The following is a 72,089-nucleotide window of genomic DNA, read 5'->3' as shown; positions in this document are numbered from 1 at the left end:
GGAAAATATTTACAAAGGACTTTAACCCAGGATATACTAAGAACGTGTCCAGTTCAATAATAAATCAACAAATACCCTGATAAGGAAATGGGACAGATAGTCGCAAAAGCAAATAGGCATTTAGCCAATAAATGTAGATGCCAACACTGGGTCTGTGATCAGAGAATGCCAATCGGTAGTGCCTGCCACCTTCAGACAGACATCCTCTGGGCTAAAATGAAAAACAAAAACAAAAACAAACAAACAAACACAAAACACCAGCCATCCCGAGCACCGGTAAGGACAGTAAGGACGCGCAGAGCATCCTGGAACTCTCCTGTATCGCCGATGGGAATGGGAAATGGTTTGGCTTGAAAATGGTTTGTTGAGAAGCGATTTGGTAGATTTTCAGAGAGCTGAAATGCACCTCTCCAGATGCCTCAGACACCCCACTCTCAGATATTCACCCAAGTGAAATAAATGCATGAGCATTTCCACAAACAGATTCTGCACAAGAACGTTCAGAAGAGCTTTATGCATAATAACCAGAACTGTGATTAGTAACCGAAATCCAAGCTAAACGGATGAACACACTGTGCTAAGGTCTTATGCGGGAAAATCACTCAGCAACACAATGAAGCCAACTTCCACTCTGCACAGCAGCAGACACACATCTTAAAAGCAGGCTTCGGGGCGCGAGATGCCGCCGGATGCAAAACCCATAGCGACTGTCTGATTCTCAGCCCCTTTCTGCCCACAGGGCGCCTGCAGCCCATCCACGGACATCTAACATCCAGCCTCTCTCTCCACTTCTGACTCAGCAGCGGGGCCTTGGTTAAAAGCCTCTCTCCCGGCTGGAGCAATTTCCTTCCTTATGCCCTGAGCGCGGGCACACTGGAGGCTGATTTCTCTCGAGGGAACAATCTCCACTTAAAGCCGCAGCCACCAAGGGGCCCCTCTAATCTCAGAAGCGTTTGCAGAGCTGAAAGCCTTGTTTTCGTCCCCTTCCCACAGCCGCCCCGGCCCCCACCTTGTCATACTCTCACACTGAGAGCAGCCAGACAGGCACCCCTTTCCCCCAGAGGTCTCTGTACCTGTTCGGTGATCTTGAACCTGGGTCCCAGGGTGGCGGGCGGGTGGTCCTGGGCTCCTTGCTTTCCGAGGAGGGGAGAGGAGCGGCCTGGCTCCCTCCATCCCCATCAGCCGGGCTGGAACACGGGGGCATTGCATGCCCGGCGCAGGCCCTGTGTGCAGACAGTCACCTCCCTTCCCAGCCACCGTCTGAGCGGGTCCTCCTTCACACACGATCACGGATGCTTCTTCTCTCCGGCCTGACACCTGTCTCATTGGGAGCCTGCTCCGCTCAGCGGCCACACCTGCGGACCCGTGGCCTGGGGCCTGCCCCGGGCAAGAGAAGTCTGGGAGAGGGACAGCTTAGCAAAGCAGGGCTGCAGAGGCAGAGACTTCTGATGCTCCTGCCCCAGGGGACCCGTGATGGCCCGGGCAGGTGTTCAGAGCGCCCCGATTTGATCCAGTGTTTGGATGTTGCTGGTCTTTGGATGCACCGGGCTTGCGGGTCTCGGCGGGCCGGGTGCCTTAGGAGGCCCTCACGCACCGGTAGGGAGTTTGGAAAACTCAGGAAAACAGTCTGCGGCGGTTTCACCTGCATCCCTCCGGCCGCTCCTGGCAGATGGATGCTGGAGGGCAGGGACTCCGGCTACCTGCATCCGAGGCGTTGACTTGTGAGGACAGGAAGTGCCCCCCGAGTTGGCACGGGAAGGACATCTGTGACAATCAGAGAAACAGGCGAGCTAATCATGTCCCCTCGACGTTCTGCTGCCTGGAAACCGGGAGTCACTCCGGGAACCTGATTTCCTTGGATGTTCTGCCCAGGCTGGCGGCTCCAGGGGCTCCGGCCTGTGTCCCTGGGAAGGCCTGGGTTGTGGGGCTCAGGCAGGAAGCACACTCATTTCCAGTTTTGACCCCAACGTGGCGTTCCCGAGGCTGGCTGGCCAGGCGTCCTCCTGCTGTCTGCCTGTCCTCACACGGGCCTGCAGGGGAGTGGTTCTTGCCTGTGACCGCAGGCCCGGCTGCCGTGGGCCGGCTGTCACCAGAGAGGGAAGCAGGATGCCTGCTGAGAGGGCACATACGTCCCACCTTTAGATGATGCAGCAGGAAGCCATCGGGCCAAGCACAGCAGCAGCGAAAATCAAGCGCAGGCTCAGGAGCGAGGCCACAGTGCATCTGAGTCCTGCTCTGCCTCTCGCTGGCTGTGTGGCTTTGGAAAAAGTTATCACCCTCTCTGGGCCCCTTGTTTGGTCCTCAGTGGATGCGGAGAATGTATCTCCCAGGTTGCTGTGAGAATCCAAGTCCAGGCATGCCTTGGAGACACGGCAGGTCGGCTCCACGCCATCGCAACACAGCGCGTAGCCATCCCTTCTACTGATGGAGGCACTTGTCTTCAATTAATAAAACACACAGCATCTGTGACACGTGGAGCTCCGTCCAATCGGGGGCGCCTGCAGGCAATGGAGGCAATGAGCACGCTGCTCTGGGATTGGCCGAGGAGCCGGGCTAAGGGGTGTCCGGGTTTAACCGGTTTAATGTTGAGTCGTCACACCTGGGCCTGAGATCAGTGTGGGTCTGTTAACAGTTATGCTGCTGTGAGCTCCTGACCCGGAACCTGCCCAGCTTCATTCCCCTCACCTGCAAGACCAAGGAAGGAAAGCCCGCCCCCGGGAGCCTGCTCTGATCCCTGCCACATGAAGCGGGGCTGCTTTGACTCCCATGTGCTCTTGTGAAAAATCTCGATTCTCGGTCACCATGTCTGTGATGGGGCCTGGGATTCTGCATGGCCAACCAGCTTCTGCGGATGCTGTCCCTGCCAGGCCAGGGACCACACTCTGAGTAGCATGGATGTCGAGTCAATCAATCCATTCCCGTGTGTGTGTGTGTATCCATGTATGTGTGCATGTGTACGCATGCATGTGTGTCTCCCATGCACCTAGCACACCTGTGGGACAGGGACCATGCCTGGCTACCTTCTCTCCACCCCTCACAGAGCAACCACCTCTAGTGAGGACTCGAGCAGCATTCCCAGGCAGCAGGCACCAGTTGCTTCCTCCACCCGCTGGTGAGCCCTTGAATCAAGTCACCTGCTGTGACCGGGGACTGAGAGGCCTGGCTACACCTGCGGGGGACCCTACTTCCCATCTTGGGCGCCTGCACTTCCCTCATTCTCAGAAGCCAGGGCCCCTCGGGCTGCCTTCCCTCAAGACAGCTTTCTCTTCAACACTCCCATAGTGCCTCTCTGTGGCCAGGACCCTGTGTCCCTCCATCCTGGGGCCTGCTGCACTCCCAGGATGGAGAGTGGTCACTCAACGATGGCTAGGACCCACCCACCTTCTCCCTTCCTGTCCAGTGACTCAGAGCAAGGAACAGGCCTCCGCCTCGGCACCCTCTGAGGCTGGGCCGGACCCCTGCCTGGGGCTGCCCTCCCCCCTGTGAGCCCACTCCCTCTCCTCACCTTATAAAAGTGCTTTCCAGAGCCTGACCAAGGCCCCTCCTGGCTCTGACAGCCCCACACAGACCTCCACACACAAACACACACTCTCATATGCGCACACTTACACACGCACTGTCCCACACATGCGCATATGCATACACCTGTCACACCTCACATATGCACCGTCCCATACAGTCACACATATACACCTGCCATGTGCACACATACTCATACACTGTCCCAAACATACACCTGTCACATGCACACACATACACTCTTATACACATCCATTCATCTCACATACACACACACACACACACACAAATACATGTACATTCACTTGCCTCACACACACAAACTCCTGCAGCCCCAGCTTGGGGCTCCATCTGGTTGAGGGGCCCCTCTCTCTCCCCTGGAGCACACAGCACTCACGCTGGTTTCTATTTTATCCCCACCTCATCCCAGGTTGCTCTCTCTCCTTTAGTCCTTGCTGAACATGGGCTCGTGTCTGCTTTCTTCACTCTCTGCAAACAATTTACAATGACCATGAATTATCTTTGTCACAAGAAAACATGTTATGAGATAAACAATGAGTCTGTCGAGATTGGTCATCAGCTTTCTGGTCTGATATTCTTCGGTAACTCCTGACTCTGCCTCCTCAAACACAAAAGAATGTGGCAGCCAAGGGCAAGTGTAGGTTTCCTCATTACAGAAACTCATTCTATACAGAAAATAACCTCTGCTTCTCTTTCAGGCTTAGAAGGAAGAATCTAAGGTTTGAGGTCAATATTTTAGAAACTAGAGGCCTGGTGCACGAATTCGGGCACAGGTGGAGTCCTTCGGCTGGGGGTCGGGGGAGACCATGGGAGGTTGGCTGTGGGAGCCCACTGACCACCAGGGGGAAGCTCTTGTGTTGAGTGTCTGCCCCCTGGTGGTCAGTGCACATCATAGTGACCAGTCAATCGGTTGTTCGGTCACTTAGGCAGATAGATAGATAGGGTAGATATTCCACAGCAAGAGCCACTAATCAGTGAGTGATTGTCCCTGCCCAAGCAAACATTTGTCTATCTCAGCTTCTCTCCCAAGAAGGTAAGTGGCCCAACCGGGCCCAGGGGCATCAGGACTGTCAGAAATGCCTGCACATGAGGAGCCTTGCCTTTGTTTCTTTTTCTTTACAAGAATATTTTTATTGACTTCAGAGAGGAAGGGAGAGGGAGAGAGAGCTAGAAACATCAACGATGAGAGAGAATCCTTGATCGGCTGCCTCCTGTACACTGGGGACTGAGCCTGCAACCCAGGCATGTGCCCTGACTATGAATTGAACCGTGACCTCCTGGTTCCTAGGCCGACACTCAACCACTGAGCCATGCCGGCCAGGCCAGGCTTACCTTTGTTTCTTGAGCAAAGTCAGGAGAGGGAGGCAACGTCTATGGCGTTGGGGGCACTTTTCCTTACATCCTTCTTCTTAGCATCACAAAAGCAAAATGCTCGTCGAATTCCATCTGTGAGCCTTCGCTGTGGATTCCATTCTCCCACAATTAGCAGGGCAGTGGGTGGTCAGGGAGGGTGGACCCATATTGTTGTGAGTGACCTATTATTATGTGCAGATTACATTTTACGTGGAAATTATATGAATGCTGTCAGAGCTCCAGGGCCAGGCAGAGAAGAAAATGCCTCATTGTTCAGTTCCCGCTAGCTGGGGAGACTGCACGTGGCGATAAAGAGACCTGTGTCTGTGCAAACAAGGCGTGGGCTTCCAGTTTGAAAGATGCATTTGTTACACCAAAGCTTGAAATAGGAGAGCTGTGTGGGCAGAAACAAAGGAGAGGCAAGGGGAGAAAACTAATTATTACTACCGCTGCATATGCACGGTTGGGTATTTATATAATGTGTTAAACTTCTGTGGGGAAAATGTTTGTCATATCAGTGAGAATGAAACTTTACCCTGAGAAGGGTATTCTAAGGATTCAACACTTTCAGCTCAGTGAGAATATATATTTTGCTTTAAATTATCTGCTGCCTTCTCTTCTCTCCACTTGTCTTTCAATAAATATCATCTTGTTCTCTCTTTCTTCTGTCCTCCCTTTTTTTTTTTTTTTTTTTTTTTTGGTCAGGCATATGGGAAGTATCAATATTAAATAAATAATGAGAGGAAAACTCACACCACCTAGCAAAAAGGTGGGGGACCATTTTTTCTGCCAGAGGTCACTTGAGTATTTATAACATCATTTGTGAGCTAAACAAAATGATCAACTTAAAAACGAGCCTGCTAATCTTGCTCAGACATTTAATTAACTCACCCCTTATGCCTTGTCAGGGCCAGGCCAAATGATTTCGAGGCCCTTCTATGGTCCTTGGGCTGGACGTTCCCCACCCCTGGCCTAAAGTCACAGTGATCTCAGGAAACCATGTTACAACTGAGAAATCTACAAAAGGTCAGAAACTCATGGAGACCTTTCCTGGGATGGGACAACATAACAGCACCCAGATGTACTAAAGGATAAAGAAAGAGGTGAAGAGACCTCATTCTATTGGGGAAAGGAATTGAGTTCCAACCAATGACCCCAGGGATCTTGCCTTCCCAACTTTGAATCAAGCCCATCCAAGGGCTGGTTTTGATTCTCACACATAAATGACTCGTATCTTGACTGATTCACCGGGTAAATACGTATGAAGCAACTCACCGTTAACAATGCATTGTGTGGGAGAAGATTACATTTCGAGACAGGATGTACAATGAATTAGCCCAATCCTAAACACATCCTTTGTACAAAGCACTCAAGAAAACCCTCCCCATTTTGAGGAGCCTTATACTCATGCCTGTGGAGCTTGCATCTAAGCAGAAGCAAGAGGACTGTGATTGGAAACCCAACATCAAGGCATGAACAAGAGGGTTTAGCAGCTCTGGTACAAGCCCAGGCTCAGCCATGGGAGTTTTGGGGGACAGGGGTCCTCTACAGGTGTTTGAATCATGGCAGGTCAAATCGAGATTCTTGAGCTCATTTCTCCAGCCAAGTGGTGCCACAAACACACTGAGTAATTTTTTATTAGTTTCCCCCCACCCCCTCCTTTTGGGTTTTCCAGCAGATGATGCATCCTAAACAGTATAACAAATGGGGATCGAAATGTATAAGAAAATCTCCCCCCATCCACAGTGTAAATGATGCTGATAATGTCCACTTTGGTCATCAGGGGATTGAATGTTTTTAGGAAATTGCTGAAAGGCGGAACTAAATGGTCAAAGAAGAATAATGCAGTGGTTTTCAAATCGGTGTGTATCTGAATCACCACTGGAAATTGTGAAGTATTAAGATTCTGGGAAATACCCTCCCATCCACCCAGTCTGGTTCCGTTGGGCTGGGCTGGGGCCAGAGAGTATGGGTGTTGAACAGACTCTCCAGGTGATCATCACCGGTGTTCTTGGGCCAGGCTGAGGGAAATATCGGTGCAGGGGTGAGGTCCTCAAAATCTGCTCCTATCAGTTGATTCATTGCATTCAAGATCCTAAAACATTTAAAGCATTTCTCACTGAAATCCCGTGGGAGAGGATGGCCAAGAAGACTGAATGCCCATCTGTCTAAAGGGCCTACGTCACTCTCCTCTTACATGGTGCGCTTAATAATAATTATCCTGATCACCTCCACTCCAGTGAGAAAGATGGAGGTGCTGGGGTGTAGTGGTCACTCACTGACAGTTTCCAGACAGCAGAAATGTATGGAAAGATCAACATGTTAACTTCAGAGGCCAGGGCATGGAGCCGGACTAGGGCTTCTCACCTCGCACAGCCTAGGAAGAGAATCAGGACATGCTGACAGCAGCTGCTGTGGAGAAACTCCAAAAGCAGCACACAGTAGGGATCTTTTATGAGGTACCACCTCCATCTCCCACTGCCTGCTGGGCTGCTTTAAAGAGGCCAGGAGAGGGTAGCCACAAGTTTAAGTGGTGGCTGCAGAGATACAGACAGCATCACGGTCTCCAGAAAGACCTTGTGGATCAACCCCTATCCATGATGTGTTCTCCTTTCCCAGTATTCGTCATGATTAATTATTAGTAGCTAACTTCCCAGAACACATCTAGGAAAAGGCCCAGATGCATTAAGTTTGAGTCAATAACTTGTTCCCGAATGAATATTAATGATAAAAACTCACATTCAATGTTGAGCTCTGTGCAGGGCGTTAGGGAGTTAACATTCATTTTTTGTAACTAGCTCATTTCAGAATATCAGTTTGCTACATAAAGTAATTAATACATGAGAATTATACAGATTATATGTATGGTTTTAAAAGTCTTTTCATCGATCCAACCCTGTCAAATCGCTTTATAATTAATTTTCTCATTTAGGCATCCAGGTTGTTGATGTTATAGATATATTTTTCCATGAACTTGTTATGTTTAAAAGTTATGTTTTTGGAACATGCTTTTTTAGCTGTTTCTAGCTATTTCCTTGTATTCTAGAGCAGAATGGTACTGTTCATATGAGATTAATTTCCATGAAAGAATAAAAGGCTGAATTCTTCATTACTTCACGTTAAAGTGAACATCGGAACAGATAAAGACCAAGTGTGAGCCTGTCGATTCATCTTCAGACTTTCAATCCATCCTTTCCTTTTGTAATGCTTTATTTAGACATAATTTACATACTACAGAGTTTCCCCATTTAAAGTGCATAATTCAACCAAAACCGGTTTGGCTCAGTGGATAGAGCATCAGTCTGCAGACTGAAAGGTCCAGGTTTGATTCCGGTCAAGGGCATGTACATTGGTTGCAGGCACATCCCCAGTGGGGGGCGTGCAAGAGACAGCCAGTTGATGTTTCTCTCCCATCAATGTTTCTAGCTCTCTATCCCCCTCCCTTCCTCTCTGTAAAAAAAAAAAAAAAAAAAAAAAAAAAAAAAATATATATATATATATATATATATATATATATATATATATATATATATATTTTAAATTTAGTACACAATTCAATATTTTCAGTACAGCATTGTGCTACCACCACCACAGTCTAATGTTAGAACCTAATATCACCTCCAAAAAGAAATCCCATGCCCATTAATGGTCTCTCCCCATTCTCTCTCCACTTTCTTAAGAGGACTTCCTATCTCGGTCTAATTGTTTATTCTGAACATGTCATAGAAATGGAACCATGCAATATGTGGCCTTTTCCGACCTTACACTTAGCACTGTATTTTCAGGCCTCATCAAAATTGTAGCATGTATTAGATCTCCATGCCTTTATGTTGCTTTTTATTGCATGCGTGTATCACATTTTATTCATCCATCCATTTGTTGTTGAACATTTGAGTTGTTTCTCTTTTTTGGCTTTGTGGATAAGTCTGCTGTGAACATTCACGTACATGCTTTTCTTTTCGTTTTTGGATGTATGTATTCATGTCTCTTCAGTCTATAGCTAGGAGTGGAATTGCTGGGTCATGTGCTAACTCTGTGCTTAACAGTCTCAGAAATTGCCAAACGTGTTTTCTAACGTGACTGCATTGTTCCCATCCCCACTAACATTGTGTAAGAGTTCCAATTTCTCTACATATTTGCCAGGACTTGTTATTATCTCTTCTGTGCTAGTCATACTACATGGAGTGGCATCACACTATGGCTTTGGTTTTCCTTTCTCCAATGACTAGGATATTGAACATCTTTTCATGAGCCTCTTGACCTTTTGTTTAACTTCATTAGAGAAATACATAGTCAGACCCTTTGCCCCTTTTAAAATTAGGCTATCTGTCCTTTCACTATTGAATTAGAAGAGTTCTTCATATAATTCTGGATACAAGTCCTTTATCAAATACACGATTTGCAAATATTTTCTCTCATATGATCTGAACTAGCTCATATAACATTTAGGTTGTCTATTTTGTAAATGATGTATGAAAGTCAGCTTTAAACTAGTCTATCTTGCCTTTTTCAGTGATAAATTTTAAATTGCCTTTTCAATATTATCTAAAGTAATATAGTATTCTCATTTTTCTCTTCCTGAGTCAATTTTGATAATTTATGTTTTTCTAGGAAATCATATATTTCCTCTAAGTTATTGTATTGATTCCATAAAGTTATAGGAATGATTCCCTTAATTCTTTTAAACTTTTTTTCTGTTTGCAGTCACGTCTCCTTTTTCAAAATCTTGCATATTTCTCTCTGTCTCTCCCCATCCCCCTTAACAAAATTCCTTAATTGTCTATTTTATTGGTTTTTAAGGAAACATTTTTTAGATGTCATTGTCATTACCACTGCAACAATTATATTAATTATATACTTTATTAATTTCTATTTCCTTTCCTTATATTTTCTTTTTCTACTGTATTAAGATGAGTATTACATCTTAATGTTTCCTTGTTCTTTAATTCTGAAATAAATGCATTTTTTAATTTATGAATTTAACTTGTGGAGATACATTTTCCCCTGAGTATAGATTTTTTTTTTATTAACTTCCTTAGATTTTGGTATGTGTTTATCTCTTGACTGCTTCTTACATTTATAATTCAATTATTTAGGAGTAGGCATCTTTAATTTTCAAGTAATTTTGTTTTTGCTGGCTTTTGGTAACTACTTTTAGTTTTATTGGATTATGTTTAGGAAATGTGACCTATATAATCTCTTCTCATTAATATTACTAATCTTTGAGATCAAGTATATGATTTCATATATTGATAGTGGTAATAAATTGGCATTGTTATTTAGGAGGACAATTTGTCAATGTCTGATAATGCTGTAGCCATTCCACTTACAAGTTCATATAAAAATTAGAGGCCTGGTGCGTGAAATTCGTGCATGGGTAGGGTCCCTAGGTCTGGCCAGTGATCAGGCCAATCAGATTCCCCACCTCCTTGCCTCACCCCCCTAACCCCACCTCCTCTTCTCACGTTTGGGCACCACCACTACTGCTGGTCACCCGCCATGTTGCATGCCACCCCCTGGTGGTCAGCACATGTCATAACATGCAATCGAACTCCCAGTCTCCCGGTCAAACTCCTGAGGGGACACCTTGCATATTAGCCTTTTATATATGTATAGAGAGATGTGTGTGAGTGTGTGTGTGTGTGTGTGTGTGTGTGTGTAATATATTGATGCAATTAAAATTTTTGGAATCAACCTAATTAACCTACAAGTAAATGTTCTTTATAATGAGATTGAGTAAATAAACTATAGTTAAGAGTCAAAATGTCTCTGTCATCTACGTGTTGTTGTGTTCCTGAGCTGGTACCTTTGTATCACTGGGTCTGTATCTCTCTCCGAAGTCCCCTTTCTCTCCAAATTCTAGGCTGTTTTTAGTTCGCACGTGGGGTCAAGTTCTCACAAATTAGATGACCCGAACTTGTACGAGGAAGATGCAGCTCATTCCTTAATTGAACTGTGTTCAAAGGGTAACTCCCAGGGCTATTTTCAGACTGCACCCTGGGGGGTTGCCTCTTCCCAGTGACATACATGGCTCTGAGCTTGCAAATCCTGGGAATGATCTAGGTGGACGGTGTCTGCTGATTATGAATTTCTGGTGCGTGGCCCACAGCTATTGGTGATGAATCAGTCTGCTCCACAAGGGGACTTTTGATCAAGAGCACTTTTCTGCATAATGAGAAGTAAAGTAGCGCAGACGAATGGTGTCAGCATTTTAATGGGTCCTGGGGAAAGGGCTGGGTGATGGATTCTTTGTGCAGAGAGCAGCCCCATCTTCTTCCTCCTGGACCCGAATTCAGGAGAGACAAGGGGAGCCACTGAAAGGTCACTGCACCTCTCTGTGACAGACCTTGGCTCAAGAATTTCCTAATTGTATCCACCTCCTCTTTGTTGCTGACCTTTCCCCTTTGAATGTCACACTCTGAGTAAGAGACATGAATGGGTCAGTATGTCAGAAGCACCATCATTAAACAACTCATGTGTGTAGGCATAGGGAGTGTCTTAGGAAGCAAGGAAGGCTTAGGAAGGGTGGCCCATCTTTTTTTGTTTTTTAATATATCCTTATTGATTTCAGAGAGGAAAGGAGAGCAAGTAAGAGATAGAAACGTCAATGATGAGAGAATAATAATCAGCTGCCTCCTCTACACCCTCTATCCGGGATCAAGCCTACAACCCAGGCATGTGCACTGATAGGGAATCGAACCATGACCTCCTGGTTCATAGGTTGACACTCAAACACTGAGCCATGCAGGCCAGGCACAGGTGGCCCATCTTTATGTCTGGGTGAGGATGGTCCACCTGACCCATCCTCTATGTGAGCTTTGTTGTTTTAGGCACACCTGGAGGAGGAATACCTGTCAGTATGTACACATGAACATAGCTGCAAATAGCAGCCAGGGCTAAGGCTGCTACTTATAAAATGTCGTTTCACATTTTATAAGTGAGAAGGCACAGGAAGCTTATGGAACTTGTCCAGAGTCACATAGCAAGTTGCAGAGGTATTTGAGCCTCAGCACCTGGTATGAAACACTAGGCTTCAGGTGCCAGATGTAACATGCCATCTTGTTTAGACACCTGGAGCACTACTCCTGGTCCTCACTGCTTTCTCTGTGAACCCCTGAAGATTACACATTCTTAATATTTATTAAATGTCATGGACCCTTGAACTGGGTTAGGTCTCTGCTCCATGTTGGCACATTCCTCTATCCTTCCCCTAGTTTAGCACTCACTACGCAGACTATAATTTTACGGAACATCTGTCTTCCCTTGTAGACTTCAGGCTATAGGAGGGTAGGTGCTGGACCTTCCTTGCGTAGGATTATATACTCAAGATCTAGGAGAGTGTCCATATAAATAACATTTCATTTTTGATTGTTTGTTACCACGTTTTACACATACTCCTGCTAGAATACTGGCAATTTGGAATTGTCTAAGATAACGCAGAAACTGTTGGCCAAAGCCACTAAGGGTGACTCCAGGGGCGTCATAAAGAAACGGACAGAGCATTCCTGAGTGATTGACCCTGAGATGCATCAAGATGCCCCAGAACAGCTGGACAGAAGAGAAAATCCCTTCATTCTATGAGGTATGAAACCACCAACACATTGTGATTTCCAACACAAACTCTAATCCAAAGACTCTATGCCTTGACTTGCAATTAAAGCTTCTCACCTTGGCAACTCCAGAAAGCAGGCTTAGTGGCAGGTAGCAAATACGGTGCATTATTGATAATGGGTTTTCTCAGGTAAGTCGTGGAATAAACATTTCCTGACGAAGAAATGAACAAACAGTCAGCTAAATGCATGAATATAATTAAGTCAGGTGGCTCCAAGTTCATCAGGAGAAACCGACGCTTTTCTACCATAACATGATGCCTCTGTCTATTCCCCAGTGATCCATTCATTACATGTCCACACTACAGGTTAAGCCCCTTCCTGATGATCAAAGATGAATGGTAAGATCTGCAGAGGGAGGAAGGCTGTTTGCAGAGGTGAAAAGATTTTTAAAAAATAATGCGTCAGTACTGTTGTTGTTTTTATCATTGCTGTAATCATCATCATTATCCTGTGCTGTGCCTTTGCCTTTGAGCATTTCCTGTATGCCAGGGACTGTAAGCCCAAAGGAAGATTCAAGTGCAGGAGAGATTGAGGGGCTGGCTGCCTACTGAGAAAAGGAGGCAGAAGCCCAGAGCCCAGGACAGCTGAAGAGAGCCACAAGGTCTGAGGAATAAGCAGGGAGCTCTCAGTTACTGAGCCTCCCCATTTTTAAATTTATTTTTTATTTTTTATTGATTTCAGAGAGGAAGGGAGAGGGAGAGAGATAGAAACATCAATGATGAGGAAGTATCTTTGATCGGCTGCCTCCTGCACGCCCCACACTGGGGATCAATCCATGACTTTCTAATTCAGAGGTTGATGATCAACCACTGAGTCACACTGGCTGGGTGCCCAGGCTCCCCCTCCCCCATTTAGAGAAACCCTTAGATTGTTCTCAGTTCTTCAGTGCTGACCTACTTTTTGTGCCCTCATCATATTGTCACAGGCTTTCCCGCTCACAATATCCATGACACTCTATGATGTTTATAAACTCAATGTCAGTCCCACTGCTCATAATTTGCCTTTGATATAAAAAATGTCTCATTAGACATGGCTTTGTTTATTCCAATTTAATTCTTCCCTCACATCGTCTTAATTTTTTAAGTCCAGACTATTAATCTTTTTGCCAGAGTCAACTCTTTCTCCTAGTCTGTTCTGCCATAGATATTTCTGAACACAGATGCTGACATTCATTGCCCTCTGGGGCTGTCTGGAGGACAATAGTTAGCCGGGAAGTCTTGCTGCCAGTTAGAAATACTGAAGAAAGTATATCAGCATTAGGTGGGATTGCGGCTAGACACTTAGTGGGTGTATTCTCTCTGCTGATAAGTTGTTAAATCAATTGAATTCAGTTTATTTTGGGAAAAACATTGAGTTCTTCTGAGCAATGGCCATCTGGTAAGTCCAGGGAATAAGGTGTTCTGAGACTATCAGTGTGCAAACGTGGGCACAGCGATAGAGTGGAATTGCACATAGATGAGCACCATGGTAGACATTTGTACCAAGGGTTGTGGGGGAAGAAGTAATTCCATCAGGGAGCGGTGAGCAAACTTCAGGGCAGATAACTATTGAACCAAGTATGCACTAGATTTTAAAGGGGAATTGCATTCCCAGCCAAGGGAACAGCAGGAGTGAAGATGAAGGGGCACAACATTTTCGGCCTCTTGTGTTGGGAGAACTCATTCCCTCATTCTCTCATTTTTGGGGAATACAGCGTGTTCTTCCTCATGGTTGAGACTCCTTCACACATCTTCCTCCTGCCTGTAAAGGACCCCCAACGCAACTCTGCTCACTTGGCTAGCTCCACCCCATTCCTTTAATTCTCATCTTAAGCATTCTGTTCTTAAGTTGGCCTATCCTGACACAAATGGATTCAATTCTATGATTTATGCTCCCATCACACTTTTTAATTCCTTGCTGCTAACTTTCATTATACTCAACATCCTTGCTTAAGGTCTGCCTCCCCAAGTCTAGTGTGTTACGTTAATTCAATGAAGGGGCCATTAGACCAATGCTGCTCTAATCCATGGCTGGCTAGGTAAGCACACCAAACTCTAAGCCTGCAAATGCCACAATGTTACAGGTTCAAAGCACCAAGGAAAATCAATCACCAACAGCCAACTAGACTATAAGCTCTAGCTGATCACATGACTTCCTTTCTTTGCTTCTGCAAAGACTTTCTGTAAGTCTTTCCCCTGGCTTCTGTGGGAGGAGCACTCCTTTGCAATTCTGATTTGGTGCTGCCCAATTCTAATTGAGTTTTGCTCAAATAAACTTTCACAAATTTGAATATGTCTCAGTTTATCTTCGAACAAATGTAAACTCATCAGGGCTGAGACCATGGACACTTGGGCTGCTTCCAAATCTTGGCTATTGCAAATAATGCAACAATGAACACAGGGATGCGTTTATTCTTTTGAATTGGGGGAAGGGATTAAGAACTACAAATTGGTAATAAAAAAAAAATTGTTCCAGGATATAAAGTACAGCATAAGGAATACGGTCAATAAGATTATAACTATGTATGGTATCTGGTGGGTCCTTGAAATATCGGGGCGAGGGCACTTTGTAAAGTATATGCTTGCTTAACCACTATGCTATAAACCTGAAACTAATACCAAAGAACATTGAATATAAACTGCAATTGAAAACTAAAATTTAAAAATGATTATGGAATAAAATCTATCTATTGCCACGTAGAAAAGAAAGATTGGACTGACAAAGAGAAAGAAAAAGAAACCATGCCTGAGGTTTGGGCATGCTACCCTTCGGGATTCGTACTCAAAACCTCACCATCCACTCTGACCTGAATCTCCAGCCAGCTAACCTGATCTATAACTTTCAGACATGCCAGCCCCTATAATCTCATGAGCCATGAGCCAACTCTTCAAAATAAATCTCTCTCTCTCTTTCTCTCTCATACACACACACACACACACACACACACTCATCACACACACACACTCACACTTTTTGGAAGAACCCTGGCTCACTAACATGCCCTCCTTTCAGGAAAGGTTTGCATTGCTCTGATAGGAAACAATGAACCAACGGGGCCTTGCCTGGCAGCTGGAAGTGGCCTTAGCCTGCTTGGCAGCGGAAGCAAAAAGGCAGTAGCAGCCCAGTCTCCATAACCAGGGCGGGTCTTCCTGTTGAGTGACAGTCAGGTCTCCTGGGCTACCCTCAGCACGGGGTGCACCCCTGGCTCCTGGACCACTGCTGACCCACAGGGCTTCCCAGGTGGCCGTGCCTTCTCCCAGCTGGTGTCTGACCTGCCACTCCTGCAGCGGCGAAAAGATTAGGAATTCAGAGCAGCAGGAGGAAGGGCGCTTTTAGCTTTGCAGTTATGAGGCTTTCACTTTGTTGAACATGGGAATTAAAAGGGCAAAACCTCCGCGGCCCTCCCTCCCCCAAGGGCTGGCTGAGGCAGGAGCCTGGGGAGAGGTAATTAAGCTCAGATCACTACCAGCTTCACAGAAAGGCCTGAGTCCAGGAATTCCTTCTGCCAGAGGTCGGGAGCCTTTGTTGCAGAGAACCCTGATTGCAAATAAGCACTTTTCTTTGTGAAAGCCCCTCTCCCAGGGCTCCATGGGCTCCTGCTCAGTTTTCGGGGGGCGGGGGCTGTCTTTTCTTATGGAACTTTGCACATTCTTCTAGTTGAGCCCAGTCCCACAGTGCCCTTTGGCAAGCCCCTCTCTCCCCCACTGCGGATGGTCGGGTACCAAGGCCCAGAATCATGTTCCCAGGCAGCCAATGTTCCCCCCACCAGCCCCCGGCTCCGCCTCTCTTTATGCTTAACAGTGGATTTCAAAAACTTGCGTTTTCTTTGTCCTCAGGAGGAAAGAGGCTGGAGTCAAACAAAGGGAGAACAAAAGTCCCAGGCGTGCTGAGAAAATGAGTGCGCTGGCATGCGTGTGTGTGTGTGTGTGTGTGTGTGTGTGTGTGTGTGTGTGTGTGTGGTTTCATTGCCACCCCCATGTCCAGTGATTAGATCTGTAACCCTCAGGAATGTATGCCATTTGGGGCCGGGTTAGCGGTTTGAGCAATGTTCCTTCCAACTTCCTGCTGGAAAAGTTAACCTCTTTCTAGTCTGGAGCGAGGCGAGGAAGCTGAGCACCATTTGTACCTTGTCTCTGCTCTTCCCGGAGACATGTCTGGCCGCAGCCGCAGTTGCTTATCCCTGGGGCCCCGGCCAGTTCCTCCTCCTGGATCATGGCAGCCTGGATTAGCACATCCTCTCTCTTGCTCCCTCCAAAACACCCCCCCTCCCACTCCACCCCCAGCCAGGGTGATCTTTCATCTGGCTAAACCAAATGTGTGCTCCAGGGATTCTCATTGGACACCCCTCCCCCCAGACTTCTCAATTCTGACTCAGTTAGCCCCTCTTCCCCGCTTGTCTTATTATTTCTTCCCAGCTGTGTTCCCTGGGTTTTGTTTTTAAATATGTTTTTGTTGATTTCAGAGAGGAAGACAGAGGGAGCGAGAGAGAGAAACATCAATAATGAGAGAGAATCGCTGATTAGCTGCCTCCTGCACACCCCTACTGGAGATGGAGCCTGCAACCAGGAGAGGTGCTCTGACCTGGAACTGAACCATGACCTCCTGGTTCATAGGTGGAACCTCAACCACTGACCCACAAAGGCCCTGTTGTGTTTTTTTGTTGTTGTTGTTTTGTTTTGTTTTTAAGGTACACTTGCCTCTTCCTTAAATTCTTCTGGATCTAGATCTCCTTTCTCTACCTTAGTAGGGTTAGAGGTTTCTGTAGTTTCCCTGCTTTTCTTTCTTCTAGGTCAGTGGTCGGCAAACTCATTAGTCAACAGAGCCAAATATCAACAGTACAACGATTGAAATTTCTTTGGAGAGCCACACTTTTTAAACTTGAACTTCTTCTAACACCGCTTCTTCAAACTAGACTCGCCCAGGCCATGGTGTTTTGTGGAAGAGCCACACTCAAGGGGCCAAAGAGCCGCATTTGGCTCACGAGCCACAGTTTGCTGACCACGGTTCTAGGTGTATCATCTGTACTTACTCATCTCTCTAGCCAACCTGAGAGCCCCCTGGGGCGGAGACCCTCTTTCCATATCAGTTAACCCAACGCTGGGAGGGGCACACAGACTATCCTCTGGGGATGCTTCCGGGTCCACAGGAGGTCCAATACAGCTTAATACCGGAGATAAGCGCTCCCTGCTGGTTCATGTGGATTTGAATCCCAGCATTCATGGCTTGAGCCTCCATCTCCTCCCCTGTGAAATGGGTGGAACCGTATCCTCAGAACCCTGATGGCCCTCAAACACTGAGATAATGTCTACAAAGTGCCCAACACATCCCTGACGCACAGTCACACCTGGATATGAATGAACTGCCTTTGGGGAAAGCTGTCTGCTCTACTTGCAACCCTCCGTCTAACCTTCCTTGTTAGCAACTCCCTCCATCCCAGATGCCCACTGCAGTCGCCAACCACAGGGAGAGGACGGGGTTAAGCCTCGCTCTGCTCACCGCAGACCCACAGGCACTAAAAAAGGCTCTGCGTTCAGGCTGGAAGTATGGGCTGCAGTTAACTATAAACAGCTGCTGCAGGATAATAGGCTCCGCTGGTGAAATAAGGCCAGCCGCCCGCCCTCGCATGGAACCTTCCTCTAAAGAGCACTCAGATCCGATGGAGAGATCTGTCTGGCAGCCATCAGATTGAAGACAAGGGGCCAGGGGAGGGCTGTCAGGCTTCCCAGATCAAGCCGGCATGTATATTGCAATTCTATTTCCGTCTGCAAAAGCCAAAACACTCCGGTGCACCAGGAGCCTCTTATCTGCAGTGCATCCCCACCCCACCCAGCAGCCCTGGCCCCCTAACGCTCCCTTCCTGGGCCGGCATTAACTGTAATAATGGGGGGGGGGGGGAAGAGCAGACATTAACCAAGAAGACATATGTGTGGCTCTTCAGACTGAAGCCCTTCACTCAGCAAATCCTCTCTTCCCCATTTTAGGAAATTAAGTGTGAGTCAGAGCTCAGCATTGGGAGTCCACGTGGAACTTTAGATACATTTTGGAATTTGACCAAGGTGAGTTTCACGTTATTTACTTCCGCAGCCGGAGACAGATGCCCCGCTTGGTGTGGGAAATCCATTATGGAAAACATCAGAAAATAGCCAGACTTTACTAAATATACATCTGGCGTCAGGCACGTAGTAGGCACTGGATACCTGTGCCTTCTTTTGCGTGTGTGAAGAGTGATGAAGGAAGTCTGGAAGCAAATGAATTTGCTTTCCAAGAATCATTGATGGAGTCAGTGGAATGGAAACTTTGAAATGGAAACTTGGGTGGGCTGTCTACTGTAAACCGTATCTATCTATCTATCTATCTATCTATCTATCTATCTATCTATCTATCTATCTATCATTACCTACCTACCTACCTACCTATCTGTCATCTACCTACCTATCTATCATCTACCTACCTATCATCTATCTATCTATCTATCTATCTATCTATCTATCTATCTACCTACTTACATATCTATCTAGCATTTGGCTAAGTTTACATGGATCCACAGAGTGGAAGTTTTGGGATGAATGTGTTTTTTCCATCTTCCCAAATTCAGCAGAGTAGCTCCCTCCCTCCCTCCCTCCCTCCCTCCCTCCCTCCCTCCCTCCCTCCCTCCCTCCCTCCCTCCCTCCCTCCCTCCCTCCCTCCCTCCCTTCCTTCCTTCCTTCCTTCCTTCCTTCCTTCCCTGCCTCTTTGTGTCCTCCCTCCCTTCCTTAACATGAATCTTGTCACTTCTTCTCAAGCCTTCAATCTACAATTCAGCGGCTCTCACCTCAAGTCCTAGAAGACCCGTGGAGCAGAAAGGATTTAGCCATCAGCCTCTTATGCTGTGAAAACCTCAGCAAGCCAGCCCTCCAGGGACAGGCTCTCAAATGAGATGTGGAGATTCCTGAAGACAGGGGTCGATATTATTTATTTCCCTTTCCCCAGCTCCTGATGGACAATTTATACACAGTAAATGTTTACTGAGTTAATGAATTATACTGGTAATCTTGCTTTCCTCAGATTTAAAGCTTTCCTGCTGACATAGTTACCTATCTTCCCGAATTCATTTTGAATGGAAAAAAAAAGATTTAAAAGTCGCCACCATTTCAAGTAGGTATACAAGACATTATTTGTATTTTAAACAATAATTTGGAACACATCTTTCGAGCACAGATGATGTCACTGCATTTAAATGAACCAGCGCCATCAAAGGAAGCAGAGGCTCCCTGAGATTCTTGGCCCCGAGCTCCATGCTCTGGGATGGCTTCCTGGTTTAAATCCCTAACTGCTAATATGTCTAGCACTCACTCACTCTCCTCTCTCTACTGTGCTGTTTCCAACGGTGGGCCTGGACATCAAGCAATTATAGACATTTGAATTCTGTGTAAAATAAGCTTGAAAAAGCTCTGAAAGAAATGTGTGCAAATAAAGAGGAAACAGAATGAGCAGCACCTGGAAGCTTCTATTCTTTATCCTTAGTTTCTGGGTATTTAAAAAAAAAAAAATGATGTTAGGGCCTTAGCCAGTTTGGCTCAGTGGGTAGAGTAATCAAAGGATTATGTAGGGACTCTGCCTTTAAGGAAGGGGGATGAGTAACTCCTGATGCTTCAGTTTGGTCCGTGCAGGGGTTTTCCTCCAAAGACTAAGTGAGAAGGGAAAACACTACTAATTTACAGCAGAGATACCTGACAAACACAACTTCAACCGAGGGGCAAGTCAACATCAGTCAACAACCACATTGATAGTAGGCACCCTTGCTACAAGGTGATAGAAATGACCTTTTACCACTGCCGTCTTCCTCTTAAGAACCAAAGGGGAAAAGAACCTCATAGACTCAGACAACTCTCTGATGATTATAGGAGGGAAAGGAGGCTGGGGGAATTAGGATAAAGGAGGATAAATGGTGATGGAAGGATACTTGTTTTGGGGTAGTAAACACACAATACAGTGTATAGTATAATAGAATTGTACCCCTGAAATCTATATAACTTTATTAACCAGTGTCACCCAAATAAATTCAATATAATTTCTAAAAGTAATAAAGAACCAATAGCCCTATTCTAGTACTAGTCAGGATTAACTGACTAGATGGCATTATACACAATATGTGACTGGTACTCCTCAGAAGGGTCAAGGTCATCAAAAACAAAGAAGTCTGATAAATTGTCACAGCCATGAGAAGCCTAAGGAGACATGACTACTAAATGTCAGGTGGTGTCCTGACTAGGTTCCTGGAGCAGAAAAAGGACAATAGATAAAAACAAAGGAAATCCACCCTAGCTGGTTTGGCTCAGTGGATAAAACATCAGCCTGGGGAACAACAGGTCTCAGGTTCGATTCTGGTCAAGGGCACGTACTTTGGTTGCAGGCTCCTCCCTGGCCCGGGCCCTGGTTAGGGCTCATGCAGGAGGTAAACAATCAATGTCTTTCTCTCATATCAATATTTCTCTCTATCTTTCCTTCTCTCTTCCACTTCCCCTAAAAATCAATGGAAAAATATTTTTGGGTGAGGATTAACAACAAAAACAACAACAACAAAAAACTAAGGATATCAGAATAAACTCTGAACTTCAGTTAATAATACTGTATAAATATTGGTTTACTAATTGTAATAAATGTATAATACTAGTAGTGCACCATGTTAATAATAGGGACAACTGGATATGGTGTGTATGGGACCTCTGTGTTATAGTTTCCCATATTTTTATGAATCTAAAACTGCTCTAAAAATAAAGCTCATTTTTAAAGCAAATGAATAAGCAAGCATCAATTTAGCTTTATACATTATTGAGTAGTTGCTATGCTTACTATGTTCCAGGCACTGTTACATTTGGGGAGATTTTTTGTTTGTTTGTTTCTCAATTTATTTAATTTCAAATCCCAATGGAGCTGTTATGGATATTAAAATGAGAAGACATGTCAAGTGATTAGAACAACTGCTGGAAACTAGTAGATCCTCAGCGATTTTTTTGGTGGGTGTGATGGTGATGGTGATGATGATGGCAATGATGATGGTGGCGATGATAACTGGGTTTGCTTTAATAGGCTCACAGATATGGCACACTCTGATAGACGTATGCAGAAGGTGGCCTGTCTCCTCGAGGATAAGGCTGGTCTAGGAAGTGTTTTTGGATAAGGTGAGTCCTTAAGGATGAGAGACAATTTGCAGCCAAACCAGCATACTCAAATGCCCAGCATCGTCACACCTACAGGCCAGGAGAAGGACTGCAATTAGACAATTAGACACAGCTTGCTTTTGCAGAAGCACTTCATGGAAGGCTGAGAGGAGGGAAGGGGAAGAGGAGGAGTGGTCAGCAATGACATGTCAAGGGCTCTCTTCTGCAGATGATGGGGAGCCACTGAGAAACTCCAGCCCTGCAGAGAGGCGGCCACATTTGCATTGGAAGGACCCTCTCCAGCTGCAGGGTGGAGCGGATTTGGAGGGTGACCACACGGGATGCTGCAGGGCCAACGAGCATGAAGCCATTGGAAAGGCTCGGGGTCTTCTTGGGGGCAGTTGTAATCCTCTCTGACTCGCTAAAAGCTAACTCTACATTTGTGAAGTGCCCGTCTCAATGCTATCTTTTAATGTGCGTTAGCTATAAAGTTAGAAGCTCATTTCAGCCCGGAAATGGATCTGGGAGGCAGAGAGGAACGTTTCCTGTACAACCACGTCTTGTTCTAGCCTAGAAATGAAAAATCTGAGGCTTCTGGAGTTGCCACATTGAAGCTACCCCTCTCTTGCACAGGAAGCCATGGTCTTCTGTAGACTCTGAATGTTCAGCTCATCTGTCCACAAGTATTAAGGATGGCCATGCCCAAAATAAACTTTAGCAACCGATTATTATTCTTGTTACTCAGTGTGGTTGAATGAATAGCAAGGCAAGATTGGAATTTGGTCATCTAAATTCTTGACCCAGGCTGGCTGCTTACCAGTTGTGGGACTTTCTATGATCCTGTGACACTGTGGAGCCCAGTATTTAAAATATTCTACAATAGCAAAATATATACCAATACTACCACACAGCCACCATCATCACCGCCATCAGCATCAAAATCAACCACACCAACCCTGAGTCCTTCATCTCTGGCTTTGGTGAGGATGAAATGTAACCATGGATAGACAAGCAGCTTGCACTTGTCATCGAAAGATAATAGCTGAAGAGTAATCTCCAAAATTACCATGCTGAAACTTTGATTAAATTCAGTGTCTGGCACATAGTAGGCATTCAGGGAATGTCTGCTGGGTGAAAATCAGATCAGTTATTTTCCACTCCCTATTATTTAGATGAGCACGCTGTGCTATGGAAACAAGGCATCATTACTTTGTGTGTCTTCCTGGCTTCCTGGCATAGAACAGCTTAATGAAATGTGAGCAGACTTACACCATAAGCACTCGACCAACTTTGGTTCCGTTATTACTGGGGACTCCAAATATGTCCCAAAACATGTTCACAGTCCCTTAGAGTGGGCTCATTAATCATTCAATGCGCTGAACACTAAGGAGGTCCTTTCGTGGACCATCTACCTACCTATCTACCTAGCAATCAATCATCACATAGATCATTTCCTTATTCCCAGGTATAGTGTATATGTTGTCCTTTGTGTTCAGGATCAAACTACTTTCTCCATCATAGGCTTCATGGTTTGCATGGGTTACCCTACATGGCTACAAAGTCAGTTCTTTCTATGTCCAATGGCCTTAGCCCAAGACATGAGTTAACATTCCTCCCATCAGGTAAGCAAGCCTTTCAATAAGGATGTTTTCTTACAAACAAAACAACCCAAAATCCCTTATAAATACATCTCCAAACACAACTAGGAGTATACTCAGGGTGTTTTCTCTAGCCTCTCTCAAGCTCAGTGGATGAAATACATGAGAACCCCTCTATGGCAGATACTTCATGGATTTCTGTGCCTTAGCTTTTAGCACAGGGTCTGGTTCAGAGCAGAAAATAAACATTTTTGGAGTAAATTTTCTCTTCCTTAAGAATTTTGGGACTAGGGTAGGACTCGGAGATAACTTAGCACTTTGCTACTCAAAGTATAATCCATGGACCAGCAGCACTGACAATTCCTAGGAGCTTTGTTTGCACCACTGACTCCCATGCCTCCCCTTGAATCTCATTCCTAAGAGATCCTCATTTGGGAATCACCGATCCTGCCAAATGGCTTTGCACCTTAGCTGAAGACTGGGATTCTCTGAAGAACATTTAAAAAAATTAGATAGTACTGGAATCCTATAGACAGAGATTCTGACTTCTTTGGCCTTGGGATGATACCTGGATATTAAGATTTTTTGAAACCTCCCCAAGTCATTCAAATGGTAAACCAAGTCTGAAAACCATTGATCTAATTGTCTTTTCATGTGAAAATAGATACTTCTCCGAAGCGGGATGCACACATCAGGGTATTCAACAGTGCTTAATAGAGACTGGGGAGTGAGCAACATTCAATCTACTACTAACTTCTTCCCTTTTCCTCTTTCCCTAAAATTATCAATCTGTCCCTCTATCGTAGACTCTTTCCATTTTCCGTTTGTGACACAAAAGAGCCCCCAATAATCATCAGTTGTTCTAACACTCTACTCGCCACCCAGCGATGACTAGATCAAGTATAGACTCAAGCTGTCGAGTCATAGTTTATCTTCTAGGACTTTGAAACTGGGACCAGGAGCAGGATTGCTGGTCTCAGCTTCCAGCTGGTCCTCTAACAGGTGAAGACAGGATCTGGCAGGGTGTATATTCCCCCCTGGGAACTGGGAGCAGAGGAAGGCTGAAGAAGTAGGGACAGTAAGTGGAGAGAGTCCATCCTCAGATCTCTGGTTGCCAGGCCCTTCCCTCGCTGGGTTCAGTCCCATTTTCCATCCCATCATTTCACGAAACATCACACTATTCCTAATACACCACCTGCATTTTTCCTTAAGCCTGCTCACGCTGGGTTTAGCTTTGGCAAGCACCAGAACTGCCCTAATTAATCCAGTCACTTTATTTCCTCTAGCTCTTATTAGCACGTTAGTACCCATGTGAGATCATCATGGAACTCATACTTAAGGGGTGAGCTTATAGGCCACCCAACCTGCAAGGGGGGTGAGGAATCTCATATGTGACAGCAGTTCTTTCTCTGAGTGGGACTGAGGGCCATCTGCCAGGGAATGGCATCTCTGTAGAAGGAAGTGACATGTGCAAGGACTCTCCTAGCTGCATGACGTACATTAGATGGAGCCTGGAGACCACCAGGGCGGTCACCCACAGAGGACGGGTACATCCTCCAGAATGTGCAGTTAGTCTGTGAGCTCACGTCAAGCAGAATAAGAAGGACTAGTTCCATCTGTGTGTAAGCATATGAAAGCCATTACTATGGACTGTACATGGAATAATCTCTTCTGTTAACATTAAAAATCATAGATGCCGCTAGATACATGTAGGCTGGTGTAGGCACGATAGTAGCTAAACTGCATCCTTCTTAATATAAAGACCGTTTTAAATATTTTAACTCGTCGAATCCACACAACAACTCTGTGATTAGCCCCATGTTACAGAAGAGGAAGAGAAGGCAAAGAAAGGCTAAGTAATCTGTTCAAAGTCACACAGCGAAAAGGTAGTCCAGCCGGAAACTGTCAAGTATGCAAATATGGGGCCTGGCCCAGAGCTGCTGAGCCAGACTCTCTGAGGATGGGGGCCGCCCCGGAGTCCGGATGCCACCAGCTTTCCCCACGATCCCAACACCCACTCAGGTTGGTCCACTCAGTGTCACTTCCTTCCACAGAGATGTCATCCTCTGAACCATGATGCCCCCCTCCTGCTGACAGGTTCTAAAGGAGCCAGGAAACTCTATTAGCTGCTGAGAGACTGAGCTTGGAAAAGGGAGGCAGGGAGGGCGCGGAACATACTCACTTTAACTTTGTTACTTATTGAACTCCGGATTGTCTGGGCCTACCTATATTGTATTACTCTCATTTTGATTGGTTTTAAAGGTCAACAGAAATAACTCGGTCGGGGAATTATGGGCCATTTTTTTGTGTGTGTGCGTGTTTGTGTTTTTTCTATACTTCTGTATATTAAGATAATAAGAAAATAAGATTAAGCAATACAGGCTATTTTTTTTTTTTTAAGAATTTTTTTTTTAAAAATTCCCCGGGAAAAATGTGCAGCTTACATACAGACAGAGGCCAGGAGAGCGCCTTCTCCAGAGAGCTGCCCTCTGCCCGCCACGGGACAGCTTCTCCTGGCAAAACAAATGGTCCCTCCGCCACCCGAGGAGCCGCCCCTCCTCTCCTTAAATTGGTAGCATCCATCACCATCGGCCCAGAAGAGGTGGCCTTTCCATCCCGAGCCCTGGCGCGATAATTGGCATAATTTCCCGGAGATAATGTGGGGGTTAATGAGGTACCGGGAGCCCGGGGCCATCCGCTTTCATTTTCAGTGCAGGGGATGAGAGGAGGGGGGAAATCAACCAAAAACAAGGATGCAGAGGGTCACAGGAGACTGCGGGGGAGGGCCAGAGCGGGAGACAACAACCCCACCCGCTGGCGAGGGCACCTCCAGCTCCTGGGGGAAGCCCCTCCTCTGGAGCTTTGGGGGAGGGTAACCAGGGGGGCCATGGTGCACCCCAGCTTTGTTTAGAGCAGGGGTCCTCAAACTTTTTAAAGTGGGGGCCAGATCACGGTCCCTCAGAGAGCTGGAGGGCCGGACTATATGAACTACTAATTCCTACTGTAACACCTCGGCTGCGCTCACTGCCCAAAAAACCTGGCGGGCCGGATCAGACTCCTCTGCGGGCCGCATGTGGCCCGCGAGCCGTAGTTTGAAGACCCCTGGTTTAGAGTATGGGCAGTGTCCCTTGGACTTTGTAAAATATATGCATGGAGTGGCTAGATGATTATGATCTCTGAACACATAGTAATCTGGTCTCTCTCTCTCTCTCTCTCTCTCTCTCTCTCTCTATATATATATATATATATATATATATATATATATATTTTTTTTTTTAGAGGCCCGGTGCATGAATTTGTGCATGGGTGGAGTCTGGCCAGCCTGGCCAGGGGAGGGGACATGGGCGGTTGGCCAGCCTGCCTGCTGGTGGAACTCCTGGTCGAGGGGCCAATTTGCATATTAGCCTTTTATTATATAGGATATACACTGAGTGGCCAGATTATTATGCGCTCAGGGATCATCATCATCTGGCCACTCAGTGTATATTTTTATTGTTTTCAGAAAGGAAGGGAGAGGGAGTGAGAGGTAGAAACAACAACAATGAGAGAGAATCATTCATCAGCTGCCTCCTGCACACCCCCTCCTGGGGATCAAGCCTGCAATCCCTGCATGTGCCCTGCCTGGGAACCCAACCGTGACCTCCTGGTGCATAGGTGGATGCTCAACCACTGAGCCACACCAGCCGGGCACATTTCTATTGTTTGTAGCCAACCAGTTTGTTACATGGCCCTGGGCATGACTTCACAGGGTTTCTCACCCTCAGCGCCGCTGGCATTGGGGAAGATGATTCTTGGCTGGGAGTGGAAAGGCTGCTCTGAGCACCATAGGATGTCTAGTTGGTAGTGTCAACACCCTCGGTGATGACAGATGAAAATGTTTCTAAGCACGGCCAGAGAGCCGCTGGGAGGCCAAACCTGCCCTGGTAGAGATCCTCTGAGAGAGGTGATTGTCTGCCTGTTGGGCCGTTTATTTTTTCATCTGTTCACGGAGACGGTGGCTGGTACACTTGTTTCTGTTTGGCAACAATGTACGTGCAGCTGAGTGTGCACCAGGTATCTTTACAGGCTCTGCGGATGCCAAGGGAAGCACAGACGTCATGCTCAGGGAACTTACAGTAGAGTGGGGAACACAGACGCTGATCAAATAGTCACCCAACCCCTACCCACTGAGCTACCTGCCCCGAGGAAAAGGACTGTGGCTCTAGGAACTCGAATAACTCAGGAGCCTGACGTAGGTGTCGGCTCTGCGCTGTCGGACTGGAGGAAAGAGCACCTGCAAAGGCCCTGTGGTGGGCAGGAGCCCAGAGGGCACAGGGATGCTGGGACGGCAGGATGAGTCAGGGCTTGCTCTGAGTCCAGAATGTGACCAGGTTATGGGGCACAAGGAAAGAGATGTGGCAGCAGGAGATACAAAAAAGGGCCCCCTGGTGACGGCCGCATTATCTCCAAGGTCTCACCAGGACAACTGGCCATGGTCTGTCTGTTTGTTTCCCCAACAAAGAGGAGCCCTCGCTGCTCTGTGGCTGCAGACGCCCAGCGCTACCTGGGACCCAGGTGGATGTGTAACTTCCGGAAAGGGCTGTCTGGCTTTCTATGGTTTTGTGAAGAAGTAAGTGTCCTGAGGCGATGATGTCGGTTCATAAAAAATGTTCAGAACTTTGTATTTATGCCTTGTAGCTCTCTGGCAAAAAATAGCACACCGTCCTACAAGATGGATGCAACAGCTCCATTTCCCCCCTTTCCCCCCGGAAGGCCTTTGTAGATGGATGTGCTACCTCGCTGCCTGCAAATGTGGGCTCCGGGAAAGCATCCCGCCCAGGGGCAGACAGTCTGGAGCAAAGTGCACCCCATTTGCCGCCGCCCTGACCTCGCAGGTTGTATTGACACCACCTTGATTTCAGTGGGAGACACTGGTGCTCCGGGCCCACGGCTGCGGCTCCTTACACGCAGCCTCCACAGCCTGGGGCCTCAGCTTCCACATCTGGAAAATGGGTCAGTCATCCCTGCCCAGGCTCTCTCAACTTCTGCTTTCAGGTCAAAGGAGAGTGCTGCGTGTGAGCTACTCTGGAAACGGGGGCGCTCTTTGCTGTCGGGGAGGCCCGTGGGCTACGGTGGAGGCACAGGCATGGCGCCAGGAATCAGGAGACTTGGGGCTAAATCTTGATCCCCCTAATTGCCGGCTCTGAGCCTCCTCCATGTTCTCACCTATGGACTGGGGATGATCATGCCTGCCACGTGTATGTGTGGAAAGGACTGAAAACTCACAGACAGAAGGTTCTCAGCCCAGTCCTGACTCAATGCGCAGCTGCAGTGACTAACAGAACCGTGGACTTGGGGAAGATGTGAAGGAGAGAGAGGACCGCAGACGGAGGCTGAGGGGCACGTGTCCTCTGACCCGCACTGCAGGCCCCGGCTCGCTTGGCGGCCCCTGCATCCCAACACCCAGAGCATCATCAGCGGCTGGCTCCCCCGGGACTTGTCTGCGGTGCTGCCCCTTCCTCTCCACGCCCCTCCCTGCCTCTCACTGAGGCCTGGCAGGGAGCAGGCTTTCCATCTCCATTCAGGGGACCCGTCACACCCGTGAGATTCCTCAGAGGCCCCTGGGGCCGAGCCTCCCATCCCTCCAGGGGTCTTTAAACTACAGCCCGCGGGCCACATGCGGCCCGCAGAGGAGTCTGATCCGGCCCGCCAGGTTTTTTGGGCAGTGAGCGCAGCCGAGGTGTTACAGTAGGAATTAGTAGTTCATATAGTCCGGCCCTCCAGCTCTCTGAGGGACCGTGATCTGGCCCCCACTTTAAAAAGTTTGAGGACCCCTGCTAGGCAGAGGTCACCCCTGCTCCCTGCTCACATCTCCCTGAGGTCACATCTCCCTACTCTCTTAAGGCCATCTGCCGCTTTCCCACACCTTCTCACCTCGTCCTCCTCTCCCTCCTTTTACAGCTTCCCCAGCTGTGTCCACCTGCACAGACTGTGCACTCAGTGGAGCTGGGCTGAGTGGGGACCCTCCACCCCCTTCTCCTCTGTGCCTTCCACTAAGACCTATTGTCTCGCCCTAGCTGCTTTGGCTCAGTGGGTAGAGCGTCAGCCTGTGGACAGGGTTCCCGGTTCAATTCTGGTCAAGGGCACATACCTCAGTTGCAGGCTCAATCTCAGACCCTGGTCTGGACGTGTGCAGGGGGCAACCAATCCATGTGTCTCTTTCACATAGATGTTTCTCTCTCTCTCCCTCTCCCTGTGACTCCCTCTAAAAAGCAATGGGAAAATATCCTCGGGTGAGGATTAGCAAAGACCCTACTCTCTCGCACCCTTTTGTGCCAAGCGCTGTGCCAGGCGGGACTCCAAGCGGAGCCAGACGGAGCCCTGCTCTCGGGGAGCTCCGGTTTCCTGGGGGAGACAGCAGCTACACAGCATCAACCCAACCAGCAGATAAGATAAACGCAGGGCCTGGCAGGCTCCAGGCAGGAAAATAAACAGGATAAGCCCATCGGCAGCGTCTGGGGAAGCTGTTTTGGAGAAGGGAGCAGCGGGGCCCACAGAGTCTGCCTGGGGACTCGGCCTGGTGCCCCGGGCAGACATGGAGGCCTCCTCCCCTAAGAATACCCACCACTCTTCCCGGATCCCAGCGTCTGCCGCTCCCGCTGGGAAGTCCATCCAAGGCTCCCATCCTGTCTCTTCAGCCGGCGTGCTCGTTTCCGAGGGCCGCTGCCATCCATCGCCACATTCCCGGAGGCTTAAAACCACAGACATTCATCCTCACCGTGCCAGGGCCAGAAGTCTGAAACTAAGGTGCTGGCAGGGCCAGGCTTCCCCAAAGGCTCTAGGAAATCATTCTTCCCAGCTCCTTTCAGGTTCCAGTGGCTCCGGACATGTCTTTTATTTTCTTTTTTTTTTCTTTTTTTTTTAAAATATATTTTATTGATTTTTTTATTGAGAGGAAGGGAGAGGGATAGAGAGCTAAAAACATCAATGAGAGAGAAACATCTACCAGCTGCCCCCTGCACACCCCCCACCGGGGATGTGCTCGCAACCAATGTACATGCCCTTGACCGGAATCGAACCTGGGACCTTTCAGTCCGCAGGCCGACGCTCTATCCACTGAGCCAAACTGGTTTCGGCGTTCTGAGCATTTCTAACGTGTGGCTGGATCATTCCAATCTGCCTCGGTCTTCACCAGCCCCCTCCTCTGTTCCTCTCCGGTCCCTCCCAAGCCTCTTGTAGGAACACTTGTCCTTGGGTGTACGGCCCATCGGATCATCCAAGACAATCTTCTCATGAAATCCTTCATTAGACCTGCAGGGACCTTTTCCCCCATAAGGCTGTGTTCACAGGTTCTGGAGGTGAGGGTCTGGACATGGCTTTTTTTTTTTTTTGGGGGGGGGGGGTGACGTGTCATCCATCAGTCAACCCATTACAGCAGGTGAGGGGCAGGACCAACCCGACATCAGTATCTGTTCATCCCGAGGATCCCAGCTTCGCTGCCTGGATTTCCATCAGCTCTTTACTTTGTGTTCTATTTATTTCTGGGTTCAGTTTAAGGCATTTCAACTTCGGTGGTATATCACTGGGCTTCCTTATTGGCACTGTCAGTCTACGCCCCTCCTCCGAAGGCTTGTTCCTTCGGCCTCTCCTGACCCCTCCCCAAACCTGCCCACCCAAGTCTGTCCACCCAAACCTGCCCACCCCTGAGCAGAAACCACAGACCCTGTTCCCAGGAGGGGGTGGGGGGGTGGGTGTCCTCCCTGGGATCAGGCTCCTGTCTGCCTTCCTGGACGTGGGCTGGCCCAGGACACAGGAGAAGAGAACCAAATGTGTCCCAGCTGGAAAAACAGCCCGCCATGGGCTGGGCCCAGAACAAAGAGGAAGGAGCTCAAGGCTCCAGACTCGGGCCGTCCAGCTTTTGTTTTCTTTCGTGTTTTAACGAAAATTCCTTTTGTTTCTGTTCCTGAAACACACACACACATGGACAGACACACATATTATAAACATGCAAATGGCTCAGAGGAGTATAAAATAATGTGGGAAGTATAAAATAAAATGAAAAATCCCTTTTCCCTTTTCTTCTTGTTAAATCATTCTCTTAAAGGTACTTTCCCCAGAACTGAATTTTCTCCTGAAAATATACACATCCACCGAAAGATACACACAGCCAGAGAGTGATTTTTGGTGTATGTTTTTATTGCTCAAACATGAGCTATTCATAGTAAATGCTTTTCACTGTGGATAAGGGCTGTCCTTTCTTGTGCCTGCACAGGGCTTTGCTTCCTAAGGATCTACCCTGAACACCTCACTCTGTATGGGCAGAACTCATTCTGAAAAGCTACGAGAACTCCAATCACTGTGTGGACTGTCATTTGTAAGTTACTCCCACTGGCTTCTGAGAAGCAAGTTATGTACAAGGCTCAGCTCCATGCTCCTTCCATTGCAGCAGTGCATATAGCAAATATAAATTATATGGTATTGTTTACACATCTATAGTAATAAAAGGATAATATGCTAATTAGATCGGATAGACTGGATGTCTTCCGGGGTCCTTCCAGACAAAGCCACAGTGGCAAGGGTGGAGGCAGAAGTGGTTAGGAGCAATCAGGAGAGCAGGAGAGAGTGGTTAGGGAAGATGGGGCCTAAACTGGCAGTCGGACATCCCCCAAGGAGTCCCAGATTGGAGAGGGTGCAGACTGGGCTGAGGGACTCCCCTCCCCATGCACGAATTTTGTGCACTGGGCCTCTAGTTTATTACATAACAACATACATGATATCTTATTATACATGCATATACAGTCACATTTAATTATACCACTCTGGGGGGCTGTTATCCTTACTTTATAGATAGGAACAGAATTTTCCATCTCTGATATGCAGACAGGGAAAATGAGGTTCCCAGGAGTGAGGGATTTATGCAAAGTCAAGGGGAGTGAGCTCCCAGGCCTTTATTCTCCATATTGTACCTCTTGCCCACCCTCACCCCCCATCCCCCCGTTTTACTTTCCTTTGACGATTTGATACAAACCACGCCCTTTGGTTCCAGCCCTGGCATCCTGTCTGGTTTCTTCCCCAGTCAATTCTTATTCCTGTGACCAGGGATTCAAACATCCTCACGTCTGAGTAAATGCTGGGGGGTGGAGGGTGAGGAATGGAGGGGGCAGCGGAGGTATGTGTCAAGCCTGACTGGCTTCTCCATGGCCTGTGACCCCCACACCCTCAGGGGCCCACATATGTCTGCATTACTTCCTGAGGCGTCTTTCCTCCTGGCTCTCACACTCCCAGGGAAAAGAAAAATAAACTTGGCCGGGCCTTAGCCGTCCTGATCCCTGAGCGGGCCTAATAGCTGTGGCTGAGGTCCCTGGTTACTCACAGCCCTGGCTACAACTTCCTGTGCTTTCAAATAGGCAGAGGAGAGGAGTACACGGGGGGAGTTGTGGCCACAGCAAATGCAAACTCATTCGAGCCTCTTTCTGTCCTCACGGCCGGACCCGGTAGGGCTTTGCTGTATGGATTGAGTCAGGATGATGTAACACTGGCCGTGGACCCTGTGTTCCAGACTCTGAGACTGCGATCCTGGGAAAGTCCCTCACTCTCCGAGCCTCTGCTTCTTCAGCCAGAGCTCTCGCCAACCTGTCATGGTTGGGTTGTCGACAAAATGGGGCTTAGGGGGTCCTCATAAACCCTGATGCCCAGGCCACGTCCCAGATCAGTTATATCAGAACCTGGGGGGTGGGGGTGGGCAGAAATCAGTGTTTATAAAACAAACAACCTACCCCCCCAGGAATCCCAATGTGTAGTCAAGTCTGAAGACCTGAGACCCAATGCAGTACCTGCCCCTGACAGTGCTCACTCAACAGGTGCTAAGAACTACACACTCTTCCCTAAAACCCAGAGAAAAGGTGAATTCCCAGTGCCTGTGAGAAACCTCTGGCACATTAAGGAAGCTGACTAGCCTGGGAGGGGCCAAGCTGCATCTCAGGGAAGTCCCCTGACTGGCTGTCCAGGCTTTCTGAGAGCAAAGGTGGTGTGGGGCCAGGGTTTGATTCTTTGAGAAGTTTCTGGAAAGTGAGGCAATGGTGTTCCTGAAATTCCTGCCCTTCCCTCTTATCTCCTTCCCTGAATCAGCTCAGCTCTGAGCCAGTCTCTTCCTCAGAGGGGGTGCTGAGTGAGGGTGCTCAGTGAGAGTCCCCCTGACATGCAGCTGTTCAGCAGAGGCAGGGCCTTTGGATGCAGTCCCCGTGCAGGGCTCAGAGCCCCGCTGACTCCACGCCCCTTTAATCGGTCTCCCCTCCAAAAGTCAACTTCAGTTGGTTGCTTAAAGTTAAAAATTATTACATGTGAATCTAATGAACAAAATAAACTGATGAATAAAATAGATCCAGAGACACAGAAGCATGGAACAGACTGTGGAATCTCAGAGGGAAGGCGGAGGAGGATGGGTGGGAAGAGATCAACCAAAGACCTTGTATGCATATATGCATGACCCATGGACACACACAATAGGGTGGTAAAGGCCTGGAGTGGGGGGCGGGGGTGGGATAGACGGGGTTTATGGGGGAAAAAGGGGACATATGTACTACTTTCAACACTACAGATTTTTAAAAAAATTAGCCTGTGAGTAATACACCAAGAATAAGCACAAATATAGGGAAGCTTATAAAGATTCGCGGCCAACTGCCCCATTTGGGGAGATCATCTGAACCATCAAATCTGTGGGGACCATCCTGGTCACACCTGTACCAGCAGCCATCACCCGCCAGTATACACCATCCCTGACAACAGCTACATACCCTCCCAGCTCCCATACAGCCACACAGGGCCTCTCCCTGTGTCCCTTCGGGGTGCAATCACTGCAGGTTGGCTTAGGAGCCTGGGCTTGAACATGCCTTTCCCTCTGCCCCCCATACACCCCAGCAACACCACACACACACACACACACATACACCTGAAAGTCCCTTTGGTGAGCCTTTCCCAGAGTGTGATGCATGTAGTTTATCAAAAAGCAAAGACCAGGGAAAGAAGCCACGCTGTGGCCTGTGTGACTACACTCCCCTCTCCTCCCTGGTCAGCATCCTCGAGGTCTCTCTGCTAAGCCTGGATGCCCACCCTGCAGACGTAGCCAAGGCCCACCTGCACGGAGCCCAGGAGATCTGGCTGGGCAGCATCTACAAGGGGAGCTGCTGTTGAAAGAAAGATTGGTCCCCAGTGGAGGCCTTTGTACTGACCTGTCCTGACTCACTGTGATGACTCCAATCTGCGGAAACCACTGTGTAAGACCCAGGGTCCGGTTCCTCTTCTATGGAAGCTCCTTTTCCCAAAGTGCAGGACAGACTGTGGATTCCTGGGATGTCTGCAGGAGGGAAAACAGTCTGCTGTCAGAAGGGCATGTCGGTGGTAAGATACCATATTTATCTTTTGCGCAGTCACCCTACACATTAGCCTCTTAAAGGAGCTGAGCAATTCTGCAATAAAAGATGCCTTGCGTGGCTTAGTTCAAGATCTCCCCAAATTATTTGACTAAGGAATGCTCTCTTCTCCCCCCTGCCCCTCTTTCTTTAATTCATTAGCAGACCACAGAGACAATGTTCCTCCAAGGAACACACGGAGAAACACTTTCCTAGGAGAAAGAGTCCTTCATTCAACTGAGTGGACCCACCAGCTCACAGCAGACACACACACACACACACACACACACACACACACACACATCACGAGTGCCAGCATTCTCTGCCTCTGGACAGGCCCTACTCTCCAGACAGCCTAACCTGACCAATGGTGTCCAATGCCTTCCCATGACCTCCATTAGTCAGGGCGCGAAGCATGAAGTAGGTGCCGAGAGTCAGGCATACATGCTTCTTGGACATGGTGAAGGCTAATGGGTTAACGTGGTGCATGTGAGGGCAGTGAGGAGAGCTGCTGCTTCACGCATGCTATGCTGCAGACCTGGGTCCCTGAGAACGTTTGATGGAGGGCACCTGAGGCGGACTGGATGCCAGCTATTCGTGCATGTCAGTAGCAAGGTATTGCTTCATGGTCAAAGGTGGAGGGAGACCAGTTCCAGGAGGCTCAGTGGCCTCTGGGACACGAGGAACACCAGGCAGAACGGCACTGCCTCTGGGGCACCAGGTTCCTCGGAAAGCTGCCTCCACCTTGTGCAGAGATCCCCTCAACTTCCTGATGAGGAGCCCAAGGACATCACACATCGCTTATCAGGGAGGGACTGGATGCACCCCAGCTTCTGGGTTGGAGCCTGCTGTGACTGGCAGCTGCCAAAACCACACACGTGCCCGCCACTGCTCCGATGCAGGTCCGCTGAAGCCAACGTGTGTGTGTTCTGGGTATCTGTTTGTTTTTGGAGGCATTCAACACATGTTGGCAAATATTGTTCCAGTGATAGGGGACATCACAGGGAACGAGGCCGGCACCCCTCTTGTCCTAACAGAGAAGCATCTTGGTGTAAGGATAAAAAACACGGCAGTTGAGTCCAGGGAGGCATGCCTTCTATGGTCAGTCCTGTTTCATTACTTTGGCTGAGGGACTGATCCTTCACTTCCTGTGCCTTACTTTTCTCAACTAAAAAAGTGTAGTATCTAAACTTCAGGGTTGTTGTAAAGATTGGAGATAATGTCAGCAACGCTCCCAAAACATAGCAGGTGTTCATTCCATGGTGCTTATTAATCACTATTAAATCAATTGTCATTGAGTGCTAGCAAGTGTTGCAGGGGTGGTAGAAAAGGGTAAAGGGGGCCAAATATATGGTGACAGAAGAGGATCTGACTTTGGGTGATGTACACACAATGCAACACATAGGTCATGTATCACAGAAATGTACTCTTGAAACCTATATGATCTTATTACTAATGCCCACCCCCAATCAATTTAATCTAAAAAAAAAAAAAAAGATAATGAGCTAGACGTTTTAAAGGGTCTCCCATAGAGCAAGCAGATGAATTTATTTTCCAAATGAGAAAGGAGAGCTATGAGTAACTGCTCCTCATAGTGTGTGAGGGCACATAGTGTGCATGTGTGTGAGGGCACATGCCTGAATTACCTTTTATTTAAGGAAAAGGAGTTGCAAGTACTACCCACAAATGACTCTGGATCAAAATGGGCCCAATGATGTGTGGAATTCAATAGGAAAATCCTTCCAATGGCTGTTTGTCACTTTCTTACATTAACCTGAACTGTCGTAAGTGAAAGATTCCATTGGGAGAGAAGGAGAAAAAGAGAAGACTCCTCTAACACAAAGACTGAAGAGAATCTACAGCTTTTGCCAAATGCCATAAGCAGGGTTTTAACAAAACTGGATGGCCGTCAGCTGAAAACGATGGCATGGTTTTCATAGATGCACACGACACACACTCAGACAGTCAGCACTACAGGAGTCCCAGGCAGTTCCTTTGGTTCTCCATGAGGACCAGGTCCTTTGACCCTCACATCAGCTCAGCAGTGAACCGTTAATGTCCCAAATTTCATCGGCCAGGAAAACTGAGGTTTATGGAGGCTGAATTTCTGGCTCAGTCAGAGTTCTGACCCACTCGGCAGTTTGGCTGTCATGCTTGGGCTCGCAACCTCTGCTTCCAATGCCTCAGGGATCACTGGCAAAATTTGTAACCCACAAGGAGGCAGAGGTGACTCTGGAGAGAAGGTTGCTCCGGTTCGGTTCTGACCATGCCCTACCAGCTGTGTGACTCCCAGGATGGCAAGTGTCCCCTAACTGGAGACAGAGGGTGGGGCTGTGTGTGAAAAATGGGGGTACACAGCCTGATTCAGACTGTGGGTGTTTCCTTTGGGTCCTTGCTTTCTCTCCAGCCCAAGTAACCCATCCTGGAGTGGGGTTTTACTTTCGTTGGCTGGAGAACCTCGTTTGTGAGGAGTCAACAATCCCGGAGTTAGACACGGGAGGCGGTCAGGCAGGGGAAGACAAACAAAATTGATACCAGGCAAAAATGCAAAGGTATTCAGAAGGAGAGCTCCGATTTTCACTTCGTGCCTGAAGCCTGCCAGACACAGGGCTTTGCAAATGAAAAACACACACACAAAAAACTGATTTGTACTGAAAGGGGCCAAAAATAACCTTGCTTTCTCCTGCAGAAGAAAACAGAAAACTCTGTGGTTTCCTCCCATTTGGCAGTTGCTTTCTCCCTGGCTGCTGTGAGCAGGAGAGCAGCGGGGAGCTCTGGCCTGTTAGGAGTCCTTCATAGGCCAAAATCCTCATGCAGGATGGGGGACAGCGGGGGCAGGAGGGGTGTGTGTGGCCTAGAGGGTTCAGTCTGAGGTACAGCCCTGGGCTGCACCAGGGGCAGGCATGGCTTGAGAAGGGCTCAGGCCTTATTTGCATACACCAGTTTGCAAATACTGGGCCTATTCTAATCTGGAATAGGCCCAGTTTTTTTTTTAGCCTCACAAAGAAACCGTTCCTGTCTCTACTTTGCACCCTCCCTCTCTCCAGCATCATTTTGGATTTTTTTTTTTTTTAACCAAAGCCTCCTGTCCTGGACCCTCTACATCCCTTCTATTCCTATCGCACCAGCATTTCCTAAAATGCAACGCTGAGGTCTAAAAGCTTCAGGTAACCCACCCTCAACCACAGAAAAGTATATCAGATCCCAAGTGGCATTGTATCTCTGTCTCCCCTTAACCTCCGCCTGCTCTGGGAGCGGGTTCCTTTTCCCCAGCCCCTCACTTTCTTTTGTCAGGAAGCCTTCCTCTCCCCTCCTTTCTAGTCCATCTTTTCTAGCTCTGCCACCAGCGCTCCTCCTCTGGGATGTCCCCCTCCTCAGCCTCAAGGGTCCTGGTCTCCCAAGCCAGGACCATTCCCAAAAATACTTTTCCAGGGACTTGTCCTTTGGCTCTGAAAAACGAAGCCCCTCAGGTCCTCCCCCCCACCCCCCAGCTTACTGACAAGGGGCCCCGGGGAGGAGAAAGAACCTGACCAAGGTCATGTAGCTCAGAGTGATGGGCTCGGTGTAGCCGCGGCATCTGGGCCGCATCCTGCTGTGATTGGCAGCTGCAGAAACCACAAGAGAAGTTCCCTCCTGAGACCTCTAAGTGGCGGCCATGGCTCCTGAAACATTGAGCAGCAATTCCAGGTGTTTGCTCTGGATGAGTTTGGCCTCTTGGTTTCTCCACAATGCAGCGGATCTATTTTTAGCTCGGAAATCCAGCAGAGCGTAATTATTCCTGTCATTTTATTTTTCAAGTGCCTATACCTCATTGCTACGCACAGAGGAAAACCCCGATCATCCCAAAGAGGAAGCCCATGCAGACGTGGACAATCGAGGCAGGACACAGCCCCAAGCTGAGCAGGTCCGGGGATCTCAGGGAGAGCTTAACCTCTGCTGAGATGGGTTGTCTGATCAAGACTCTGTTCTGTGACTTGGGGGTCAAAAACCTAGGGTGAACATCCTACAACCAGAAGTGAACGTCTCCAGGGCTGACTCCTGTGGGTCCCCATCTCGGTAAACCGCAGACCGGAACTCACAGAGGAGAGGCCACTGGTCTAGACTGTTCCTAGCCTCAGGGTCATGGTTCTTGCCAGCTGCATTCATGTGGCTGCATGGCCCAGGAGCTATCTACCCTCGACTTGATGTCCACCCAGTGATGTCCACACAGTGTCAGCCTCTTGTTTGGCCAGTGTGGCTCAGTGGTTGAGCATCAAACTATAAAGCAGGAGGTCAGGGTTTGATCCCCAGTGGGGGGTGTGCAGGAAGCAGCTGATCAATGGTTCTCTCTCATCATTGAAGTTTCCATTTCTCTCTCCCTCTCTCTGAAATAAACAAAAATAAATTACAAAGAAAAGGTGTCAGCCGCCTTTTAGAGATGTGGGCCAATTGGTCCTTCCCAAGAACCAGAAGGAGTGCTGGTAAATTCCCACGATAACATCTCCTCTGAGAGGTTATGGAGCTGCGGTTCTCATGGTGTCTGATCAGCAGGTCAGCGTCTCATAGGAACTTGCTAGAAATGTGTGTTCCCACAGGCTGAATCACAAGTGAGTAGGGGATCACCGTTTCTGTCTTAACAAACCTTCCAGGTGCTCTGATGCGTGTTTGAGAACCACTGTCCTCCCCAGAGAGGCAGTGCTCAGTCTCCCCCTCTCCCCCCATCCCGGAACCTTACACAAGTCTGTTTTCCCTAAGTTCATCTAATTGCAGAAGACCTGCAAGTCTCAGCCTCCTCAGCCCAGGCGGGTTGCCTCTCCCATTAAGGCTGTGATACAGCCCAACCAGCATGGCTCAGGGGTTGAGTGTCAACCTATGAACCAGGAGGTCTCAGTTCAATTCCAGGTCAGGGCACATGCTTGGGTTGTGGGCTTGATCCCCAGTGTGGGGTGTGTGGGTGGCGGCCAATCAAAGATTGTCTCTCATCATTGATGTGTTTCTATTTCTCCCTTTCTCTCTGAAATCAAAATATACATTGTTTTTTTGTTTGTTTGTTTTTTTTAAGGATGTGATATGAAAGGCCCAACAGTCCATTATTAACCGGATACTAAGTGCCTTGTGTGGGCCAAGCATCATGGTAGAGAAGTTGAGGAAAATGAGAAAGGCAATAGTGCCCACCTTGATGGAACGAAGAGCCTGGCCAGAATAGGAGATATTATTAAAAATAACAGATAATAAGCACATGATCTGTGAGCTGTCGCCCTAACAGAGAAGAGGGGCAATGTCGTACCTAGCAGGAGGACCCACCCCAGCTCAGTTCAACATGATCAAGTTCACTGTTATTCAGAGAAGAGGAAGGATGAGGGAAGAGGGTGAGAGAGGAGGGAGGAAGCGAAGAAGGGAGGGGGAGAGGGAAGGAAACCCAAGAAAACACTGGCTAGACATTGGTCCCTAAGAGTCTGCATACGGAGCTGTTACATGTGCCTGGGATGAATGTCTCAGGAAGGTCTGGAAGCAGAACCTTCCTCTCTGCTCCGTGGATTCCTCTCTGATGGAAAACCCCTCCTTCTCCTGCTGCCAGGACATTTTTCTCCAATGCAACAGGATTCCCTAGGTTGTGTGATCACCCCCTTGCAAGTGCAGAACCCAGAACCCTGGGAACTTGGGATAGCAATAGGACCATCCCAAAGAGCAGGGTGGTCATCTGGGATCCTATGTCCACCCAACTGGGATGAGATCACAGCCCATCCCCATGCTGACTCTGAGACAGGGGCTGGCTGACCAATAACCCACCCCTTCTGTCTCTCCAACGTGACCCCAGCTGGTCCATGGCAGGGGAGTGTGTGCCTCTTTGAAACCCAGCAAATGAACTTAACTTCGTCTCTACCTTGGGTGTCTTCCAGTCGGCATATGAGAGCCATCCAGGAGTTTTAAAAACATATCTCCACTGGGATAACCTGCTTGCGACCCATGCCTGGTCAATGAACTATGATGGCAGATGATTTGAAAGCTTTCTTATTCTTAATAGAGGGCGAGCAAAGCCCCTTTTCTGCCTCGAGACATTGTTGTCTGCAAGAAATTTGCAGCCTTTTGGGACAAGCTGACTGACTGGGAACTGGGGAGCAGAAGGGTGGGAAAAGTGCAGATTTCCTAATGTCAGTAAGCCTCCAACTCTCAACTTCTATCTTCTACAGTCCTGCAGCTTCAGACCTGCCCACCAAGCCTCATTGTCTTTATTTATAAAAGGATAGAAACACCTATGTCAAAGGCTGCTGGAAAGGTTCATAAATTCTAAACGAATCCATTGGAGTTGCTTGACACTCAATAAAATGGCAGATGATTATCATAATGATACTATTGTTAATATTGCAGCACCGCTCATATTAACACAGTTGCTGATGAGAGTGGTTTATCCTGGGATAATGGAATACAGCTGCCACCTTCTGTATCCATAATCTTCTACATGCACTTTGAGATTGTTAGGGTTTTGCTTGTTTGTAAATTTGTCTTTTAAAGTATTAATAATCTATATATATAAAAGCCTAAATGACCGTCTGACCAGTTACTATGATGCACAATGACCACTAGAGGGCAGATGCTCAATACAAGAGCTGATGAGTGACAGGAACTTTGCAGAGTGCCCTCTTGCACTCCAGGACCCCTCGAGGGATGTCAGACTATGGTTTTGGCCAGATCCCCACAGGTCTGACCGAGGGACCCCATCTGCTGGAGGGACTCTGCTCACTCCACAAAGCCCTTCGAATCCCAGCACTGCCCCAGGTGTGGCCAGCCAGGGACGAATGGGGGAGGTTGGCTTTAGGGTGTGTCCATCCGGTCTTACCCAGTCCCATCCCACTGGCCAGCTTCTAATTAATTTCCTTTCAATGTGCATGAATTCGTGCACCAGGCCTCTAGTTATCGTTATAATTATACATATATTTTTTTCTAATGGGTAATGCCATTGATTTGTTTCTGGGTAGTTAGGAATATATATACATACATATATATATGTGTGTGTGTGTGTGTGTGTATATATATATATATATATATATATATATATATGTATATGTATATATATATGTATGTGTGTGTGTGTGTGTGTGTGTGTGTATGTGTGTGTGTATATATTAATTTCAGGGAAAAGGAGAGAGAAAAATACCAATGATGAGAGAGAATCTTTGATCAGCTGCCTCCTGCACAATCCACACATGTTCCCTTAACTAGACTAGAACCTGGAACAGACCCTTCAGTCCACAGGCTGATGCTCTATGAGCCAAACCGACTAGGGGAGGGTAGTTAGGTCTTTATCACATAACCTGTTGCTGGGCCAGCTCTTCTCTGCCTCCTTCTTTCTCAGTGAGCCTGTGAACAGCACCAGGACTGGGGCCTGCGGGCCAGTGGTCCAGGCTGTGGGAGAGCACTGGGCACTGTGACTGATGCTGCCCCCGGGAGGCTGGCCACTCATCCTCTTTTCAGGACATTTTAATTCCGCACGCCGACCATCACTTGTAGGGTACGGGACAGCTAGGTCTGAACTCCCAGAAGGTGGTCTCAGGACTGCTTCCCATCAGGGCTGTTTTTTTAGTTCCCGCTGGCCTTTTCTGGGTGGGCTCAGCCAGGGAGGGTTCCGGTGGCCCCCCTTCCCAAGGGCTCTGAGCATCTCAGGAGAAACGGCTTATTTCCCACCGAGGCCTGGAGGCTGAGAACTCACAAAAAGTGGTGGTTGTAAAAAAAGGCTGTGGAGCCAGATCGCTGGGCCTGAATTTGCCTATTTATGTTTGGTGATCTTAAGTGAGGCATGTGCCCTCCAGGATCATTTGTTTCTGCAATGGTGTTTGTCTTTTATTTAAACCCTCAGCAGAGGGGAGGTTATGTTTATTGATTTGGGAGGCGGGGGGGAGAAGAGAGAGAGAGAGAGAGAGAGAGAGAGAGAGAGAGAGAGAGAGAGAGAGAGACATGACTGAGAGAGAAACATCAATCTGTTCCTCCGTGTGTGACCCCACCTGGATCAAACCTGCAACCTAGGCATGTACTCTGAAGAGACTCGAACCCGCCACCTTTTGGTGTAGAGGACGACGCTCCAACCCACTGAGCCACCCGGCCAGGGCTGTTCCCACACTTCTACAATGAGGCAGCTGGACTTGTTAGCTTCAAGTCTTGAAACTGCCAGAGACATCTATTTCTCATGAAGGCACGCATTCATTTATTTATTTTCACATAAAGGGGTTTCTCCAGGGTGAAGGTTCTTCATGTTTGAAAAAAGAAAAAAATAAGTTTTCCTCCAGTGCGTTGTGTGCTTTTATACTAACTCAATTGCCTTCACGTCAGGATGAAAAGACCCCAAATTTTACACGGGAAAGTTTGCATCAATCTTTTATTTCTACCCGAGATCTCAAGGTTATGATGTTCTCTTGTCTCGGAAGGAAGAAGAGGCCGGATGAAGTGGAATATCTGAATCAGGCGCAGCTCTGCCTTCGAGGAGCCGACGGGGGGGGGGGGGGGGGGGGATGCGAGCCTTTTCTTCCTTGTTCATAATTCATCATTATAGAGATGCATAAAGGGCCTTTTCATAAGCGCTTCGCACAGCACATGGGTGCAGAGACGTCTTATAATTTAGTTAAACCTACACAATCGCTGATGGCAGGGAGAAGCTGGGTTGGGTTGGAGGATCAATATCGAGGCTCACACAGGTGTGATAGGTAACAGGATCCACAGAGAAGCCGTGACTGTCTCCTTAGGGAGGGCTCATTGGCTCTCATCTGAGAACCAGACACAGGGGCTGCAGAATAGCTAAGTCTCTCTGAAGCCAAGATCCTTTGCAATTGCTGCCCCTTTGGGGATTTTTTTTTCTTTTATAATTTCTTTATTGATTATGGTGTCACATAATTGTCCTCATCCCCCCATTCCCATCCCAAACCCCTCCCCACGTATGCCCACCCCCTGTTGTCCATGACCTCTGGTTAGGCTTATCTGCATGCACACAAGTCCTTTGATTGATATCTCCCCTTTGCCCCTCCCCTCCCCTACCTTCCCTCTGAGGCCGGACAATCTGATCGCTGCTTCTCTGTCTCCAGGTCTGTTTCTGTTCATCAATTTATGTTGTTCATTATTTCCCCTAGATGTGTTAGAACATGTGATACAAGGAATTCCCTTATAAGGACCGAAACTGAGACAAGCCATAATGGTTATGCTGAGAGTGTCACTGAAGGATGCCCAGGACCAAACCAGAGATGGTCGGAACTGCATAAACACCATTTGTCAACCAACCAGATCTGAAATACCTTTTGGGGATTTTTTTTTTTTTTTTAAGTGGAAGGTCCTTGTCTCTTGCATCCATCCCCCTTGCTAACTTTCTGGGCTGGCTCCCCATCGCTCATGTTAGTCTCTTTCAACGCTGTTCCCTCCAAGTGGCACTTCCTCCTAGAAATCCTCCCCATTCAAGTTAGACCTCCCAAACCCTTAACTCATGTGGGACTTGGATCAAGAAACGTTCTAGATTTAAACATCCATCACTCCCATGCCACTCTGAAATAATTTCCTCCTAAATTCCAACAGTGCAGTGCAATGACTATATCCCCCAATGGAAAAAAAAAAATTAATATGGTCCAACTGGTTATAAATTTTGTAATCATTTCCTCCCTATTTACAGACATTCATAAAAAATTAAGAAATCTCATGAGCTATATGGATGGGCCTCGGAATAATTGCCGACAAAGGGAGAGAAAAAGGGATTCAGGATATAGAAGTGGAAGAGGAATATATAATTCATAATATGGAGATGAAAGGTGGGGGGCATACATTGTGGCTCTGCCCTTGAAAAATGGTTAACATTTCTTTTTTTAAATATCAGCACACCTTATTATAATACAACATGGCTTATTCAAACACAATCAGTGAAGTACTATGGCCTTTAATCAAAAGATTATGGAATTCTCACAGAGTCCCTAGGATAGAGCGTTTTATGAATATGGCTTGAATATCCGTTAAATACAGATTTCTTAATAGTTGAGCCATTAGGTAATTAAATAATATTTATACAATGACAATTGCATTCTCTGGAAGTGAAAGTTAGATTTAATGAGACATTTATTGGCACACAAGATTAATAATAAAAGTCCGCCTGCTGAAGGTAATTTATCCACATGCTATATGGCCGCAGAAGAAAAGCTTCTTTGAAATGCTTACCTCCTGGGCCACATTGCCTACTCTTACTCGATTTAAAGCAATTCCTTGTTAAAAAATGTCAGCCCGAGAGGTAAGGGCAGTCATTGTTAGCAAGGGGACAAAGGACAAAGGCGCCTTTTTAAACATGTTGTGGTTACAGCAGGTTTGTGCCAAGGTTTAAATTCTATTTTGCTAGTAAATTGGTACTTTTTCCTCAATAACTTATGTAAATTTCTCAGGGACCAAAATAAACATAGTCCTGAGATTTTTTTGGGGGGGAGTGAACATTTGAAAAGTAGGTAATTTGGCAGTCACGTGATCATTGTATCAGATGGGACAAGAGCGAGAGTTTATGATGCATGCTGAGCCCTTGTCAACTATGGTAGGCACTTTAAAGCATAGTCTCCAACCCCTAGCTAATTTGGCTCAGTGGATAGAGCATCAGCCTGAGGACTGAAAGGTCCCAAGTTCGATTCTGGTCAAGGGCACATGCCCAAGTTGCAGGCTCCATCCCCAGTAGAGGGTGTGCAGGAGGCAGTCGATCCATGATTCTCTCTCATCATGGATGTTTCTCTCTCTCTCTCTCTCCCTCTCCTTTTCTCTCTGAAATCAATAAAAACAAATATTTTTTTAAAAAGCACAGTCTCTGAGGCAGAGAAAACATGGGCTTTTTGGGGTCTTATAAGTAGAACAACACCCTGCCTGACACGTGACTGCCATCATGATCCTCCCAGCAGGTGGGCAGGAAAGCCATATTGGACAGGAAGGGACTTGTGGTATTTTAGACAACTCGTGTCTTCATGGTCATGTGTAACTCTTTACAATGCCCTTGTTTATATTCTCCATCACAAACATAGGTGCCGGTTTGGGGTTGGTTAATTTTCTTCCTGTGCTTCACACTCAGAACATCACTAAATGCCTTACGGCCTCAGTTTCCTCCTCAGCACAATGATCTCTTTGGACTCTCACACTTCAGAAGAACAAAAAGAACAAACATAATGTTGGTGAGCAAGGACTTAGCTCTCATCTCTTTCCCCAGACTCTGAATAGCAAAATATACACCCTTTTCCCTCTGACCTGCCATGGTGCTTTGTGCAGAGGACACACCAATTCATATTGAGGGAATGAATGGTATGCTTATTGAACTCGGGTTAAGTTCTCTTCAATGCTTCCTATTATTGCATAGTCAGATGGGAAGGTGAGATGTCAGAATACTTAGAGACAATCACACATTCGAAGCGGTGCACTGAGAGCATCCAGTTGCCTGGAGTTTGGTCCCTTCCGTACAACTGCAACTTCACTAGGACACGTCCGTGACCACACCACCTTTTCTGAGATGGAGCTGTTAGGAGCAGCAGCATCCCTGAGTCAAATTGCTATTTTGTGTTGGAAAACAGACTCCTCAGTGAAAGCACAGTCTGGATTGACCCCGAAGTCTATTTGGATTCTTCAAGTCCAAGGTTAAAAGAGAAGACGTTAAGGATGATTCAAAGCATACAGGAGAAGGACTGGACAGAGTTAGTCATTTAGTAAGGAAGATCTCTGAAGATGGGACATGAGGTAGGGTGGTTAGTAAATACTATTGGTTTTCATTTTTCTAAAAATTTGACCATGAATAGCTGTGCTATGGATTTTTTGTTATTCCACTTCATTTTGAATTTTGAGGCTGTGGTACATAATGATTATGTGTGAGTTACATGCATTTTAGAGAGTATTTTTCCTGCACTTGGCAAATACCTCCAAGAGACTTGGGAAAGCATACTGTTGAATGTGGGCTCTCACAGTGGATTTTGGGGGTTTCAACCCTACCTCCACCACTTAGTGCTATAAACTGGGGGGGGGGGGGGATTCTTAATGCCACCCAGACTTGGTTTACTCATCTTTAAAATGGAGATGATTATAATAACCACCTAATAAGTTTGCTGAGCTTAGAGTCTCAACTCTATTATTAATGAGAAGAAAATAATTTTAGCTCCTATGATTCTAATCTAGAGCTTCTTCAGGACACTGATATTGGGGGACATTCTCATTCTCACTTGGTAGATCTTGACGTTATCTCTGTCAAGGTTTTGGGACACACACACACATACACACACACACACACACACACACACACACACACACATTTTTCTGAACTTCTCCTGAGAACTAAAGTCACTGCTTTGCCCAGGAACAAGTCAATTTCTTAAATATCTCTCATCTTTGGGCCTTATATTCTCCCCTCCCCCCCAAAAAAAGGTGATTCCTTACTATTCTCCAGCAAGTCCTACCCGCAACATGCTTGTCCGTCAATTTCCAGGACATGAGGTCCAACAGACCCAGCTCCTCACTGTCAGTTGAATTCATATTGAGGGAATGAATGGTATGCTTATTGAACTCGGGTTAAGTTCTCTTCAATGCTTCCTATTATTGCATAGTCAGATGGGAAGGTGAGATGTCAGAATACTTAGAGACAATCACACATTCGAAGCGGTGCACTGAGAGCATCCAGTTGCCTGGAGTTTGGTCCCTTCCGTACAACTGCAACTTCACTAGGACACGTCCGTGACCACACCACCTTTTCTGAGATGGAGCTGTTAGGAGCAGCAGCATCCCTGAGTCAAATTGCTATTTTGTGTTGGAAAACAGACTCCTCAGTGAAAGCACAGTCTGGATTGACCCCGAAGTCTATTTGGATTCTTCAAGTCCAAGGTTAAAAGAGAAGACGTTAAGGATGATTCAAAGCATACAGGAGAAGGACTGGACAGAGTTAGTCATTTAGTAAGGAAGATCTCTGAAGATGGGACATGAGGTAGGGTGGTTAGTAAATACTATTGGTTTTCATTTTTCTAAAAATTTGACCATGAATAGCTGTGCTATGGATTTTTTGTTATTCCACTTCATTTTGAATTTTGAGGCTGTGGTACATAATGATTATGTGTGAGTTACATGCATTTTAGAGAGTATTTTTCCTGCACTTGGCAAATACCTCCAAGAGACTTGGGAAAGCATACTGTTGAATGTGGGCTCTCACAGTGGATTTTGGGGGTTTCAACCCTACCTCCACCACTTAGTGCTATAAACTGGGGGGGGGGGGGATTCTTAATGCCACCCAGACTTGGTTTACTCATCTTTAAAATGGAGATGATTATAATAACCACCTAATAAGTTTGCTGAGCTTAGAGTCTCAACTCTATTATTAATGAGAAGAAAATAATTTTAGCTCCTATGATTCTAATCTAGAGCTTCTTCAGGACACTGATATTGGGGGACATTCTCATTCTCACTTGGTAGATCTTGACGTTATCTCTGTCAAGGTTTTGGGACACACACACACATACACACACACACACACACACACACACACACACACACATTTTTCTGAACTTCTCCTGAGAACTAAAGTCACTGCTTTGCCCAGGAACAAGTCAATTTCTTAAATATCTCTCATCTTTGGGCCTTATATTCTCCCCTCCCCCCCAAAAAAAGGTGATTCCTTACTATTCTCCAGCAAGTCCTACCCGCAACATGCTTGTCCGTCAATTTCCAGGACATGAGGTCCAACAGACCCAGCTCCTCACTGTCAGTTGAACCGCAGAGATGATCTCATCAAGAAAGATAAGGGCGAACTGCACTCCATTAACTGGCAAGGAACACCATCTTCGGTTATCTTCTCAGGGCCCCATCCTTTCAAAACATGCCCTGCAAATGGGTGGGAGAGAACTCAAGGTCTTCACAACATCCTGCCTGGGAACACAGCGGGATCCTGCTTCTCAGGCTCCCTAGCATTTCAGTGGAACTCGGAGCTGAGTTAGGGCCAATGGTATGTGAGCAGATGGCAAACCTCCCCCTTCTGACCTCTGTTCAACCTGAGGGGCTCTGGCCCAGTGGCTGGCAGGGTACACGGCGTGCGGGGAGGACTCTGAGACTCCGAAGAGATCTGTGTCTCAGGATCTCAGGCCACAAGACCACCCATCAATGCCCAATTCTACTTTTTTTGTGAACAAAAAGTACACGTGTAGTATAACCAACCACGGAGGCCCTGGGGTTGTTGGTGACAGCATTCAGCCTCCCCATAATACGAAAGACAGAAGTGGGTCCCACTCAGTGATGACACTGGGTAGACCATTGGGCAAATCCCTCCCCGCATAAAACACACTTGTCAATGACAATGGAGTTTGTTGACAATTGCAGGTATGGATCATGAAGGATTAGAAGCGGAGTTCAGAACTCAGCAGCTCTGCTGGGGCAGCACCTGCTCCTTGAACAAGACTCCCGACCCCTGGGGGGACCGAGGAAGACTTGACAGACAGGAACTTTCCCAGGCCAAGCCCCCTGTTGCCCTAATCGCTGCTTCTGGAAACGGAGCACTGCCAAGAGAGTATTTTTAGATCGGCCTCACTTTTAGAACAGCCACATCTGAGAACTCTCACTCGGTGCGCCTGCTGTTCCTGATGCCTTTGCTATTCAATTTCTATTATTACTATTTACTGTCATATAATTAGTCTGATTCTGAGATGCAGTCACAGGGTAGAAGAACTTTCCCAACTATTGCATTGGATTGGCTCTCAGTTACCCCATAGACTCGGTGTACGGACCCTTCTTCCTTTGGGCTACGTACCCTGTGTGACCAGTCTTCAGGATCACTTCCACGGGAAGCCTCGCTGACCACCCCCTAGCTGGGTTCAGAACCCTTTCCTAAGACCTCTGAGCATTTGATGCCAAAGAAGGGCACAGTCCAAGGAGAGTATATTATCAATATTTTCATTTGCTTCTCTCAGATTTTGAGCCCCTTCAGGGCAGGGATCCTATAAAAAAGCTAATATGCAAATCAACCAAACAATGGAACGACAGTCGCTATGATGCACACTGACCACCAGGGGGCAGAGGCTCAATGCAGGAGCCATCCCCAAAGGCCACTCAGCCAGAGGCCCTGAGCTGGGCTCACGGCTGGTGAATATAGCAGCTATGGTGGCAGCCTCTCCCATCTCTGTGGCAGTGCTAAGATTGAGCCTAAGCTGCTGGGGGTGGGCCTAAGCTGTCAGTCAGACATCCCCCAAGGGCTCCTGGATTGCAAGAGGGCACAGGCTGGGCTGAGGGACAGCCCCTGAGTGCATGAATTTCATGCACCGGGCCTCTAGTTAAGTTATAATAATTTTATTTCCAGTGCTGAGGACACAGCCTAGTGTATCCTTTTATTCGTTTAGGAAAGATTCATAGAGCACTCACTTTGTGCCAGGATGGAAAACTAAATGCTGCTAGGGTCCCGGTGCTGACAGAGCTAATGGCCTAAAGAGGGAGAGGGACAAGTAGAAAAGATAGACTCTAATAAATGCATGATTATCTGTGGCTGAGCTGATCTGGACGAAAATGATCTGGTTTCTGTGATGATGTCTTACTCTGTCTTTCCCCAAACAGACCCTTAGACAAAGGGTTTGGGTGCAAATTGTTTAACTGGGAAGTGATTTCATGGACTGCAGTAGGAAGTGGGGCAGTAGGAGTTGAGGAAAGCCAATGAAGGTCATAGTAAGGAGCGGATTAATGCTGTAAGCATCTGAAGCTCAGCCCTTCAGGGGGCAAGAGAGCAATCTTAGGCAGAGATCATATGCTTAGAAATACAAATGCATGGATGGATGGGTGGCTTAATGGATGGATGGATGGATGGATGGATGGATGATGGATGCTGCATGCTAGGGTCTAACTGAAAAATTAAAAGAAGCAATGGAGCAGGAAACTAGAGCTGAATGAAGAGTGAGTGGTTAATGGATGTGTGATGAAATCCACTGGCCTAAGCTAGGGAATGCCTGGTATTGCCCACACAGTACCACTGCACTGGGAGCTGCATGAGAATAGGAATGTGCCGGTCACACATGGAGGGAGATGCAAGCCCGCCCAGCCTGCATTTTCTCATGCATGCAGGTGGACTTTTGAAGAAATCTCAAATTTATTGAGTACCAACTCCCATCATTTTAATGATGGTGCATCCAGTAGGCCCCTTGTGGTCTGTAAAAGGAACTGGTGGTTCTAACTCAGCCTTTTCAGGAAGTCCCTTAGCCATCCCAGAAATGCTGCCACGGCACAGCCAGGCCTGCCTTGGGGCCAATGCTGGCGGGTGGAGAAAGGAATGCAGGGAACCGCCCAGGGTTGGATGGGGCAGAAGTGTGAGATGTTCACTCAGACGTGAACTTTTAAATATCTGTTTTACACCTTGGAACTGTCCATATACACATATTAAAGAGCCATGCATTTGTTTTGATTAGTTCATTAGTAAATTATCATCAAGCATCTATTAATAAAAGGTGCTGGCAATCCCAATGGTGAGTAGGAGAGACCACCTCTGCTTCTGAGAGGTTCCCCAGGGGAGGGAACCACCTATTCAGTTGTGGTCCTGCACAGCAGGAAAGAGCAGAGTCCCAGGAGGTGACACATGGGGCACTTACTGGAACTGCAAAGAAAAAAGAAAGCTTCCTTGAAAGAGGGGTGGGTGGGTATAAAGAAGCACTTAAAGAGGAACAGAATAGGGAAGTGACTAGTCAGTGGGAGGGGCTCATGCCAAGCCCACCAGGAAGCAAGGATATGGTCCATTCAAGGATGAGGCAAAATGGGCTAGGCAGGAGCACAGAAAGGCAGCAAGAACTTGGCAGGAGGTGGAGCCAGAGGGATGGACAGGGACAGATACACAGTGTTTCCTATCTATGGTGTTTCACATATTTAAAAATTTATCCAGGTGCAATAGATTAAGTAGATTTTATAGATTAACAAACTGAGGTCAAGTAAATACACAAAAGTAACAGAAGGCGTCTCAAGGAATTTCCTGCCTTCTGCATTCATTCTTTCTGGCAGCACACATCTACCAAGTGCCCTTCGTGTGCTGGGTCCAGGATGGGCACTGGCGTAAGAAGAGGGTAGATGGCTAGGTGTATGCTGGCGTCCAGAGGCCACAGGCACAGGGCTCCCATGTCCCAGCTGGAGCTTTCAGGGGATGCTGAGGATCAGAGAAGCCAACTGCCTTCTTCCCATGCTTTTCAGACTGTGTACCAGCCAGTATGGGGCACCGAGTCAGAGAACACGTCTGAATCTCATTTCTGTTCACCCCATCAGGTGACTTAGTTGTCCTTACCCACTGAGCCTTGCTGATCTCTACAAAGTGGAGAGATCTGATAATCCTTATTGATAATCTTTATCTGACATAATCTCTGTGTGCGTGAGGAGAGGGAGAGTGGAAGAGCTTGGCAGGCCCAATAGCTGGTGCCTAATAAATGCTATGACTGTGAATGTTGAGAATGGATTTTTCCATGAGACCACGGAGAATACAAACAGGGCTATAGGCTCTAAGCTACAAGCATGGTCTCATGGTGCAACACAAGCAAGATTTTTCTCAAGGTCATATACCTGTTGGAGAATGGAAAAGGCTGCTCTTGGAAGTCAGGAGATTGATTTCTAGCCTAGCCCTATATGCATTCAAACAGAAAGTGTGGAAGCACTCCACGGGGTTGGTATGGATGGGAGTTGGGCCATATCAGCATCTTCCAAGTGTTACTTTATTCTTAAGTCAGGAAATCTTTTAAGAACTGTTCTAGCAGCCGCCTGATAGATAAAAAGGAAAACAGAGCTTTATAGCCATGGAGGGAAGGGAGGGAAAGGGGAAGGAGCTGCATCCCTACTTGTCAGCCCCACCTTCCTCCCACCACAGCCTCCCTGTCTTCCCTTTGTAGCTCTTATGGAGTTGCTAGAAATCCTTGTGCCTCCAGCCCTCACTTCCTGGGATCTTATCGATAGATGCTCCAGTTCTATTCAAGCCTGTATCAGGGCCAGAGTGGCCTGGGCAGCCAGTACCAGCTGTGAGGGTTGGGGTGTTGGTTTTCCTGACAGAGATTCAGGCCAACTATTGCTTCTTGCTGTGCTGAGAACACAGGGCTCTCTTCCTCCTGCTCCCTTTGGCCTTGCTCTTGAACCTGGGGACCCAGGATCTCATGGCCTCTGGCCAGCCAAGTAGCTCATCCCAGCAGCACCCCTGAGTGTAGGTCTGGGAACATCTGTATTTGTGCTGGAAATTGCAGGTTACACTGGTTCCTTGAATCGGCTTTCTTGCCTTAAAATCCACCAGATTCATCCCGGAATGATCAAGAGGAGGAAAATGGTAACCTTGTCTCTCTTTCTTCCCTCCTATGAGGGGTATAAGATCCCCTGGCAGTGCAGGGACCCCAAGGGCTCTCAGTAACCTACTTCTGCCCTTGATGTCACCTTGTTAAAATCCAGTTCCCATTCCCCGGAGGGAGGTGCGTGAGCACCATTTACCAGAGTAACCAATTAACAGATGACATCCCAGGAATGACGGAGCTATGGTAACAAAAGCCAGTGATGTGGGGACACATTTTTTCAGGTCGCTTGAGAAAGGACCTTGAAAATTTTTAAATGTTTGGGGTTCTCCTATCTTCCAACTGAGCTAAAATTTCAGCTCAGGTTATTGACTACCTATGATCATTAACCACTTTGTTCTCCTGTGTCTTCACCTGTCAAATAGAAATAATATTTTAGCCCCAAGCATGTAGGGGAAATACATGTTTAAAAATTCATTTGAAACATCTGGCATGTGGTAGGTGCTCCACAAATGTAAGTTTCTTTTATATAATTTTATCTTTCGGTCGAGTTTAGAATGTTTTGACTTTCATTCATTTATTAGTTCACTTGTCCGTTTGTCCATTGATTTGTGCATTCATCACCCATGACCTCTGCTTCCAATGTTGTACGCCCCAAGCTGAGAACAAGGGGTAGAAAGACATGGTCCCTGCCAGGGGCCTCAAGTTTACCATTTACCTGAGCCTCTGGTTATGATGAAAAGTCCCAGGTGTCAGGGGAAGTTCAGATATTTTATTTCCTCTTTATAGCTTTATGACTTTCAGACTGTTCCCCCAAAATGGTGCTTAATTTTAACTTCATTAACTTCCTGTTCTGTCACAACAGTGGAGCAAGAATTTCTCCATGAGCAATATTCAAAACAGCTTTTAATGAGCTATTTAATTAAAGGCTAATTGAGGTGACTTCATTAAAGACTTCTAAATTATGCTTATCAGGGTAGCTATCTTTTAAGATAAGTCTTAAATATTTGTTTTAGATTGCATTGTTTGATCATAAAAGTATGTATAAAATTACTTTTTAAAATTACCAGTTGGAATGTGGGTGCACTTTTCTCCCTTTATACTTGAGTGGGACAGTTAGCAAATCAGTTTAATACATGTTCAGTGCTGGGCTGATGCAGTAAGAGGTTGCTAGTGAAGAGAGTTGAGGCTGTGCTTGTCCATAACAAATTCCCAAGTCTCTTGAGATGAGGTATTTCTGGGATGTCTTTGACATGGTTTTCCAACTGCAGTGTAAATCATAACTACTTAGATAGGGGGTATTTACCCAGTCCTGGTGACTCTTGGGCTTCATGATGAGGTTGTGAGGAACTGAACTGCATCTTCCCTATGCCCAATGCCACTCAGGAAATAAATATGTGATATGGCCTCCCCATGTGTACCAGGGCACCTCAATGTTCAGGGTCACATTTGCTGGGGATAAAAGTCTAGCTCAACAAAGATGCACAGAGTATCTCTTCCATTCCTGGTATGGTTCCAGACAAGGATGCAGATGACCTGGGCTCTGTGGTTTAATGGGAGGCCTACTCGAGTCACCAGCCATGCACAGTCCACTGTGATATGTTTGTCCTTCAAGGCCAGGAAAAAGCCTCATGAGGAAGAGTGGCTGGTGTGCTAGCCTGACTTGCGCAGTCGGGACCAGCCCCATGAAGAATGGGACTCTAAACCTGGACAGACAAGTAGGTGTTGACCCGCCACAGAAGTGGGAAAGGTTAGTCTTGGCAGAGCAAGTCAGATAAAGCAGAAGAATATGATGAGGTTGAGGATTAATACAGAATTTAAAAAGTGCAGTCTGGAGATGGGGATGGGAGGTAGGGCTAGCTAGGGAAGCAGGGGATGGATATATCATGAAGGGCAGAATAAGCATTGGAAGTTTGAACTTGAACTTTAAGGTGTTGTAGAGCCACTGAACACCTGTCTCCTCACCACACACACACACAAACACACAATCATTTTAAGAGTTAATGACCAATTTGGGCCTTCAAGATGATAAATGTCCAGGCTGGTAAAGATATTGCAATAATCAATTATAGGAAATGGCGTTATTGAGCAAGGAACCATAGGAATGGCTGCCACAGGAATGGAGGAGTAGAGTCCTGTGAATATGGGGAGCCCAACCTAATTTTCCTTCTTACATCAAAACTAACAGTTAGAATAGATAGGCAGTGGGATGGAAGAGAGTGTTGTAAAGTGGTGAGCTCCTTGTACCAAGGAAGATACAAGAAGTGGCTGGAGTACCTATCATGACTTTTCTAAAGGACATTCCTGTGAGGATGGGGTGGGGAGTGGGTGGTGAACCTCAAGGCCACAAAGGCCCTGTCCAGAGCTGCAATTGAACGGTTCCATGAATCCCTGATTGCACTAATTAATCAATCACTTGGACCTCTCTCGCAAGGAATGACTCCCTTGTCCTGTGTGTGCACATGTGAGGTGAATGAAGAAAACCCACATTATAAATACTGTGGAAAATGGTGCTTGGCTAATGTCACAAACCTAACCAAGTAAAACCACTTCCTTTAAAAAAAAAAAAGCTACTTTGCAATTACAAAGTCATGCTCAAAGACGGGGTTTTGTCTAAAAAGCAGAAATGCTGCTGAATTAGAAATACCAACAGTGTGACCGAAACCGGTTTGACTCATGGATAGATCTTCGGCCTGCGGACTAAAAGGTCCCGGGTTCCATTCCGGTCAAGGGCATGTACCTTGGTTGAGGGCACATCTCCAGTAGGGGGTGTGCAAGAGGCAGCTGATCAATGATTCTCTCTCACCGATGTTTCTATCTCTCTATTCCTCTCTCTTGCTCTCTGTAAAAAAAAAAAATCAATAAAATATATTAAAAAAGGAAAAGAAAGAAATACCAATTGTGTCCCCAGTAAGATTCAGCCAGGTGAATGGAGGCCCCTTTCTTGCATTCTTCTCACAAAAACAGCACACGTGGATGCCTACAGTAACAGGGAAGAGGGGGAAATAAAGTGCATGTTCCCTTACATGCAGAGTAAGAGGGTCTCCCACACAAACACACCCACACTTTCGATAGGAAAGCTTCTCACCTACTGGGGACAGACATAGAAAGAAGAGAGGCCTCCTTCTGTTGACTTTATGGCAAAGCCAGGGTTTTCACAATGAGTTTGGAGCTAGACTCATTCATTCAGTGGATTTCATTGGCTTATGCGTTCATCTGTTCATTCTTTCACTCATTCAAAAAATGGCTTTCTATTCCCAGTTCTGTCTCGATGCTCTATCCTCCTCTCTAACCTCATTTCCATCAGCCTCTCTCGCCATCTATTTTGACCACACCTCGATCTTTTGCAGTGGATCTGAGAGAAAGTTATTACCCTTCAGTGGCTCTTTCACAATTAGATGGCAATATCCAACCCATTTGGGTTGCTCACCAAGCTTTATGGGTTGAATTGTGTTCCTCAAATTCATATGCTCAAGTCTTCACCCCCATAAACCAGAATGGGACTGTATTTGGAGACGGGCCTTTAAGGAAGATGATTAAGCTACAATGAGGTTATTTATTTCGGTGAGCCCTACTCCAATAGGACTGGCATCCTTATAAGAAGAGGAAATTTGGACTCAGATAAACACAAGGTCATTGAGGACATGGGGAGAAGATGGTTAACCACAGGCCAAGGCGAGAGACATCAGAAGAAACCAACTCTGTTGCTGCCTTGCTCTTAGACTTCCAGCCTCCTAAGCTGTGAGATAATACATTTCCGTTGTTTAAGCCGCCTGGTCTGTGGCACTTGGTTTCAGCAGCCCTAGCCAACTAATGCACCACGTTTGCCAAGCGTGCCACGTTCTGGCCCTGCACCACCTCCTTGGTGCCTGAGTGCTCCCCTCTCATTGTGTGCATGCATGGGTCCCCTTCACTCCTCCGGGACCCACTGGAAGGTCCACTTTCAGAAATGCTTTTCCTGACCCCAAACTGAATGGGGTGCCCCCTCTCAATGGTAGCTCTCACGGCGCCTGCAGGTCCCCTTTCTGGAGCTCCCACAACTATCTACTCATTCAAATATCCACTGTGTAATATAAGCCCTGTGAGTCCAAAAGCCATGCCTGTTTGCTTGTTGTCAGAGCCCAAGGGCTTGCATGGTGCCTGGCTCAGAATAGGCCCTCTGTTGACTTGCTGAATGGATGAACGAATGAATGAACAAAGTACTGGTTGAGTAGCTTTCATATGCCAGCCCCTTAATCTGGCAAGGGGAAGAGGGAGATGAATAAGCCAGGTTGACATCAACCAGGTAAATATAATATACTGCAATGATATAATCCGGGAAAGGTTCCCTGGCATTCACAAACCCTAATATCATTGTCTGAAGAGAACACCCTTCATTGAATAATTTCTGACGAGCCGCAATTGAATGAAATATGATGACTCCTAATAAGCTGCCTTTTCAGGGAGAAACAATTCAACTTCAGATTGGCGGGCTTCTACTGGGTGCCCCACACTCTCTGAGTGGCCAATTTGCAGATTCTAATTCCCAGAAGTGTCACCAACCGAGGCGGAGGATCTATCATGCTCTCCCTGAGTGTGGCTCAGTTCAGAGAAGGCCAAGGAGAATGTGCTACCTCTAGAGGCAGATGGATTAGAAAGAGCTGCCAGGCAATTGGCATTTGCATTTTTGCTGGGGCAGGATTGGGGGCAGGGGGTGGTTCTACATGAGAACAGCCCAATCATGTTCTCTGAAAACTTGTTCCAATTTGTCTCCCTGATCCCGGAGGTTACTACCTTTCATAACACAGCAGCAAGGCAGCCAGCACTTTGAGTTAACATGGGTTTTGCCTGTTCCATTGATAAAATGGCAAAATTCGCCAAAACCAGTTTGGCTCAGTGGATAGAGCATCGGCCTGTGGACTGAAAGGTCCCGGGTTCCATTCCGGTCAAGGGCATGTACCTTGGCTGTGGGCACATCCCCAGTAGGGGGTGTGCAGGAGGCAGCTGGTTGATGTTTCTCTCTCATCGATGTTTCTAACTCTCTATCCCTCTCTCTTCCTCTCTGTAAAAAATCAATAAAAATATACATATTTTTTTAAAAAGGGCAAAATTCACCTAAGAGATCTGGGAGTTCATGATGGTGTCGTTTTCTCTCCCCTTAAATCAAAGCCATTTTATCTTCTTCAGTCAAATCTGGCATCCTTGCTCTCCGCTGCTTTCAATTATTCCTATTTCCTCGCTGACAGTCACCCAGGTAGCGCGATCCTTGGGTGTTTCAGCTCAGAATCTGCCAACTGCTCACCAGAACTGGACTTGCATCACCATCATTTACCATGAAATGGAAAGCAGCCACCCAAGGGAGAGCCAGGGCACCGCGGAGGCACAGTGGTGCTGGGAAGACATATGGATGTGGACTCTCGCACATGCGGGCCTTAATTGAAAAATAAAACAATTAGCGTTTAATACTTTGGAAATAACAGAGGGAAGCACATTTATAGGATGACTGGGAAGAAACGGTCGTAGCTGTTTCTTTTTTTAATAACATTGAGTTGTGTTCACTGTTGAGCTTATTAAAACACATAAGCGTGGCATAGCAGGACATTGGGATGCCATTCAACTGATCCTGTGTGCACGGTCCTTACTCCTTATTCTCTTCTTAAAAACAAAGCAATAACAAGAACTGCCCTGGCTGGTTTGGCTCAGTGGATAAAGCATCGGCCTGTGGACTGAAGGGTCCTGGGTTCCATTCCAATCAAGGGTGCAGGCTTGATCTTCAGTGTGGGGTGAATAAAACCCCTACAGCCCCACTTTCAGGAAGTCTTTTTTTCCAGGAATGGTTAGTGTTTTTGTTTGTTTTACATATACATATTTTTATTGGTTTCAGAGAGGAAGGGAGAGGGAGAGAGATAGAAACATCAATGATGAGAGAGAATCATTAATCAAATAACTTATATGCATAGCCCATGGACAATCAATATCAGGGAAGGCCTGAGGAGGAAGTGGGAGTGGGGCGGAGGGGGTAAGTAGAGAGGGGAGGGGACATTTGTAATACCTACTTTCAACAATAAAGATTAAAAAATAAATAAAACCTCATAGCTATCAGCTATAAAACAGTGCTCACCCCTGCATAATGTGTTTTTTATTGATCATTTTTGTTTACAGAAGGATAAAAAGAGTTGGCATAGTGAAGGTGGGTGTGTTTCTGAAAACAACTGAACAAACGTCTGATCTTTCTATTAGTAGAGGTCAGTATGTGTGTTTAATCAGAGAGGAACTTACACTCACTTTTAACCACTGCCTGATGTTGTCTAAATATGTGTCTGATGACGAGGGCGATAGAGTATTGTTGGTTCAGTAGAACGGAAATGGCGAGGAACAGTTTGCTCTACAAGGGTGTGCCTGCTGTGGCCTTCGGTGTTCTCATGTGCACGTCTGGATGGTGGACCAGATATCTGAAGAGCCAATTACAGCTCTACGAGTCCCTTCTTTTCCCCTACATCTGCCACTGGTATGGATTTCCAATGAAGAGCCCTTTTCCTTAGATAGTTTTCCTATTTTCTATACCCCAGTGAATATACATATTATAGGGAACCTCTATTATACAAATAGTTGGTATTCTGCAAAGTTTCTGTATAGAAGAAATGTGTGGTTATCTATGGAAGAGTGAGCTCCTTTGGAAAACAATGAGTTTGCCTCCCCTGACACAAACCACCAGGCATGATGGTGCCCTTGAGTTCTCATAAAGATGCCTGAAGTATCCCATTGGGGTTGCACTGGATGACCCCAGAGGACCCTCCTGTAACCTCCGAGTTCATGAAAATGCTCCTTCCTCACTCTGGAAAGATGTTCCACATGAGAAATCGCCACAATTAACTTTTAATTGCTCTTAGTCATCTCTAGTTTTTTAAGCAAAAGGGGAGGCAGGTCCTCACTGCTTCCTTGCAAAGTGGGGGCGGAGACCTGGGGACACAGCCACGGCTGGTTTGTTTCTCTTGCAAAAACGCAGGGTATGCCATGCCCCTAGATGGATCCATACATTGGCCCCTCAGCCGCCACTCTCTGGGATTTACGCACCAGCCATCTGCCGTGCAGACAACAGTGGGCCATTATGGATGCCAAAGTTCAGCTCCTCTCCAGGCCAAAGTAAAGAAAGGCAACTGTGTTTATTCTAAATACGTAATCAATCAGAACCCCATGAATAGCCACTTTTCTATTAATGCCTTCATATATCATCTAAAGCCCTCTTGATTCTACATAATCCTCTGTTGTCTGCTTGCTTGTCTTACACGTTACAGTTTCATTCCGGGGGTAATATAGCTGCTCCATACAAGTCCTTCCTCTATATTCGCTCTTTAGGTCCAGTGTTTGCAAGAGAAAGCTTTTCTGTAAATATTGCAGAAGCGAATGACTTTTAAGCACTCCATTACGGGGATGTATGGAGCAAGGAGGAAATAATCAAACAAATTTTGGGGAGTGAGCCTCCAGGATTTGAGTGTTGACTTTGCCATTTAGGATCTGGGTGACAATCATGACCTTTCTGAATCACAGTTTCCTCTGCTGTAAAACAGGAACCTTGGAATTGTGAGGACCATGTAGTTAAATGCATAGTAGCCCATGAATCCTATGTCCCTGGGAAATTCTGTTTATACTATTTCTCAATCTCCTTGAGTCAAATCTATATCAATCTTTTACTCTAAGAGGCTCCGTGGCTGACATTCAGAGGTAAGTGAACAACAGGGAGAAGTTAAAACTTACATCTACAACTTCAAGCAGTTAAAGAAAAGTGAATGATCAACTTTGAGAGAAGGTTTAGGACTGAAAAGAATGGTCTTAGAATACAGGAAATGGCGGTGGCTTGCCATTTCTGCTTCTGAGGGAAACATGAGAATGGGAGAACCGTTATTCCAGGCATATTTTAAGATCTAATGGCTCAAACTGTCTAGTGACTAAAAGTCTGCCTTGTAGGTAGGGTAGGTCGATTCTGGGCTTTTTTTTGTTTTGTTTTTGTTTTTTCCCCCCTGAAGGTATGGAAACACAAGCCAAGCCGTGGAGAAATCCCAGCATGGATTAGGGAGACAGCTTGGGGATATCAAGAGCATGTCTCACTCTCAAAATCTAAGTCTTTCCCATGAAAGATGATAATTCCTTGGCCAACATGTTGACTATCATGAAAACCTCTCACTATTATCCATTTTTTCTAGACTCTTGTAGAAAGAGGAAAAGGCTTTGCCACTTTCTGAATTTATGCTACGCACCAGCCATTGGCTGTTCATGCTATTGCAACCTCCTAGCACCTAGTATATAAATCAGGTAAATAGTTGTCAATCAGCAACTGTCAAAAGAATGAAGAAATGAATGAATGGCCCTCTAAAATGCATTATAGTGCACATTTTACAAATGAGACAAGACAGTTTATAAACAAGAAGTAGCCATTTTGAGTGCCCTTAAAGAACATGCCTATAATTTTAGAACATCTTCGAGGAGGAGTTATTATCAGTGGGATTCAGAAATCAAACTTCTGTTTAGTGGAGAGTTCTGAATTGCAAAATCAGCAGTTTATCCAAAGTTAGAATGAAAGCCATCAGCAGACAGGACCACTGCACTAATGAAAATGGATGGCTTTGCACTATTAGGCTAATTTGCACAATGCAATTGGAACTAAGGTGAAACAGCTTTGAGATTTATATAACACACTATGATAATGTTAATGTTACCAGTACCATAAATCTTCAAAATTTTGTGTTTACAAATAGACCTTGGTAAAAGGAAGTTTCCAGCAGGTGTAATGTTGATATTATTTTTAAAAATGTAGATAGACATAAATAGATAGATAGATAGATAGATAGATAGATAAATAGATAGATAGATTTCAGAGACGGAGGGAAGGAGGAAGGGGAGATAAAGAGAGAGAGACAACCTGGGCATGTGCCCTAACCTGGAATCAAACCGTGACCTTCTGGTTCATAGATTGACGCTCAACCACTGAGCCACCCCTGCTCAGCACTATTCTTGGATAAGTAATTTGTTAAAGGCACTTAGAACAGATGCTGAACCAAATAAAGTCCATGAGTTCATTTTCTATTCCCATAATTAGGAGAAAGTTCATTGAACTCCTGCAGGTCTTCTCCAAGTTGTAGATGTAAGAACAGGGTCGATCAGATGGACCCTTAAGGCCATTGCCTTCAGAAAGGAGTCTACTCCACTGACGATTTCAGGAATTATAATTGGACAAACTTCATGTTAGCACTTCCTGGACCTTGACCAGACTAGAAACAGATGCAGAGTCTATGGAATACGCCATTCTTCTCCCTGTCGCAAGTTTGGCAAACACAGGAGTGTACCTGGCCTCAGACATCATGGGGTTGCAGAAGCCTGCTGGCTCACCCAGAAGCCATTTCCGTTTTTTCGGGGGCAGTTAATTTGCATATGCCATGGGGTTAAAAAACATAAAGAAAGTAGAAGGCAGCTGATGATGAAAAATAGACTTTCATTGTTTTTCTATTGAAAGAGTGTACAGCAATTTGGTCACTCGATTAGAAAGTTGACAGGGAATTGGAGAAAAGGGGTATTTTTTGGTCATCTATCAATTTACTGAGTCGTGCAAATGTGCAGTTTCTAATTGGTATGTTGAGTGCCTTTCAAAGGTCAGTGGTAAAGTCAAGAATAAAACCCCAGTGACTCTCTGCGTCTTATTGAATTCCACTAGGCTGAATAATTCACCACAAAAAGAAAACGTTTCCATTTTTCTTGGACATCCCAAAAAGGCATTTTGTACATTCAACTGCTGTCTTCAGTTTTGACCAAGGAATTCTTAGCAGGAAATTAAAAAGAATTAAGGTGTTGTTGTTGTTTTCTGTGTGTTTTAGGGAGTCCAGTGCTTGCTTATATTGGTTTTCTCATTTCTTTTTTCAACAAATATTCATGAGTGCAGTTAATATGCCCCATGCTCTTGAGTTAAACACTGGGAATATAGAAATAAACAAGAAAATTGCATTTCTGGTTTTGAAAGAGCTTAGTCTATTTGGGAATGGAGACCATACCAACAAGTCTGCCTGACTAGATAGAAAGGAATTATAAATTATAATCATGACTTGTTCTGTGCAGTTTACCAAGTGTCTACTCAACTAATAGTCATTTCCTGATATTAAAAATAGTGCGGTATGTTGGACTTATCTCAGTACTGTGTGAAGACACTGAGGCATGGTGTTAGGAAAAGAATATGAAGTGTTAGGAAATGAAGAGATTTGGATTGACAGTATCAAGAGGAAGTGGATCAATGGGAGGAAAAGGGGACATCTGTAATAGTTCCAACAATAAAGATAAAAAAAGAGGTGTGGAAGAATGACAATGGATAGGAGTTGGAATTAGTGAGTTAGAGATATCTAAAGAAGTGGGAACTTAATAGTCTGGACTTTATAGTGAGGCCCCAAAGTTCCAAAGGTCCAGGAAGAGAGGACATCAAGGGACTCCAGCTTCCAGATTCAGAGCTGGAGTGGATTAGGAGGGATATTAAAAGCTCTTATCAGCAATCTTCAAGATGGGGGCCTGGGCAGCTCTGTAGCTTCATTCCTCATCATGGCCTCCCTGGATTCCAAGGGAAGGTCATAGGAGAGTTCTTTCATTGCACTGGCTTTGGCCTCCGGACTTGCGCACACTCTGGAGTGTGGGCTGATTCCTCTCTTCCCTCTATATCTGGTTCTTCACACATCCTTCGCATCTGTGCTACTACTTCCTCTCAAAGGTATTATTCGAGTCAATGAATTTGAGTTAGGACCCCTTCACTGGGCTCCCCCAGCTCCTTGGCTTCTCTTCAATGTCACACTGCATGTCACTGCTCCATGATTTTATCTGCAGTCTATCTCCCCATTCCTCTCATCGTTGACACTATAAATGGGCTGTGAGCTCTTGAGGACTGGGATCCTCTGAATAAATAAATGTAGCATTCAAGTTGGCTTATGTTCCAAGAGTCATGGAGCTTGCCTTAAAAATACTTTATTTTTACAAATGTACCTATGTATTTATGAAGGGAAGATACATGGACAGTCTTGTTAAGACTGGCAATGAAAACATATGTAAGACCAATGTGTTGAGATATATGGCACTGCGGCTGCTTTAAAACAAATGTCACCCGCTTTCTGATCCAAAAATAGTAACAGCTGTAGGGCCATGTGCCACCCAGACCCTTTCCATCCTTGCAGGTTCGTGCATTCCTGCCATTTTGTTGGGATTTATAAGGTTCCCTTTCAAAGGAAGGGGCTCAGGAAGAGATTTGACAGAGGAGTAAAAATAGGGTTCAATAGAAGCCTCATAATGGAGCTGCTACTGAAATATCAGATGGGAAGAGGATGGAGCTGCCAGAGGCACGGGTGTTGCAGGGATGCAGCTGGCCTCCTGGATCTGGCTGCCTAAAATGTCACCATGAAGAATGGCCTCAACTTGACTGTAGCTCTTGTCAACAGAGAGTCTCTGGAGCCTTTGGACACTTTGGGGGCAGAAGTGGATTTTTTTTAGTTGAAAAATCTGTCCAAATTTCAGACAATCCATAGGGAAGGACACAGAAGGTCCAAACCTGAAGGGGCCAAAGGCAGGAACTGAAGCACGTTATGGAGCTAGGACTATGGAGCAGGTGCCACCTGGACTTATTTCATGGAAAACCCACAAAAAACATTATTTCTGTCTCTATTTTCCTTGGTAGTGTGTGCTAGCCAAAATTAAACAGATCCAATTATTTTGTTTCCCTGTCTTGCCTTACATCACTACCATCACACACACACACACACACACACACACCTTCTCTTCTGGGTCACGGTGAGGGCAAGGTTAATCACCATTAAGGCTGGTCCTGATGGAACAGGAAGCTCTCCCAAGTCACATTTCACTGCAGTCATTAGCCAGGTCCCCAGAAAAAGCAATCAGTAGCCACAGAGCAATCAGAGAAAAGCTGCAGGGGGCCCACAGCAGCCAGGAGGACACAAGTCCCGCCAGGCCTGGTTTGACTCAGGGATTGACTGCTCTTGTTGCATGCACTTCCCCCACTAAATGTAAGTAGACGGAGTTGCTGGACATTCCACAACTTCCAAACTAGCAGAACAGGCCCTGGGAACACCCTGAAAAGCACCCTCAGCACCTAAAGAGGCTGGATACTATCGGAAACTGTCACCTGCTCTACATCTCTTGACTTAGAATTTAATCCTATCATATTTTGCAGAAAGCATGTGATTCCATATGAAGAACTTCTAAGTCATAGGTCAGTATTAAACGAGGCAGTGGTATTTGTCCATTCCTCAAGTATGCCACTGTGTGGTCCTGGGATAAATCTGTTATCTGTTTTCTCAGAGGCCACAAAAGAAGGCAGCAAGAAAGGAGAAGGTGAATCCTCCTGCTGGATTTTGGAGCTTTATACCTTTAGGAAAATAAAGTAGGTTTTGTTCTGAAGATAGCTTATTAAGTCCAATGCACACATCCTAGATTTTGCCAAGCAGAGTTGTCCCGATTGCTCTATTCTCTTGCCCTAAGGTAGGGGTGGGGAATGTCAGGCTTATGGTCCATAAAAGGCCCACAAAATCATTTGGTTTGGCCTTGTCAAGACAGTAGGGGTGAGTTAAATAACTGTTTGACCAAATATAGTAGGCTGATTTTTAAGTTGGTAATTTTGTATGGTTCAAGAATAATGTTGTAAATACCCAAATGGCCCTTGGCAGGAAAAAGGTTCCCCACCCCTGACTTAAGGACATCAAATCCTTCCTCTAGTCTAAATGACCTCTCCTTTCTTTTCTCTCATGAGTTTTCAAAAGGAGCTGCACGCATATAAGCATAACCAATGAACACAGATATGGGGGGGGGGGTGGTGGTGGTGAGGACATGAATGGGAGTGGAGCAATGGAGGGACAAGGTCACATATGTAATACCTTCATCAATAAAGAAAAACAATAATTAATTAAAAGAAAAGGAGCTGCTGACCAAGGACCAGTCTGGAGTCAGAGTTGATGGCACAAAGGTAGAAGATGGGGTTGTAAAATTCAATGCCTAAAGGCTCCCCTGAGAAATGGGAGACTGGGGGGTAGGGGAGGCTGCTGATGGGAGGAGGGATGTAAAAGGGGATGGAATGGAAGATATCTATAATACTATCAACAATAAGAAACACATTAAAAAAAGAAAAGAAATGGAAGACTGGGGGCAGAGAGCAAGCAAAGCCAAAATCGCATGGTAAAGCCAAGACAAGTTCCGGAGGAGAACCATATATGAAGAGTGTCTAATTTGGCACCAAGCGTAAAGGCAGGCAGTAAGTGATGGGGGGAAGAGTGCCAGCCTTGGACATTAGCCACGCATTGAGCACATGCTGGAAGCGGGTCCTGGGCTGGATGAGAGATGGTAGCAGTGGACAGAAAAGACCACTCACCCGCTCAGTGGCACTACATTCCAACAGTGGTGTGTGAAGAGGCAGAATAACAGTAGAGTTTAGAGAGGTTCAAACCTTGGTTTTGCCACTCACTGGCTACACATCATTAGGTAAATCACTTAATAACTCTGAATCCGTCTCCTTAGCTGTGAAGTGGGAGCAGAATGCTATGAGGCATGGACTCACAAGCTGTGTGCCCAGGGCAGGCAGGTGCTATCCTCCCGGTCCTTGGTTGTTCACAGACGAGTTTTTTGTCTGTCAAAGTGTGACCTCAGGATTGCACACACTACCACAACTATTGCAAACACAGTTGAGTTGATGGTCTGACTTCAACCATTCTTTGGTGATACCTTGGCATATGGTGCCATCAGTTAAGATCTTCCTTGCCATAATAAGAGGAAAATCAAGTCCAGGTCACCAAGGTAGATCTGGGATCCCAAGGCATCCAGAAATCCCTTCTCTGCTTCCATCTCAAAAATTATAAAATCGCCCTGCCAATGTGGCTCAGTGAGTGAGCATCTACCCATGAACCAGAAGGTCAATTCCTAGTCAGGGCACATGCTCAAATTGTGGGCTTGATATCCAGTCAGGGGCATGCAGGAGGCAGCCGATCAATGATTCTCTCTCACTGATGTTTTTATCTCTCTCTTCCTCTTCCTTCCTCTCTGACATCAATAAAAACCTATTATTTTTTTTTAAACTGGTAAAATTGATTGGATAAGCATATAGCTGAGTCATCTTTAGTAGCTGCTGTTAGTTTAGTAGTAGCAGCAAGGTATCTCTTCTTCCTTATGGTAAAGGGGTTCCCACCCTTTGGGACCAGAAGAAAGATGGCATCTAAGGGGGATCTGGGCTAGGACTATATAAAGCAAAGCTTCTGGTCTGGAAATAGCAGGTCAGGAGAATGAACTCTCCTTGAGGAATTTCTTAAGAAAACATGAAGATACCCATCTCTACTGCGCTGCTTGTTTTTCCAGTGTCAACAATGCCATTCCCCTTGATGAAATGTTAATGGATTTATAAGCACTGAGATTCTTCTGGGGTTATAATTGTTTATTGACCTAAGGTTATTTATTTTAGTCTCTCCCTCTCCCTCTCTCTCTCTCTCTCTCTCTCTCTCTCTCTCTCTCTCTCTCTCTCTCTCTACATCTCAGAGAAGAATGTGCGACAAACTAAGGATGCTGCGAGGCCCATAGCTGGCTGCTGGCACTGTTCTTTCTCCACAGCTTCCTGTCCCTTGGCATTTTGTCACCTTAATGACCCGACAACAGGAAGCAGGAAAGTGACACCTGCTCAGGATCCAGGCAGACCTGTTCTGACCTGGGGAGTGCCAGTCAGAGTGTGGGAGTCAGCATTATAATGTGTCCAGCCTGCCTTGAAGTTGAACTTGCAACTGCGTAATTTTATGTGCATCATGGGCTTTCCATCTGCAGGTGGTCTTTATCATAAACAGTTGTCTTGAGTTGCAAGTTGAAAGAATTAATGGTTCAACTAAAGACCATACAGTAGACATTTTTTAAAAATTCTATCAATTAAACTAGCTGATATATATATATATATATATATATATATATATATATATATATATATATCAGAGATGAAGGAAAAGGGAGAGAGAAACATAAATGATGAGAGAGAATATTGATCAGCTGCCTCCTGCACACACACACTCTGAGGTTGGAGCCTGCAACCCAGGAATCGAACCATGACCACCTGGTTCATAGGTTGACGATCAACCACTGAGCCATGCCAGAGGCGCCTAGCTACTAATGTTTTGACAACAGACTATGTGTTCAGTAGACAATAAAACACGTGCTACTGAAACGTCACAGAAGCCCTACATAGGCAGATGGTATTATGGCTACTTTCTTATGAAAACAAGGCTTAGACACTGCTCGGCACCAAATCTATAGTGAACGGATCTAAACCAGACCAATCTGGAAAGGCTGTTAATCCAACACAGGTGCATCTCGTCCTTATGCTTTAAGTTTCCACATGCAAATTATACTCTGAGCCTGCCTCGGGGTTTCATCATCCCGGACCTTGGATTCCAGTCTGCTCTAAGTCAAAACTGTGACCATGTTGATCGCATTAGAAGCTGAGAGCCCAGCACGCTGGCTCCCCATCTCAGTAAATGATGGGACCAATCTTCACACTTGCCACTAATAAACTGAGCAGTTCACATTTCTCTGTAGCATAGCTTGACATTTAGGCTGAGGGTAATTCCAATAAACAGCTTGGGATGGGATGGGGTGTGTGTGTGTGTGTGTGTGTGTGTGTGTGTTTGGCTGCCACACAATTAAAAGCTAAAGTGAGGAGACTAAACCTTCTTTAAAAGCCATCCACTTTTATTTATTGAGTGTTGCAGGGACCTGGAGAGAATACCAATCAGAAAGAGGCCTCTAGGGCACAACTTTTTATACACTAGCTGGTGACGCCAATCTAACTGTTTGACTGCAGACAGCTGCCTGTTAGGCTCGGGGGGGGGGGAAGAACCAAAGAGCGTGGTCATTTGAAGAAATCAGACATGTGATTATTTTGCCCACACTGCAAAAGTCCCCGAGAGATGTACCAGGCCTTCTTTGATTAATATTGCTAGAGGTGGTTGCACACTGCTTAACTTGGCATTGCATTTATCAAAACTGGCCAGAGCGGACAGGCATCGCCAGCAAAAGGAATACCTGTAGTGGGCCCCTGTGCCTTGCAGGACTACCTGAGTCCCATGAATGCAAGAATGGGGCAAGCCAGGATAGACTCAAGGCCTTGACTCTTGTTCTTTCTTTCCCAAACCATAAAGGTTCCATAAACAGCTCTTCCGAGGAAGGCTTCACTCTTAGTCTTCCTCACAAGGTGCCCTGCCGGGTAGATGCTCTGCGGGGATCTCAGCTTCCTCACCTTTGCCACCTGGGCTTTTGCCAAAGGCCAGAAAGGCTTCTGAAGAGCCATTGCCTGCATTTCTCCTAATGCTGACATGAATTGTCTGCTGTTGATTCCTTTGGAGAGTGAGCTAAAAAGAAAATTACCCATTTCCAGGTGCTATCCCCAGATTTAGTGTGTAAAAAAAATTTTTTTAAGCAATAAAAATAAAATCCACAAGTGATTCTTCTGAAGGTAATGCTGACCTTGCCCCTGGACGTTCAGCCTTTATCCAGGTAAGACCCCGAGCTAAAGGGTAGTTCCCCGGAAGCTTGAGTGTAACAGAGGTCTTTGTGGTTCTCTTATGACAAACCTGAAGCATATCATCCGAGTCCTCATACAACTGCCACCGCCGAACTGGAGGGCAGCCAACTTCTCTAACTTTAATTGAAAGTTTCGCTAAAAGCTCAAAGAGTGAATTCAACTTCTGTATTTGCAGTACAAATGTGGCAGATAATACTGACCTTCACATTACCTGTGCCCCTTGCATAATGGCCCAGAAAAGAAGTTTCGCCCAGAAATCAAGTTTCTCCTTGACTCAGTTCCAGACATTGGGAGGATTTCTCACATGAAATATGAAAGGAAGCCCGTTTCCTTCTTTATCTGGGATGCCAGGGAGCTCGGAGCCCCACTTTATAATTCATCACAGAATCATTTCAAACCCTTATCATCGCTGTATCTATTTTTATCTTCTTGCTGCACTGTTTTCATTTGAACATTTCTATGTTAGCAGTGTCATTTTGATAAACCCTTTGAAAAGTTTCTGCGGAAAAAAAGCACATCAAAATCTGAGGATTTGGCCAAAACCGGTTTGGCTCAGTGGATAGAGCGTAGGCCTGTGGACTGAAAGGTCCCAGGTTCGATTCCGGTCTCGGGCATGTACCTTGGTTGCGGGCACATTCCCAGTGGGGGGTGTGCAGGAGGCAGCTGATTGATGTTTCTCTCATCGATGTTTCTAACTCTCTATCCCTCTCTCCGTTTCTCTTCCTCTCTGTAAAAAATCAATAAAATATATATTTTTTTAAATCTGAGGATTTGGAGAGTCTAGTGTGACACGTGGGAAGAGAAGTACAAGTTTTGAAAGTGCCCCAGTAGAGGCAAATGAGGAAAATTCTTCCTTTCTCTGTCTGCTGCCATGCATCCCCTGCCTTAACCTCCTGGTGCCCTCCAGAAAAACAGCTGAGCTGCTGGGCAGGCCTTTGCCCGCACCCAGGCCACAGCACAGACCTTAGGTTGTGAATATTAGTATTCATCAGCCTGAGCTTCGTTTCTACTATTGCCAGGTTCCCACACATAAAACTTTAAAATTATGGAGGTCTATAGATTTCTCTTATTCCCTTTTATATTCAAGTCCATTAATATGAAAAATTCCAAAGCCATTTTAGATTGGAAGTAAGTCATCCAGGTATGATTTGAATGTGAAGTCTGATTTCAGTTGATTTAGAAATATTGAGAGGGTGCTGCAGGGGGCTATTCCCATTTCAAGAACCCAGCGAAGCTCAAAACCGTGAAGCGAGCTTGGCCTGAAATTAACATGCTCACCCAGGCCAGCGCTGGACATGATGGCCAACGCTTTGCTGACCTTTTGCCAAAGAACTTTGCCACTCGGTAATAATGCCTGGGTGAAATAAAGCAAAAGAACAACAGTGGAAAGGAAACCCTGGGAGTGAAATTTACAATTTTAAAAAGAAAGGCCTTAGGAAGCATTGATCATGGGCCTTAAATATGCTCAAATTAATTCTATTTATAGGAACTCCATAAACGTATGAAAGATAGTCCAAAAGAAGAAAAAAACAAACTATGCACAGACATTTCATTTATTTATATATGAATTTCATTTCATATATATATATATATATATATATATATATCCTCTCTAATAAAAGAGAAGCATGTAAATTGACGGTACCTCTGCTATACCCACAAGCCACGCCCACCAGCCAATCAGGGTGAGTATGCAAATTAATCCAACCAAGATGGTGGTTAATTTGCATATCCAGGCCAGAGCAACATCGTAGAAAGAAGCCAAGCACTGCAGAAGGGAGTGAAGCTGCGAGAAGGAAGGGAAGCAGGCAGGGCAGGGAGAAGGGAGAGAAGCAGGTGGGGCAGTGGAGACCACAGCAGGAAGCCCTATTGTAGGAATCTTCCAACGAGGGGCCTCTAGTATATATATGTATATATGTATATATTTAAATGTATTTTTATTGATTTCAGAGAGGAAGGAAGAGGGTGAGAGACATAGAAACATTAATGATGAGAAAGAATAATTGATCAGCTGACCCCTGCATGCCCCCTACTGGGGATCAAGCCTGCAACCCGGGCATGTGCCCTTGACTGGAATCAAACCCCCCAACCCTTCAATCAACAGGCTAATAATGCTCTATCCACTGAGCAAAACCAGCTATGGTCTAGTGATATGTTTAACATATTTTAGAAAGATCTCGATATGCAATGAAATAGGAATGGTTACAAAATTTAACACATGCCCACTGATTGATACTTAAAGACAAAAAAAAAAAATTATTGGCACAGTGGTGTCATGAGTGGATAATTTTCTTTTCGTTTCATAGCCATTATCACTATATTAATATTGTTGGAGCAGGAAAGGAAATTTTAAAGAATTTCCACCCAGAAGGGAAAGTAGAGGCGTGTCCACATCTCAGAAATTTAAGATTCTCCACTTAATTATATTAAACTTGAGGAACTTATTTTATTGTTTCTCCATGACTTCAAGTTGGCCTGATATAGAAAGGGGATTGGACATTCCGTGTCTACTTCTTTCTTACATCCACTTTGGGATGAAGTCTTCACAAAACATTTCAAAGTGTGGTTCTTAGTTGTCACCTGCCTGAGTGTGAAAGCAGGTGAAAGCAGTAACTTTTTAGAAATTATGTTTTCTGTACGTGCACTACCCCATTGTGCACGTACAGACCCTCCCTAAATATTTCCTGGGAATCTTTAAATGAG

General features: G+C 46.2%; 1 long non-coding RNA gene across 2 annotated transcripts; it reads left to right on the top strand.

The window, feature by feature from the left end:
- The first annotated feature begins 18,055 nt into the window (after nt 1-18,055).
- LOC311610188 lies at nt 18,056-44,334 on the top strand. Of its 2 annotated transcripts, XR_014792907.1 has the most exons (6): nt 18,056-18,220; nt 18,467-18,541; nt 21,855-22,003; nt 27,289-27,832; nt 31,475-31,576; nt 43,706-44,334. It is a non-coding gene; the product is annotated as an uncharacterized lncRNA (long non-coding RNA). The 2 variants fall into 2 exon arrangements; XR_014792908.1 differs by lacking the exon at nt 18,056-18,220 and having other exon boundaries at nt 18,382-18,541.
- Nucleotides 44,335-72,089: the final 27,755 nt, after the last annotated feature.

This window comes from Pipistrellus hanaki, assembly GCF_964339955.1.
Source record: "Pipistrellus hanaki genome assembly, chromosome: 15".
Taxonomy (NCBI): domain Eukaryota; kingdom Metazoa; phylum Chordata; class Mammalia; order Chiroptera; family Vespertilionidae; genus Pipistrellus; species Pipistrellus hanaki.
The sequence above is the reverse complement of the archived record's forward strand: the minus strand, read 5'-3'. Positions and strand labels throughout refer to the sequence as shown.